Source organism: Mytilus trossulus, chromosome 7, assembly GCF_036588685.1.
Source record: "Mytilus trossulus isolate FHL-02 chromosome 7, PNRI_Mtr1.1.1.hap1, whole genome shotgun sequence".
NCBI lineage: Eukaryota > Metazoa > Mollusca > Bivalvia > Mytilida > Mytilidae > Mytilus > Mytilus trossulus.
The window spans coordinates 76,917,612-76,978,559 of NC_086379.1; the positions used below are offsets into that span (position 1 = coordinate 76,917,612).

Here is a 60,948-nt window from a genome sequence, read left to right on the forward strand (position 1 = left end):
AAATTATGAATGTTTCAAATACAAAAACTACATACAGTAATATATTTTGTGTAAAGTGCCTTTATAATGGTAGTCTTTTCAGCTTACAGTGAAGAGTCACAATGAATTGTTGAATGATTAAATAATACTATATTTATAATTAAGTGATTTTGTCTGTTTTGACTAATTTTTATGCTCAATATATGGAAAATTAAAGATCTTTGAAGTTTGGTAATTTATGTGTTCATTAATTTTATGCATTCTGTATCTTTGATTATGTCCATGCAAAAAAAAACATACTACATACTTCGCAATTTAAATCAACACAGCAAATCAATCAATAGAATAAGAATAAATGACTTGACTGGACACCACAGCAATTTCCAAAATAAACCAGCCAATAGAATATATAAAAAAGAAGATGTGGTATGATTGCCAATGAGACAACTATCCACAAAAGACCAAAATGACACAAACATAAACAACTATAGGTCACCGTATGGCCTTCAACAATGAGCAAAGCCCATACCGTATAGTCAGCTATTAAAGACCCCGATAAGACAATGTAAAACAATTCAAACGAGAAAACTAACGGCCTTATTTTTGTAAAAAGATGAACGAAAAACAAATATGTAACACATAACAAACCACAACCACTGAATTACAGGCTCCTGAAAACATCTTTTTGACCATATAAAAAAGTAATGTGTGACACACATGAAAATTGGATGTTTTTTGTCTCGGAAAGCTTGACAAAGGCATAGTCTCTGGCAGCGATATAAACTAACTTCTTAAAAGCTTTATATTTAAGAAGATGGATAACCTGGATGCTTTACTTTGATATAAGTACCTTATAATACGAAGTTTCTGTCTGTCACATGTCCATTGTCCTTGACCTCATTTTCATCGTTCAATGACTATTTGGAAAAAAAGTTAAGATTTTTTGTAATGTTGATTTCTTTTTTATTATGAGTAATATGGTAACTATATTTGGTATGTGGGTAGCTTGCAAGGGCCTCTCACCCATCATGTAAGTTTTCACTTGACCTCAACCTCATTTCATAGATCAGTAAACACTGTTAAGTTAAGATACTATAACCAATAGGTCAATTTTATTTGTTGTATGGAAGAATTGTTAGTCTGCATAGCATGGTTCATCTGACCTTGACCTCATTTTCATGGTTCATTGGTAAATTTTTAGTTCTTGATTAAGTCTGTTTCTTAGAAACTATAAGCAGTAGATCATCTGTATTTAGTGTATTGAATGATTGTAAAGTGTACATGTATTTCTCTTTTGGTTTCATGACGTTGACCTCATTTTCTTGGATCATGTTAAGTTAATGTGGTTGTAGTTGAGCTTTATTTTTCAAACTATAGGCATAATAAAATGTCAATGGTTAGTAAAGAAGGCATGACATTTCAGGATGTGCACTCATGTTTTAATGGCCATGAAAAAACTTGAGTTTTCTAGGATTTAAAACCCTACTCTTAGTTTAAACGTTATATAAACAAAAATCAGGTATGATTTATGACATGGCTAAATGGATATTTGACCTTGTGTAAGCCATAATGACAATTCAACACACAACAGTGCTTTATAACCTATAATTGTTAATGTTCGTGTCATTTTGGTCTTTTGTGGATAGTTGTCTCATTGGCAATCATATCCCATCTTCTTTTTTTATATTTATAGAGATATATAGAATTGAAGGTTAACAAATTAATACCTTATATTCAAGTTGGAGGTTACACCAGTATTTGGAAAACTTACAAATGCTTCCATCTCTGAAGGACAAAATATTTTAAATCCTTGATTATCAGAAGACCCTTGGTTTATTTAGATGCCACATGAACTCAATTATTTGTAACTCCTAGCATAAAGAAAACCAGATGCTCCGCAGGGCGTAGCTTTATACGACCGCAGAGGTTGAACCTTGAACGGTTGGGGCAAGTATGGACACAACATTCAAGCTGAATTCAGCTCTAAATTTGGATTGTGATTAAATAGTTGACACAGCATAGTTTTCTGACACAGAAGGAATGTGCTCTAATGAACTTAAAATTTTTGTTTTCTCTTACAGCAATTCACTATGCTCTTGAATATTAATCCTCTCAAAAAAAAGTTTGAAGAAATTTTCTTTTTATTTATGAAATTTCAAATATGAAAATTGAACCCAATTTTTTTAATCACATCCCCCTTTCCCTTATTTCAAAACTAATCTCAATTAAAATTTCTAATGGAGTTTGCGACAATAACTACTCATTTAAATACATCATAAAATATTAAGATGTAAAAAAACTGCTTGTTATCACTGAATGGTAAAGATTATTTTAATTTATCAGTTGGTAGTAAAAAGTGAATATACATTGTATATAACAAAGATTTGAGTTGATTCTGGACAAAGAAAGATAACTCCAATTAAAAAAAAAATTTGCTATTTCACAATATTGTGCAATTAGATATTTCTTGCTTACTATTCTGGACAAAGAAAGATAACTCTAATTAAAAAAAAAATTGCTATTTCACAATATTGTGTAATTAGATATTTCTTGCCATTGTGCAATACTGTGCAATTGAAAAGACTTGCTATTGCACAATACTTAATATAATAATTTTAGATCCTGATTTGGACCAACTTGAAAACTGGGCCCATAATCAAAAATCTAAGTACATGTTTGGATTCAGCATATCAAAGAACCCCAGGATTTCAATTTTTGTTTAAATCAAACTAAGTTTAATTTTGGACGCTTTGGACTTTAATGTAGACCAATTTGAAAACAAGACCAAAAATGAAGAATCTACATACACAGTTAGATTTGGCATATCAAAGAACCCCATTTATTCAATTTTTGATGAAATCAAACAAAGTTTAATTTTGGACCCCGATTTGGACCAACTTGAAAACTGGGCCAATAATCAAGAATCTAAGTACATTTTTAGATTCAGCATATCAAAGAACCCAACCGATTCATTTTTTGTCAAAATCAAACTAAGTTTAATTTTGGACCCTTTGGACCTAAATGTAGACCAATTTGAAAATGAGACCAAAAGTTAAGAATCTACATACACAGTTAAATTCGGCATATCAAAGAACCCCAATTATTCAATTTTGATGAAATCAAACAAAGTTTAATTTTGGACCCTTTGGGCCCCTTATTCCTATACTGTTGGGACCAAAACTCCGAAAATCAATACCAACCTTCTTTTTATGGTCATAAACCTTGTGTTTAAATTTCATAGATTTCTATTTACTTATACTAATGTTATGGTGCGAAAACAAAGAAAAATGCTTTTTTGGGTCCCTTTTTGGCCCCTAATTCCTAAACTGTTAAGACCTTAACTCCCAAAATCAATACCAACCTTCCTTTTGTGGTCATAAACATTGTGTTTAAATTTCATTGATTTCTATTTACTTAAACTAAAGTTATTGTGCGAAAACCAAGAATAATGCTTATTTGGGCCCTTTTTTGGCCCCTAATTCCTAAAATGTTGAAACCAAAACTCCCAATATCAATCCCAACCTTTCTTTTTTCGTCATAAACCTTGTATCAAAATTTCATAGATTTCTATTAACTTAAACTACAGTTATAGTGCGAAAACCAAGAAAATGCTTATTTGGGACCTTTTTGGCCCCTAATTCCTAAAATGTTGGGACCAAAACTCCCAAAATCAATACCAACCTTTCTTTTGTGGTCATAAACCTTGTGTTAAAATTTCATAGATTTCTATTCACTTTTACTAAAGTTAGAGTGTGAAAACTAAAAGTATTCGGACGACGACGACGATGACGCCAACGTGATAGCAATATACGACGAAAAATTTGTCAAATTTTGCGGTCGTATAAAAACTGCTTGTTATCACTGAATGGTAAAGATTATTTTAATTTATCAGTTGGTAGTAAAAAGTGAATATACATTGTATATTGTTTATAACAAAGATTTAAGTTGATTCTGAACAAAGAAAGATAACTCCAATTAAAAAATATTCTTGCTATTGCACAATATTGTGAAATTAGATATTTCTTGTTGATTCTGGACAAAGAAAGATAATTCCAATTAAAAAAAATTCTTGCTATTGCACAATATTGTGAAATTAGATATTTCTTGTTGATTCTGGACAAAGAAAGATAACTCCAATTAAAAAAAATTCTTGCTATTGCACAATATTATGAAATTAGATATTTCTTGTTGATTCTGGACAAAGAAAGATAACTCCAATTAAAAAAAAATCTTGCTATTGCACAATATTGTGAAATTAGATATTTCTTGCAAACTATTCTGGACAAAGAAAGATAACTCTAATTAAAAAAAATTTTGCTATTTCACAATATTGTGCAATTAGATATGTCTTGCCATTGCGCAATTGAAAAGACTTGCTATTGCACAATACTTAATATAATAATTTTAGATCCTGATTTGGACCAACTTGAAAACTGGGCCCATAATCAAAAATCTAAGAACATGTTTGGATTCAGCATATCAAAGAACCCCAAGATTTCAATTTTTGTTAAAATCAAACTAAGTTTAATTTTGGACCCTTTGGACTTTAATGTACACCAATTTGAAAACAGGACCAAAAATGAAGAATCTACATACACAGTTAGATTTGGCATATCAAAGAAACCCATATATTCAATTTTTGATGAAATCAAACAAAGTTTAATTTTGGACCCCGATTTGGACCAACTTGAAAACAGGGCCAATAATCAAGAATCTAAGTACATTTTTAGATTCAGCATATCAAAGAACCCAACCGATTCATTTTTTGTCAAAATCAAACTAAGTTTAATTTTGGACCCTTTGGACCTAAATGTAAACCAATTTGAAAACGGGACCAAAAGTTAAGAATTTACATACACAGTTAGATTCAGCATATCAAAGAACCATTTTGATGAAATCAAACAAAGTTTAATTTTGGACCCTTTGGGCCCCTTATTTCTAAACTGTAGGGACCAAATCTCCCAAAATCAATACCAACCTTCCTTTTATGGTCATAAACCTTGTGTTTAAATTTCATAGATTTCTATTTACTTATACTAACGTTATGGTGCAAAAACCAAGAAAAATGCTTATTTGGGCCCTTTTTTGGCCCCTAATTCCTAAACTGTTGAAACCAAAACTCCCAAAATCAATCCCAACCTTTCTTTTGTGGTCATAAACCTTGTGTCAAAATTTCATAGATTTCTATTAGCTTAAACTAAAGTTATAGTGCGAAAACCAAGAAAATGCTTATTTGGGCCCTTTTTGGCCCCTAATTCCTAAAATGTTGAAACCAAAACTCCCAAAATCAATACCAACCTTTCTTTTGTGGTCATAAACCTTGTGTTAAAATTTCATAGATTTCTATTCACATTTACTAAAGTTAGAGTGCGAAAACTAAAAGTATTCGGACGACGACGACGCCAGTATGATAGCAATATACGACGAAAAAAATTTCAAATTTTGCGGTCGTATAAAAACAAAAAGGTCTAATCAACCACTGGATTTATGTTAAATAAAAGCAAAAAAACTTGACAAAAAACATTCTAGTAGCAAATCTTGCGTGTTGTGTTTTATCAATTGTATAGTTGCTAAAGAACACAGTCATGTAAACAGTGAACTATAGTTGTTAATATCTGTGTCATTATCGTGCCTTGTGGACAGTTGTCTCATTGGCAATGATGTTGTATGTAAGTTTATCTAGTTTTTGGTGGGGTTTAGCTGGACCTGTAGTTTATCTGGATATTTGTTTTTATGCCCCATTTATGGGCATTATGTTTTCTGGTATTTCTGTCTGTCTGTCTCGCTTCAGGTTAATGTTTTTGGTTGAGGTAGTTTTTGATGAAGTTGACGTCCAATCAACTTGAAACTCAGTATGCATGTTCCCTATGATAAAATCTTTCTAATTTTAATGCCAACTTATAGATTTCCCCCCATTTTCACAGTCCACTAAACATAGAAAATGATAATGCATCTATGTACTAGGGACACATTCCTGTTTGGACTATTTTTTGGGTAAAGATTGCATCGATATTTTTTAGGTACACAAATCATTGTGATCATAACATTCTATAAATCCCATTCATGAACATTTTCCAGAAATTTATTATTGAAATAATCACAGATATTCAAGCCACAAAAGGATGTTATACTCTAGAAAATTACATAACTTTTACAAGGTGCAGGAATCCAATATCTGTTCTAGAAATATCAATGATGTCATCTTGAAGAATTTGAGTTATCTTCCTTTGTCCAGAGTTTTAGTTGAGTCAACTACAACCATTGCTTTATACATTGCAAAATTTAATTTTTGATTTTGATTCTTTTATTAATTTCTCTTTCAACCATGGCATTGGTCCTTTCACTTTCACTTGATAGTATTTTTGGTAGCACCTGATAACTTTTTTTTTCAAATTCAGGACTAAAATGTCTTTTTATGCCCCACATAAGATAGTAGAAGCCCATTATTTTTTTGGTCTATGCGTCTGTCCGTCTGTTCGTCTCACTTAAGGTTAAAGTATTTGGTCAAGGTAGTTTTTGGTAAAGCTGAAGTCCAATCAACTGGAAACTTGGTACATATGTTCCTTATGAAGTGATCTTCTAAATTTAAAGCCAAATTAGACTTTTGACAATTTCACGGTCCACTGAACATAGAAAATGTGGAGAGTTGTCTCAATTGCAATCATATTACTAGTTTTACATCTTCTAATTTCATAGTATTTGTGGATCAATTATCCTTATCAAAGTTTCTATTATAATCTATTATAGATTCCAAAATAACTGAAAAAAATGATGAAAATAGTTTTTTCTATTACTAAGTGAGTATATTCATTTTTTTTTAGCAGTGACTGAACCATGGAAATGAGTTTGAGGACAATAGACTGGCAGAAGTTCCTAACTTAAGATATATATCTTTTTATACAAGATATGAAAGACCCAGGCCTTCTTCCTCCCGATATATCAAGCTTAGAACAAATAGTTTGCCATTGCTGCCAGATTGAAATCCCTGTGTCTCCCAGTCAATACAAAACCATTAATTTTATACTATAGAAGTAAGGATCATTCAGTTCCAAGTTTGGTAGAAACTTGTATTTTCATTTCAGGTGAAGATTATTAAATAAGTTAACAGAGACAAAGCCAAGTGAAGGCAATAGCTCAAATTGATAATAGAGTCAGGTGTAATAAAAAAAAAAAACATCCAGTAATTCTTTAGTCTTAAAATGGAATACCGGTCGGAAATTGTTTTCAAGGAACTTAAATAAACAAGGCCGTAAGTTTTCTTGTTTGAACTGTTTTACGTTATCATTTCGGGGCCTTTTATAGCTGGCTATTATGTATGGGCTTTGCTCATTGTTGAAGGCCATACAGTGACTTATAGTTGTAAATTGCTGTGTCATTTTGATCTCTTATGGAGAGTTGTCTCATTAGCAATCATACCACATCTTCATTTTTTATATATACAATAGGGACATGTTTCTTCTGTTTTCAGGCAATACATACTAATAAAATACGTATTTAACTGAGGTTTATTACAGAAACAAGAATGCTGTAACATAGAAAATACACAGTAAAATTATAGTCCACAAGACATGTCAAAGAACATTTCAGCCATTGCTTAATCTAAATAAAGCACCATAAGAAAATAAAGACCCGCTTAAAATTCATTGTAAATTAACATGTGTATTTTGTACACAAATAATGTGCAACTTATATATTAATGGGGGCAAAAACATGAATAAACAAAACAAAATTGCAAGGTGGGAAATGAAGCAAGATTTCTTACTATACATGGATTGTGTTTTTAGTCTGGGTTACAGTTAAGATAAATGTTTTCAGTTTGGAACTTTTTATCAATATTACAGATAATTAAGTAAGTTATTTGGAACTTAAATGCACTAATTCTTTTTTTTCAAATTATCCATTTTCCATTTTTATCTTTAAATAAAAATACATCAGAATTTGAAAATACAGAACTTTGCAGTAAAAATAATAGCTGTTCCTAAAAAAAGTTTCAAGATAACTTCTGAAAGATTATACAATGAAATAATCTCTTTCACAAAAGTTAAGGGTTGAAATGCTCAGAAGCCAATAATGAGGTTAAATATAGTAAATATTATATACAAATAAAATGTAACCTTAAAGATTTATCATTTAGGATTGCTTATAGAAATGCATCCAGGATTAAGTGTTATAGGCTAAATTTACACTTCCATTTTCAATTTTTAATTTGATATCTGATATGCTTGTGACAATACAATACATACAGAATCATGATATAATACAACATTCCAATCTGAAAACTAAATAAGCAGAAACAATGTTCACTTTTATAAATTTTGATCCCATTTATTGATACTGAAGCTGACAAATTGCCTTCCATTTAAATTCTAAAGAACTTTCTGTAATTATTTCACTTATGTTTACTTTCTTCTCCATTTTTAATGTGTTATCTTTTGTATTAAAGTTATCTTTTACATCCATACAACAATGGATGACATAATATATTGAAGTAGGGATTGTTTCAAAATAAAGTAATTTTTTTGCATCTTGGGAAATAAATACCAAGTAGTTTTAAATTGAATTGAAGTCACATAATTATTAAATATTCATTCAAAATGAAATTGCTGATGCAGGTTGGATACAATAAGTAGGCAGTCCCAGAAAACAAGCTGAAAATTGCTTTACAATGCAAGAAAATGATATTACAGTGTATAAAATAAATACAAAGCATGATATAAATAATGTATTGGCAGTGCACGCTATACATTTGATCAGGAATCCCTGAAATTAGCACTATAACACATGAAGAACATACACAATAAAGCGTGAAACATAAATAATATGAACAATGGCTGAAAATGTTCTTATACATGTCTCCATTTTGTAAGTTAACACATGACACATCTATCTAACTTCCGTCAGAGGGATCTTAATTGTCTGTCAATTGTTTTGTAGATTTGTAGAACAATAAAAAAAATAATAAGTAATAACTACTTATTTAATAAAATGTTTGAATATAAAGTTCTCTAAAAAAAAATGCAACAGAAACAAAAACAATGCTAAATTTAATTTTGTTGACGTTAAAAATAAAATCATTGGCAACAATTATTAGGAAAATGTTTGAAATATACTTCATGGAATAAAATAAAATTTTGAAATGGATAAAATCAATAAATCTCCATTTTTGTTCTGCGGCTACTTTTAAATAAAAGTTAAAGGTTTTTGTCTATTATACAAATTAAAAAAAAAATGAAAATTTTTAGGTTGAAATCATTGATAAAGATTTTTAAAATCGGAAATAAATAGAAAAAGCCACATTTAATCTCCTTCAATAATATTATTTGAACAACGATAATTAATTATAATAATTAGGCACATGATACTCAATTCACATCAATATTTTCTGAAAATTTACATTCATGCACATTATGAGCTCCCATACTGTTACGTCTATATCCTAACAGTATGTGACCATTTGATGGAGAACGGATCAAAAATAAATCTATATTCTAGAAAACACTCTAACATCATTTATAAATGTAGGAGCAAAATATTACATCAATCATGTTCATCCTTCTCATTTCATCATACACATACACACATCAGAATCACACACTGATTCACATTTATACACTATGATCTGAATCACAATACATTTATAATTTGTACAAACAAGGGGAAGTAATCAGAAGATGGAATGTTATCAAAGAAAATTGTCAGTATAAATAATACCTTGTCCTTTTAAGTATGGTAAGGGCTAAAGACATATGCGTATTTAATTGTTCCATGAATAAAATGGAATATTGTAGAAGGCATCAAGTCAAAATTCAGGGAAAATTACTAATAGGCGTATAACTTACTTTAATTTTAGCTTAAACAATCCCATTACTCTCTAGGAGCAAATAAACAGATCTTATAACCTAACAATGGTGTAAAAAATATTTTGTGTGAATGGTAAATTGTATACAATAAATTGTCTGGTCTTTGATGGATGCACCAGTTATTTAACTCTATATCAATTAAAATTATTTTATTCGTTTTCGTTGTATACCATCAATTACGGTAAAGTGCTTTTGCAAAATGGTATGGCACAATGTCTGAAATTATCTCCCTTATAGCAACTTAAAAAAAAAGATATCCAAATATTTAAAATGAATATTCACTAAGGCAGGACTAGTTTACAAATATATATCTGTATTGTGAGACAAATACACACACAAAAGCTCTTTACAAATAAATATATATCAATGATCTTAGATCCCTTAAAATAAATGTAAAAAATTTGCACCAATTATAAATGGGCAGCTTATACCACATTGCAATTCTTGTGTAGTCCAGTATCTCCTAAGTTATATATAACAACAATATTTGACCAGTTTATTTTAACTACAGTTTATTTAGACTTTAAATTCTATACAACCAATTAAGATTTTTGACTTTATAAGGCAGTATAATAATAATAATCATTTAAATATTTAAAAATAAAATTCATTACTTAAAAAGAATCTTAAGTTTAAAATTTGCCTTTCAAAAATTCTTCGAAGAGTAAGATCATATAAAAGAGTACTAAGCTGGTCACTCGTAACTTTTTGTTTTTAACCGGATGAAATATTATATATACTCTATATTCTATATTCATATAAACTTTTCTTCAAACATAACACTGGACATTAAAAAAACAAAAACAATGAAAATGTGATAAGTAAAATATTTCAATTGTAGATTTCATCATAAAAAAATCAATACTAAAATACAAATTTTCAAATACAATTAATTCTCCAAGTTAACATTACATAACAAGAATAATTTGTTTTCAAAACATAAAATATTTGTAATACAACCAGATTTTCTATAAAAATGGCATGAAGTGGAACACACAACTGGCACCTTCATTTTAATGAACAAATTTTTTTAATTAAAGACATCTTTTTATTCTACTCAGTTATAAATCGAATAACCCAGTTTGCAACAGATTTTTTTTTTAATTCATCATCCAAATTAAATCTAAAAAAAATGAATTTTAATTCTAAATTTCAAATAAAAATTATTAAGTCAATTTAGGTTTATTAACAGGTGCTCCTGAATTCATTTTGAGACAAAAAATTGTATTGGAATTAAAAACTAATTTTGAAACTACAAGTACAACAAAAAATTTTTGGGGCAAAATGCCATTTAGTAAGTAATAACCAGTAGATTAAACCTCTTAAAAAGAGGTATACTAATTGCCAAAACTAATTTGAGGTACAAATGAAGATATTTGTTGACATCACAGACGGCACAAGAAATGTTGGCAAAGCGTCCTTTGGCGCACACCAACACGATGATAAACTGAACACATCCCATACATGTTTTGTGTACTTTTGATCACAACTAATGAGGTGAAATTGGAGATCTTTATTATGCTGTACAGAATCACTGTCTATATTATGTACAAATAGGTGAATGAAGATTGATCCCTTTATGTGACCGGTATGTGATTACGATATGGCGAGGATTTCAGCGGACTTGATGTGAGTGTCATATTCAAGTCATTATCTTGTGAACACACATCAATCTCCCCTGATTCAATGTCAATATGAGTATGATCGCTTTTTAACGTAAAGTCAAGGTCCGAATTTCCTACACCTAAAGGCGAAGGAGAATGTCGGTAGAAAGACTTGGATGGTGTAGAAAAGGCATCGTCACTCGTAACCGAATGCATGGGACTACCAGTCATTGAATCACTGTCATGCAATGATCCAGTACGATTGCTGTCACTAATGTGGCCTTCATCTCCATCTGTTTCTCCTCCTTCATCACCCATCAAATACCTTATACATTTCTTCTTCCGTCTGAAATCAGAATACAAAATGTTATCAACCAAAGATAATACAATGACTCAAAATTTATTTTTCAATCTTATTACATGTATGTCCAACATAACATGCTAATAACTCAACCCGATGCTCTTTTTTACCCCTTGGTTGATTTTTTTTCTTCTTCATTTTGTCAACTCAAAAAATTTCAACAATTTGCAGGGAAAAAAAGTTTTACAAAAATTTTAAGTAGTTATACCTTAAAAAGTATTTATACCTTAAAATTCTCATGCAAATATAAAAAGAAATTATTATCCAAAACAAAAAAATAATCTTGTATTAAATAGTGAATTGAAAATGTAGCGAGTTTTATAAAAGTAGATTTGTAAATGATTTGTATAATTTTTCTATTAAATGGTTATTCTGAAACTTGTTAAAATCAAAGAAAAGCATTTCTACATATATATAAATATACATATAGTATAATTTACTACATATTACAATATATAGCTTAAGCTAAAATCTAGCCCGACAAAGCATATACTATTTAGGCTAGGTTCAGGTGTATAAAGCTGATAATAGGTGACAGATAAACTAATAAGCAGGACTATTACTCTGGCTATCTGTTGTACAAAATTATATCTTTCATTTAAAATGATGCAATAAATGTATAAAATGAACTAGCATTCTACTGTTTATATTCTAATATGCCATTATAACTACTGTATCTTAATCATTTGATTAAGGGCTATTCAACTTGTGATATTTTGATTCCAGCTTGATTTTATAGTCCAGTGTGTAAAGAAAGATGCTTAGCAGCTATCTACTACTTGGTCATTCAGGCTTCTTAGCTTAAACAGAGGATTTATAGTATTTTTAGTTGGAAAATAGTCACTTGGAAATTTGGATACTAGACAGGGTGAGACAGTAGCTCAACAGCGTAAAAAAAAATGGAATATCTTTAGGTCAGCATTCAATTTAAAAAAAAAAGAGACTATATAGGATAAAGCATTTATACAACACAATTTCTGAGTTGGGCCTATTCTTTAATCACCCTTTAATGTTAACGGTAGTTTTTTTACAACTATTAAAATATATGAGTAGGGAACAGTAAGCAGACAACATCAAATTTTCTTAGGTCATATATATATATATATATATACCGTTTAGCCTTTTTACTTTATTTTACTTATTTGAAGTTATATGAAGTAATACAATATAATAATTTCAGGTAGACTCATTATTGTTATCAACATCAAAAAGCCTTTAATTGACCATTTCCAGCATATGATGACATTTGGACAAACAAGACTCAGGTTAAGCTAGGTAAAAAGAGCAAGATCAGTAACATATCACTAAAACTTCAAAAGATGGCGTATGTAAGTATAGTAGTAAAACAAAGCCTGTAATTAAATCTAGGTATATATATCAACTTCTGAAATAAATTTTACACTGTAAGATCACTTTGTTTTTGTTTCATGCAAAATGTTCTTTAACAACTTTATCACTCCTGTTAACTAAAGATCATATGCAAAGGTTTTTTTAACAGGTTTTCTGACAGCCATTTGTTCAAGAAAGGCAACTTTTTTAGTTTTATTTTTGTTTCTATGTTGCTTCTGTTAAACATCTTGTGTGCTATAAAAAGATTAGAGGCATAAAATGAAGGAAAAATACGTTCATTTACATCAGAAAGCAATATTGATGTTTACATCAGTTAAAGGAGACATAACAATTGAAACTGCAAGCTTCTGCTCACTGATGTTACTCCCGCCAAAATAATTAATGGTAGACAAGGAAATTGCTAAGTATTATATATGAAAATGCATCATACAGTATAGCTGACTTATATAAACCCTGAACTAAGATTCCAAAATATGTAGTTCCTTAGAAAGATGTGATGAAAAAGTTTTAAAGCATTGAAATTAATAAACAAAGTTCACAAAGGCAGCAATAAATCACAGTACCTTATAAAGAATTGAAACTATAGAACAAAATAAGATTGGTAATGTTGGTTTATTACAGGGGTGTATCTAATGCTTAGCCAATACAGAGGCCAGATCCTAAAAGAAACTATCACGACTGATTACCTAGAAATTTCAGTAAGTAGTATTTCTAAATAAAATATTTTTGAAAAGTAAATGTGTCACAACCATTGCATATGACCTTTTATGTTTACCTGGGTTATAATCTGACATCAATATCTATAAGAACAAAGTGAAAATACAATTTATTAATCCATTAGTCTGATATCCTGCCACCCCTTGCAATAAAATGAAACAAAAGAGTAACAGTGTAAAATACTTGTTTCATTGTAAATCAGAAGGGGTGAAAGGGTTTTTATAATGTTTCAAACATTTTCAACTTGTTATGCAGGGTTTTAGACTACCTGACTCGTACAATCATAGCTGTTAGAACCCTTTCACCCCCCTTTATCCCAAATGGATTTTTATTATAATCCACATGGGGATGAAAGGGTTAATTCATGCTAGGGAAACAAGCATCTGGCAATTATGAGGTTGAAGCATGTCTAGTGTGTAAATAAAATAAGCAGCAAGCTACAGAGCTTAAACAACCATCTTCACAAGCTTAAAATGGTTGTGGCTCTATTGCCATAGCAACATGCAATTGCTACTTTGAAAATTTCATTTGACAAAAACAAAAAGAATGCAACTAAAGTAATAAGCAAATAAACAAAAATATGGCAAAATTATTTCCTGTGAAGATGGAATTTCTCAAAATAAATTCAAGCAATTATGAATTTGCAAACAATATATAATGTTAAGCATTCCGTGGCGTAGCATGCTGACATGGTACCTTATACATAGTGTTATTGTACCTCCGGAGAATTGCTCTGTTTAATGTCAGCAGTCGGATCGGACGTTTGTTCAAGCGAAGATCTGAAAAATAGATAACATGACCACTGCAGAAAAGTCCAGTGAAGAAATCCATTCAAATGAAGGTCATACAACTCAAATGAAGGTCATACAACAGATAAAACACATACTGCCAGTCACTGCAAACAAAATGTTATATTAGTGTTGTAAAAACATCTGGGACCTGATCCCTGATCCCATGCAAGTGATCACCTCTCTGAAACAATGTAAAAGTGAAATCTTTCTATTACCTCAGAGAATTCACCTATCAAATTTTAGCAATACCCAATTCCATTATGATTTTTTTTTTTTTTTATTTACATTTTGAAAAAAATTCACTTAAATCTTTTCTTTAAATCAAAATATAACAAAAGATATCTCTGAGGAAAGAAAGATGTCACACCTTACATTTCATTAAAGCCACTTTACTTTTTTTCAAGAAACCACAAACCCTTTTCCTGTAGACGGGTTACTTACCGACAAGGCTTGCACCACTGATTCTGTTGTTCTACACCATACCGGGCTCTACATTTCTTTGCACTGGAACAATCTGATACCCACATATCTAAAATTAAGAGAGGAGTTTGAATAAGCTTCAAAATGATCTATCAAAAAACTTTCTATCAATGTTTAACAATTAAACTAGAGTTGTCTCTCTTATATTAATACTACAAGGCATTTCTTTCAAGCAAAAAAAATTACAGAATTAGCTGAGTACAACATATATTTCATGGTCAATATAAATTGGTGACAACATTAATCTTACCTTGAGGAGAATAACTTTCCTGTCCATCCTTTGGCCACATCAATTTCATTTTATGACTTATGGGCGAGCAGCCTAAATTTGAAAAAAATCAAATTTTACTGCACAATGTTTAATACTGTATTTCAATTCATGGAAGATTTTGATCTTCATTCCCATAAGGCAATTAAATGAAATTAATGTGGCTTAGATTTATATAATTATTTAGATGAAAAGTTCAGAATTAGTTAGGAATAGAAAAGAATAAGATACAGTATTAAGTTATATATATCTAACATACATACACAACAGAAAATATTAAAATGTTAAAACAATTATTATAGTGAGTAAAGTTTTCTTTTTGGTAATGCATTTTTTATTTATTTCTAAATGCTGTAAATTCAGATATTATTGTGCACTTTGACAGAAACAATGAAAAATCCAGTACAAGTATCAGATATCAGAATGCAAGTTTTTATAATTGTGACAATTAGCAAGTCACTTTTTTCAAATTAATAAAAAAAAATTACAGAAATATTTGAATTTGCAGCATTCAATGTACCACACTAAATTGATATTAAGTATTACTGAAAACATATCAAAATCAGTGCAGATCAGTGTATTCATAAGTTAGATAATTCTTGAAATATAATAATGAGGCATATTAAATAAGATGTATTCACTAATACATCTACAATTTTAAGGAACTTTGCAGGAACTAAATATGTATATTAAGCAGTAATTTTCACCTCCTTGAAGTAAATGTATAAAATAAGTTAAAGGTCTGTGAAACAAAATTGTTGTTCTCAAGATTACACAAGCAATTAAATTATCTCCTTTATATAAAATCTTACAAACATCAGTAGGGTAAAGTAAACAGCAACATTTATAAGGACCATCTATTTCTACTCAAGGAGTAAAAGATTGAATTAAAAAAAAAAAAAAAAACCATTTCAGTGGGCATGAAAATTCAAAGAATGAGAAACTGTAAAAGACTATATGCCTAGAACAAATGTCTTTGTCAGCATTTGAACCGTTACTGTGTGTGTGTGTGAAAAAACTGGTGAAAATAGTAAACTACCACAAAAGTGTTGGACATAAAAACCTACAAACCTTTGTTTTCTCCACCATGGATATCTTTCTTTTTCCGTTTCTTTTTTGTATGAACTGCGTAGTTGTCTCGAGCACTCCAACCAGGATAAAGCTGCAGATGAAGTTCCTTTTCTTTCCGTGCCATCTCGTAATATTTGGCTTGTTCAGATCTATCTAAGGCATGCCACTGAAATAGACATTATAATAACTCTTAAAACAGAAATCTGTCTAAGGCATGCCACTGAAATAGACATTATAATAACTCTCAAATCAGACAGCAATGTAACAGCCAGATTGATTTAGAATTCAATAAAATCATAAAAAAAATAAATTAAAAAAAAATTCTTGTCCACAGACACATGGGAGAACTTTGAAAGACCTTATGCAATTCAGATAAATGTAAAATAAATAATCTGTTAATTTCACATTGTTTTCACTTCAATTTGTTTTTTCTGCTATTATTTATGTCTAATGTTGAAGTAATAAAAAGAAAAATCATGTACTTAGGATCCATGTGCTCATTGTGTCTCTTTGAAACATTCTTCATTTCCATTCTCAATTTTTAATTCTATGTAATTTAATGAAAATAAATCACTTTTTCCATATCACATTAAACCTATACATAAATGTCATTGTCCTCTAATGACAATTTGATATGAAAAAGTGACTTTGTTGCACATTTTGGCCTATTTACATGATTTATTTATAAATTTAAATTATGTCAATAAAACATGTTGCCTCTAAAGATGAACAAATGTTTATCAATTAATCTTACACTTGTCAAGTTTTTAGAGTACATTACATATGCTTCTCAGGATGAATTATTAATACAACAGTATATTTGTACTTGGTTTTTGAAAAAAATAGTACTGTCCCTAAATAATTTGTTACAATTGTATTGAAAATGACAGAAAAATACTGGTATGTTCCTGTCGACCCAAAATTTGGTTAATTGCTGCGGACTCTTTTAATATTCAATTTTTAACGACCTTTTGCCTTTCCTCTTTCTGAAAAACATAAATGGATTTAACAGGGTTTATTTTATAACTTTTGTTCCTTCTGTGAGCCTGAGGACCGTCCTTACGCCTATCCCTGATAAAGGAAGATGAAGAAATCTTTACGAGTCCTTTTTCTACTTGATTCTTACCTTTCTCCCTAAAATTTGGTTAATTGCTGCCGATTCTTTTAAAGTACATTCTGCTACAACCTTTGCCCTTTGTTCTTTCATAAATAACATAAAGGCATTTAAAGGTTTTTTAATATGATTTTTTTTCTTCTGGGCTGCGGTTTCTTCTGGTGGGCCTTGATCGTGCATATTCCTATTGGAAGATAAAAATACAATATTTAAGTTCCTTTATATAACCACAAACAGGATGCTAGATTTTTCTTAGTTCATCTGACTATTTTTAATTCAATCATTGTTCAAAACTTTTGTGTAATTCATATAATATTTCATCCTCATGGGGAAAGAAATTTTTCGTTTTTATGTTTTTTTTAATTTAATGTCTTTTTTTCTGTCTGAACTTTTTAAAATGCAAAACTTGTTGGTTTAGTTCGTTGGGTTTTTTGCTTTCTTTTCAAAATTAATCCAAAATACATGGTTTATATTGATTTTAGATATCTTATTGTGAAGATATAAAAAAGGTGGTGAAATCAACGGCATTCTTCCTACAAGGTATTACAACTATTATTCCTTAAGATGATTCTTTTTATTGAAAACTTGAATCTTAATACTGATCATCTCTATAAAATTATTCTCTCTGATTGGAAAACATCGTTGTATTCGGATAAATCTTCATTAACCTAGGATATGGAACATTTCACAACAATAGCAGTATTTTACTATTTCAATTTACAATTTCTATGTTTGTATATCCTAACACTAAAAGAAGCTTTTCAACATCATAAGACTTTTTCAAATTCAAATAATTGAGATCTCAAGGGATCGTGATCTTAAACTGACCGAAGTATGGGCATCATTCAAAGTAATCTACTCTCTAAACAAAACAAAAACATGTGTAATCCATGAGCTATTGTGTTAATGCTTTTGTTTAGAATTTAAAAATCAATGAGAATTTATTTAAATGTCAAGAAAAAGTTTTATGAAGTAATGTAGGAAATTTCTGTAAACGTCAGCTGATATCAGGGTTAATAACCACTGAAATCCAGGACAAATCTACTTCAATACATAATACATAAGATGTGATATCATGAGAGAGTTTTACTTACACTTAATGTGTTTTGTAATAGTAAAGCAGAAAGTTAAACAGTGTCAATTTATTGTCATATATCATAACATTGTAAATCAATAAAAAACATGATGACATCTAACTCATAGGTACTGCCCAAAACTTGTAGTACCTATTACATTGTATTCTTTCCATTCATAAATCATGTTCAATTATTTGTTCAACGAAAGTACTTTCACTAATTCTTTTAATGTATGAGAACCTTTCTTCTTGTTTTTTTTTGGCTGCTTTCTTTTTTTAGCAAAATTCTTAATCAAACATTTTCAACGGAGTTCAAATACTATAAAGACAATTTTCCAAACTGATTTCTATGTGAATGATAATAAAAGCTAAACATTTATTTCATTCATTATACCATGATTCTTTCCGTGTACTTACATGTATATAAAACAATTATTTGAACATAAAAGCATGTATATGATTTAAACGACAGTGACACTTGTCACACCTCCCATTAAAAATGTAAATATCATGTTCTGACACATGTTAATTAGTCTGATCACAAAAACATGATTAACAATAAGAACGTTTGTCTTTAATTTTGTCAAAACAAATTTTGGAAGTTGCTGTTCTGCTGACATTAAGCATTTCTCCTTCCTCCAGAGGCAAATGTTGTGACAAGTAAGATATCAAACAATTTAACTAGAAATCCCCTAATTCAATAATATTTTTTTTTCTATGAAAGCATTCAATATGTCTGTGTATACTTGCATACATTTTTTAAAATCCAATTCAAATTTACAACTGAAACAGTTGATCTAGCCATGAAAATTATCACTGTTTTTTCTGTATACATTACCTATGATTATCTTGTGGCTCCTGTTTTGGTCCGGGTGACATTAAGGCTGGATGAGGCATGCCTGGATGATGTAAACCATGATGAGGATGAAACAGTCCTGGTGGACCAAATCTAAATGATGAACTAGATAATGAGGGTGGGTAAGGCCCAGAAAAGGCACCTGAGGTAATAGGATACCCTGGAGGTCTTTGCCTGAAAAGAAAAAGAAATACATCATACAAATGTTCCTATTTATGTGTGATATATACTAGTCCTGGCTTTTAAATCTACAATATATAACCCAGCAATGTAAGGTGCCATACAAATGTTTTTATTTATGTGGGATATCCTAGTCCTGGCTTTTGAATCTACAATATTTAACCCAGCATTGTAAGGTGACTGGTGGCAAAAAGTTTTCTATCAAATTAGGAACTGTTCCGAATATTTCATCTGTATAATTTTAAAATCTCTGTCTTACATCCTAACATATCTAGAACACAGAAATAAGTGTTATCTACAGACCTTTCGACAAAATATTTTACGACCAGAATTGATCATAGATGCTGATATTTTTATGATTTATAAGTGATCATTGTTGTATATTTTTGTTTCACCCTTTGTAACTTCAGATGTCAGATGGATAGTTTAATTAATTTTTTTCTTTTTGTTTATCTATAAAAGCATGGTTACGAGACAATGATGCCTTTGCATGAAAATATAATAATTTAATTTCATAATTGATAACAAATGCATTTATCTATGTTAAGAAAACAAAGAACTGTGCTAGACATCTATTTGTCAAAACTGAAATTTCACCACAGAAGAGTTATGATATTAATTCCATATATTTTTCACTTAACATAGTCAACCAATAAAAATACAGTATGACATGTAACACATGGACACTGCCCAAACCTTGCAGTACCTCTTAAATTGTATGAGATTTCTTTCCATTCACAAATCAAATTCAATTATTTTTTCAAGGAATGTGCCTTCACTTATTGTCAACATGTAAGAAAACAGCTTTTCTTTATTTTTGTTCTAATAGCAATTTCCATAATAGACCATGATTTAATTTCATAAATGAGGAAAACAAATGCATTTATCTATGTTAAAATAACAAAGAACTTTCCTAGACATCTATTTGTCAAAACTGAAACTTCACCACAGAAGAGTTATGATAATAACTCTCTCATAACTCTCTCAATTTTTCACAAAACAATTTTTTTTAAACAATTGTCTTAAAACTTTCAGTTGTCATATCTTTAACTTGCAGAGAAAAAAACACCACTGCAGTTAATTTTTTTTCTTTCAAAATGAAAATTTTCTTGGAAAATGGTTTGAAGATATCTGTAGATTTTCTGCAGTAATTTAAAAGTGAGAGTTTTAGTGAAAACATTAAAAATGAAATGTGTTTTTCATGTTTGACAAAACATTACGCACACAGCTCAGGTTATTTTGACCAGTTGACTACCACAAAACTAACACTTGGCTCGTATCTATTTTATCAACAGCAATCATAAAATGAAATTTTCATCTTTTTTTCTAAATCATTATATCATCCTGCTGTTTCAGAATTATTTGAACTGCTATAAATCTTCCACAACAATCGTTATCAAATGCATTTACTCCCATTTAAAATGCAACAGTAACAGCCAACAATAGCCATTAAAAGAATCTTCAACTCTTTCAGTGCAATAAAAAACATTAAATTCTCATTTACAAGAAGCCAATATAGGACTTGTACCATGCATACTTCAAAATAATAAGTGCCCTCTGAACTTTAGCATCATAATCCGTTTTATGGTCCATAAAAACATCAGATTTCCACTTGTCTACAATAAACCAAGCTAATGATCATTGAATGGTAGGCTGGACATTAGATTATGACACTGCTATCCCATAATTCCCCATTTTATAATCGTTTTATTACTGTGTAATAGCCAATATAACTCTCCTAATAATTGGCCAAATAAACTGGTGGTTTAGGTCAAAACAGCACATTTACCCTTTTTAATGAACATATTTTCAGCACAAGTGTGTCACAATAATCCTGGAAATACACAGCTAATAATAACTGGGCAATTAAATTGCCTATTATAATCTGGGAGCTACTTTTACAATGTCACGGAAAAAAGAAACCTCACATTTCCTTTACAGTATCCAAAGTTCATAAAGTTTACCCACACACTTTCTTTTTAATGTCTAAATTTGACAAAAGTTTGCATAAAGTAACCAAAAACTAGGTAAAAATAGACAGATTTGCCTCACATTTCACCAACAAAAATTGATTATTTTCGCGAGTGTAAAAGGGTTTAAAACATTAATGAGACCTAGTTGTTGCCAGATTTTGGACTATATCTTACATAAACTACATTTGATTGAAACTTTAATGTTTTTTACCCGATTTGGACTATATTTTAAGTACTGTTAAAATGTGTCATCCCTACGAGAAACTGACCAGATCCAAAATATTGATACCTAAATAACTTAAAACAGTCCAAATTTTTGTGTACTTACCATTGCACTGGTATGTCTGGTCCATAAAGACTAGGAGGAAACTGACCAGAACCAGGATAGGGGTACACAGGGGGTCTGGGTAAACCTGAAAATATAAGTTACTCTAATGTATTAACTGAAATGTTACAGAATTGATATTATTCATGATTTGCCTTGAAATTACTTCATACATTTCTTAAACTACTTTGAAATGTCTTAATGGCAATTCTTACATTCTTATCTTTTATTTTATAAGAATTCTAAATTATCTGTTTTTTAAATAGAACTTTTAATTGGTGTTAACTTCTACAGGAGTAATCAGTTACCTTCTTGTGCAATATTGATTTGGAGAAAAGAAAGAATATAATTAAGACAAGGATATCTGATCACCATTTCTAGTAGAGTTTTAAAATTCAATATTTAAACATTAAAAAATGTTGGGTTTTTGTTGGTGCCAAATTTTTCAAAACATAATACTGTGGATTCATTTATTTTCGTGGGTACCATTGTAACATTCATTGATTGAAGAAAACTTGCATTTTTGTTGATTATTAATTTCCTGGTTAGGATAAAGTCTGTATATATTCTTATAGGAAATTTGTAATTCGTTGAATATTTGATTTTGTGGTTCCCCTGTACCAAGGAAATCCACCAAAATTGGTATCCAACGAATATTAATGAATCGGGGGCACAGTACAATGAATAAGTCATATTCATAGCTGATTTATTCTTTCCTTTACAATATGATAATTTTTTTATAATTTACGTGTGGATTGTGTTATCACAATTCTTCATTGGTCAATATTCAAATCTATGAGGGCAATTTTTATTACTTTCTTCTGAATTTGCTTTTGTGACTTCATATAAAAGGCTAAAATGCCTGATGACATTTACATATAAGTAATGCATTTATTTTTGCAGATCATTTTGAAAGAACCAAAAGAGAAACAGATTCCATCACACATCAAGACAAATCTATTTCTCTCTAAATTTCTCTAAATCTATATTTATATACATTTTTAATTTTTAATTTTAGGTCTAATCATTACGATATTTCATCATATACATAATGTGTTAGCATTCATTTTGTACTCCCCCATGTATAATCATTCATCTTTTATCATATTGTAGTTGTACATGTATATGTAGGCAGAAACCACAGGGCTGAACACAAAATTTTCATATAATGACAAATTTTCATTTTATTGCTTTTAATCTTACTTTAATTGTCCCATTATCAATTATAACAAACTAGATATTGATATTGATATTTTTGCCAATTTCTTTATTTACCAAAATTGTGAACTTGTTTATGTAGGCAAATATTTTTTGTTATTACTAAACTGTCTGCAAGTTATAATTACGAACCACTTAAAGTAGAAAAAATAAAATTTGACATTAACAAATGAGTAAACTAAAATTCAATAAAAAAATGTATCTTTTCAAATTTTGCAATGCAAATTATATATAATTTTCTCCCATCTAAAAACCAAAAAACAGACTTAAAGCAGTGGGAGACAAAGAACTACCTGTGATTCTAAATTCATGATTGGAAAAATATAAAATATGACACTTTGATATTTCTCATTAAAATAATGGATTCAGTTCATCAAATTACAATAAAACACTTTGTTATTTGTGCAATAAGATATACACAAGCTTGTGGATTAAAAAGATATTTTAAAATGAAAAGAAATTTGACCACAATTATTATTCCTGAATGATGATCAGGTTATAATGGTGCGTCATTACTGATCTGCAGACAGCTAGAAGTACCGGTATATTGATATTCAGTTAAACTCAAGTTGGCTTCCATTTCAACATTAATAATGGAATTTCAATAAAGTTTTGCCAATCTGTTGTAAATATTCATGCGACATAATGAAAAATACCTTTAAAATTAAAAGCTGAAATTTTTAAATTTTTATCAGCCATTTCTGCACTGATTTTTTTAAAATTTTATCAGCCATTTCTGAATTGTTGCACCAAATAAATCAAAAGTGATTTGGGGTATGTCAATGAAACAGCAACAAAAATAACCAAAATACATCAAGACTACATAGTCTTTGTTTCTAGACAGGTGTCCAAAATATTAAGCTCTAAATCAACCAGAGTTTGGAACAACTTGTGTGACTTATTAAATAATCAAAATTCTGCTATAAAAAAATCCACTAAATTCTCTGAATATCATCACTGTTTGGTTTGCTTTTTAAGTACATACAAGTATCTAAATCTGTAAATGTATGAAAATTTATCAGTAAAAAATAAGTTTAATTTGTAAAACATTGTGATTTTTTGTCAAAATGCTTTTCTTTCTCAATACATGTAAACTATGACACATGATATTAGTGGGATAAATGTCTAAGAGACAGAAATCCAACATATTTATTTGCTATAAAGGAAAACTTATAATTCCACATGGCATAGCATGGTTTTATCCCACTTGATAGACTACCCCGTACAAAGCATTTTATAATTTGTTCATAGCTTATCCAGTTTCCATTTATTTTTATTGATTTTTTCATTCAAATTATCATCACTGAAAAATTGACAAATTCTATGAAAACACTAATATTTTAGAAAATAAAACATCACCACCAAACCCGTAAAACCTAAACTAAACGACAATGGGATTTTCTCGCTGCGGTAAAGACCCATTGGTGGCCTTCGGTTGTATTTTGCTGTTTGGTCAGGTTGTTGTCTCTGACATATTCTCCATTCCCATTCTCAATTTTACATAAACACACTTACCAGATTTAGGGTCTATATGAACTGGAGGGATGCCCATATGTGCGGGTGGGGGTTGTGCAAAATGTTCATTATTGTACATCATCAATCCCGCCAAAGGCGGCTGAAACTTGCTGCCCTGAAAAATAAAACAATCAATCAGTATGGAATATATTTTGTAAATTTCATTATATTTTATGAAGAAATTTTGAGATGTCATACTTGCCCTTGTAATCAGCATCCTTAAATGAAATAAAAAAGCAACAAAGTGTAGGAAGCAAACAGTTGTTAATATTTTAATTATAATACAATAGGTTTTCCGTAAGAACAAGGAACCTACTTGTTTCACTGAGTCACATTACTGAATACTCTATTGTTCTGTGTACAGTTCATCCTCTTCTTGTAAAGATATTTATATTTTAAGACATATAAATGCAAAAGTCATTTTTTTATATTCATGTTGCTTTATTCATGCATTTCTGTGACAAAATCCATTTTATTCTAATTTAATTTTTTATTCATTTTGTTTGATACACATTCTTTTTAAAATATAGGTTCACAAAAATTGCTCAACTTGAATAGCAAGAGATATTGATTGTCGCTGGAAAGAGAGGGTATGTGGGACAGGTTAAGAAATTTCTCTTATCCACAGGCCACCAATGGACCAGCCATAGGTTTTTAATGTTGCACTCAGTGTCAGAGGGATCAAATTCAGTGCCAATTGCCGGGTCGGGTCCAATTATATGTGCCATTCAAATGCATTCATCGGCAAAAAAAAGGGGGGTCGAACCCCTGGAACCCCCCCCCCCTGAATCCGCCAATGCTACACACATTACTTTATGTCATCCTTGTGATGGCATCAAATATAATTCAAATCAATGCTTATTTCAATCATACTCCACTACATTGAATAAAGTTAGTTGTATATCTATAAAAAAGGAATGTACTTTAGACAAAAACAAGTTAGGTTTAACTGTATACATTTCTAAGACATTTAAGTGTTTTCCTGGTAAATAAACACTTATATCTTGATATAAAGAAAACCCACGGAAGTTGAATTTTATATGAAAGAAGAAAAAAAGAAAGGAGTTCTTTCAAATGTTTTCTCTTACAATCTTGCTTCTTATACTTAAGGGATAAAGCTTGAATGCTTCCTAGTATATAGAAGAGGTACTTAAGAAATCTTTAAGATCAGATTATCCTTTCCTTAATAAAAATAATAGAAAGGACACCATTTATTTTATTTAAACCTCATTGTAAAAGGTCCAGTAGCCTGAAATAATGTCATTCAACTGAGAAAATATACAAATCAGTTTGATTTCTTAATTTTTAATAAACAGACAAGTTCTTTTGTTTGACAATTACAAGAAGTGAAGAAAACACAAGAACTAGCATATAATTAACCTAATTGCTCATTTTTAAGCAAATGAATTAAACTAATCGGTCATGTTCAAACAACTTCCAGTCAAATACTTTGGATTGTTCATACAACATTTACAATGTATTATTATTGAGGTCTTACAGCAGGTCTGCTGACAAAGTCTGTTAGAACAATACTCGTATACAAGTGTTGTACAATGACAGTGTATAAAACAAAAGAATTAGACGTGTCTCACTCCTTTGGAAAGCATAATTTCCAGTGATCTGAATTCAATGCTTAGAAATAATTGATGAATCCTGTTCTTCATTTTTCTATTCATCTTTTGTTCTTTTTTATTGATTTACTAGGTAGGTATCTAAAATGATGAAACTTAAATCCATACATTTTGGATCAAATTGTATTTAATGTTTCGTGTAGTACTGCATGCAACAAGCTTTAATTAATGACAGAGAAATGGTGAGAAAGCCATACATCCCTTGTAGGTATAAAGCTTCCATTTGTGCTTTAATTAGTGACAACATAACTCGATAATTACAGATTTGTGTTGAACAAGACAAGAAACGTGTCAGAATTGTCATAATCCAAACATGGCGGAAGGTGAATGCGTCCTTTCTTTTGATGATATGTTGTAAAACAAAGGTCTAAATTGACCACCTAAGTGGTTAAATAACTGTGAGATACTAAATAGAAAGCTAAAATTAGTCTGTAAGCAATGTTCTACTCATTATAATGACAGAACTTCTATGTAGTAAACATGAAAATACAATGTCAAAAAAACTTCAATATCACTAGAGTTGTCAGTTTGTTTGGGTCTTTACCCTTTCATTTAATAAACAATGTATACACTGACCGCCTTTGTCTTAACAATGTTTACAATAGTGGCCACCAAAGTTGGTAAGATCGTAAACATAATGTTCCTTCTACTGAAGGCAGGCATAAAAATAAATGGAGAATGTGTGTCCATGGGATGTAAAACTCTAGTTAGATAGTCTTTATTTATTTGAATGAAGATGACAATTTGGGCATTCCATACTTTCCCACATGATAGAAGAAAGTCATCAAATACAGTAACCACTGTCAACAACTTATTAAACATAATTAACAGAAAATTTCATTTTTCTGTCATTCAAAAAGGCCTTATCCAACTTCCATGAAAATCCATTACAAGCAACTAATCAATAACCCCCCAAAAAAATTTGTGCCTTTTTTTTTTTAAATACTTACATCTCTCACTTATCATCTTCCTCGGAATACTTGAGATACCCGAGTCCAATTGAGGAGTTCAAGATAATGTCAAAATATTTGGTGGTCTAGATGGGGTGCCAAGATATCTGATGGTTCAAAAGAAGCCTGAACTTTCTTAAGACTGTCAAGATTCCAGAGGCCAAAATTGAAGACAAGATGTCTCAGGTGGTTCCTCTGACATCTATATACCTTGCAGTCAAGGAGAAGCCAAAGTATCTGTGGGGTGTTATGTGTATAGATGTCCCAGGTTCTCTACCAGAGATGCCTGGTGGTACGGCTGTCTGTTCATAAAATAGTCCAGATGTCTGTTAGTTCATATTTTTTTTTGTTGACTAGAAGACATCTCGACTATGTTTGATATAAAAATAGAAATATCTACAATAATGTGGTACATGTTCCCTGTTGGAATTTTGAAACAAGCAAAAAATAGAGGTCATACTCAACATTAAAAATAAGGCCAATAATTTGTTATGGCAGAAATCTAGATTCCAAACTTTGAAATGATACCTATAGTACTAAGACATTATAAAAGCCTACCTGACAACAGACACAGAAAGACTTTTGGAAAACAACTGGAAGCTGCATATTCAACACCAAGAAAGACTTTTTCTACTTGAAGGCCTTCATGCCAGCAAAAGGCAAAACCAAATAAATAAATCTGTTTTAAAGTGGATTTTTTTTCCTTACTGTCTTGAAACCTGTATATTTTTACATCTTTTTGCAATATTGCTTCCTTTTCTGATATAATTAGACATTGATATAGTCTTTTTAATGTCTTGATCTTTTTTTGTCCAATGACAATATTCTTCTTTGAAAATATGATACATCTGTAACATGTAAGAAAATATTTTTCCCTTCAAGATGAGCATGATCTTTTTTGTAACGCTTAGCCATCTGAGTATTTTTTATCTCCTTTTTATGAAATAATTAGCCTGCCTTTAATGGATATCAAAAATATATCTGATAGGAAAAAGATATTAGTATTAAATTTTAATACCTTGTTGGGAAAGATGTTAGTAATAAGTAGCATAAAAAAACATTCATCACAAAATTCTGTGTAAAAAAGATGAAATTTTGTATTGTTGGTATCTTGCCTAAATGTTTTATTTCTTCTGAAAATAAACACATTGTTGAAAAAAAATTAAAATGAGGTATGAATAATTAAATATGATGGCTTGTGTCACCCTATTTTACTTGAAATAATAAATTGCTTGTTTGTTCTGGACATACATGGGTTAGGTAAATTTAATATAATCTTTTTTTTATAAAATTTATTACTGTTTCATGTAAAAGTGATATCTCCTTTGAGAGACGTGTCAATATTTTTCACATGATCCAACTATTTGATGCAAAATGTCAAATGTTTGTACTTATTATTTGTCTACATATTTTATCAAGAATAAATAAGTTAAAAAATAACCACAATTAAATTTTTCTAGCGAATTGATTACAACTCTTTATTAAAATATTTGGACAAAAGGTGAGATTGGGTGTACAGGTAATTATTAATGTTCAAATATTTGATTTACTTTATCTGAAGGGCCATATTCTTTGATATGAGTAAGACAATTCAAATTTTTATACATAGAGAATGTTTATTAAAGTTCACTTGAATATTTTTTGTGGCACTTTAATCGTTTACTTTTATTGATGTTACAAGTCAGCCTCAGTGAGCATGACAAAAATGAAAACTGTTGGCATTTGGATCAGTCTGCATATGTGGGTATCAACATACATACCACACAATATATTGGCGAGAAAAATCTATTTATAGAGCAATATAAACAAAGATTTTGACAAAAATTATCTCAAGTCAACATATCTTCATAATGAGATTGCAAAAAATGATAAATAATTATAAATTATCAATTTTAATCAACATAATTGCTCAGTCATACTATCCTGTTCTCCCCTATAAAGTAGACTGAGCCAAAGTGACACACGTCTATCAAAGAAAATGAGTGCAGGGGCCCATTCAGAGATCTGATAGAAAAATTAATGTGTACTGATTTCACAAGGTAAAATTGGCTGATTAAAGCATAATTTTATGGAAGTATGCAATACCAGACTTCCTTACAAAACTGGTATTGTGTAAATTTAATTTGGGTGTCAAGACATGGGACAATCCAACACTTGAAAATAATGATAAAAATCTTTTGTCTGTTCTCCCTAAGGAACATAAGGGGACACACGGAAATGCCAGGTATCATAATACCTTTAAACCTGTGGAGAGGTTGCAAATGATGATTGTAGGGTTAATAGTACCTTCTCATGTCAAAGAAACATAAAAAGAAGGGGTGAAGTGATTTTATGTCACAATAGAACCCAATGCAAGTTTAGGCTTCACTTCATTATAAAATGTTTGACACTTGTTAGAGAATATTCAATCCTAGGCTCCTCTCGGGTGGCATTTTGTTTTATACTGAAACATCTCATTTTTTAAAAACCTTCTATCCTATCTTTCAATCTCATCTAACAGTTATTTAACTATAGGAAGACAATAGGTTAGACAGAAAACGGACATAAATCTTCTTGTAGAATTAGATATCATGATATAACTTGAGACAATTATCTTATTTTTTCATCATAGCTCAAATGACACCCTCATTATGGCCGATTGCTATCGGTGATAAAATGAGCTATGAATTCTGTCAAAATTTAAACTTATTTTTTCTGTCATTTCTACCTACATCATGGCAGATGAGAATAATTGCATGTCAAACAAATATTTTCTATTCAGATTTCAAGGGATGGTGACAAAGATTGTTTAATTCCAGTGATGAGAAAAATCAATTGGTTATCATGTATATCTTTTCTTACATTTATTTCTTATTAATTATTAATTAATTCAATATTTCAAATAAATAAACCTTTCATAAAACCATTTTTTCTATTCATATGAATATTTTTTCCCAGTTTTTTAGTGACATATGGCACTTTAGTCAGCTGTATATATTAAAATACAAAATATGTTGAAAAATGAGAATAAATAACTCAACATAAAACATGTTACAATATTTCACTTTGTATAACATGGCTACATTTATTTAACAAACAAACAAAAATCTTATGTCCACTTCAAAAAACGTTTAAATAACAAATGTTTTTATTTTCTTCACCTTTTAAAATTATTACCAATCCTTTCAATTCCATAAAAAATAATAAAATTTGGGATTTTTTGTTGTAATTTCCTTTAATATATTTTTTTTTCCTTAACAAAAACTCAAACTGATTGAGGTTTCAGAAAAACAAAACCAAAAATTTTACAAAAAATATTTATTTACGTTGAAAAAAATGTACTCACCGCAACATCTGCAAGAGCACATCCTAAAAGACATGTATCTGGCCAAATACAGACCGGCATTTTAGTCCTTATTAATAAATAGTCCTTTTCATGTGCTACACTCAATGGTAGAGGTATAGGCCTATGAAGGGTGGGTGGCGAGGAAGAGGAGGATGTTGGTCGGGAGGGGGGTTCCCACATCACTCCACATGCTGTCCTTCCGTCGGTACAGTTAAAGTCCTGTGATCACTTGATAGTGTATTGATCACCACTAATTACTATTTAGATATCATTATACACTGTACAATCTCTAACATGTGTATTCACCAGGTAGTGTTTTGATTGACTAAGTCTAGAGAGTAGTATAAGCTATTTGACCCTGACCCTAACTGACGGCTCAACCAATATATCATGCCAGTTGCTAGGCTATGACACTTGACAGATTGATAGCGAAACAGCCCCACATTTTGTAGCAAGCCAACGTATAATTGGTCTTCAATGGTGGGGGATGAGCAGTTATGAATGGACTGAGGGCTGAACCATACACCTGACAGAGGATATTGTCATGCGTGTTGAACATATTGATAAACACATTAAACTATGAAAATTCCTACAGTAAAAAGTTATTCATCGGTTATTAGTTTGAAATGATAATATCTTTATAATGACCTAGGATAAACCTATAATTATATCAGTGACAAGATTGTTAGAAAAACAATTGAAGTAATTTGAATCCATAATTAACAAACAATTAAAATGTTCTATTAAAAAAATAGTACTAAATAACTTGGTTAATAATAGAACGGAAAAATTAAAATGTAAATTTTTATACAGATGTAAAATTTAAAGCTGGACATATTTCACATAAAAAACATCATAAATTTCAACACCATAAATCATTATGTACAAAACCCAAAGTGCAATGAACAGACTGAATAATGGATAGTTGACGGCCATCAGGATCCGTTCTGTTCGGACAATGTCCAGTACAGGTATGAAAAGCTTGTAAAGCATGTATACACAGGCCACAAAAAGTCCTTATAAATCTTGTGCCGACTTTTTCATAATGGAACATAAACAGCTATTCATTTCAGCCAATAAATTCTATTTTACTGGTCGACCTACCCTACTTTGATTGTCTAATCTCATTAATAAATGACATGTTAATTCATGTCAGAGATTGCTTCCTGTAGTTTTTAAATAATCACCCCCCCCCCCAAAATAAACAAAAGATCATGAGCTGCACACATGCAAGTGCATGTACTAAATAAATATTTTCTATAAGATGTTTAAATTAATAGACAAATATTTATTGGTCCAAATAGCAGTTGAAAATAAACTAAAATAATTTAAAAAAAAACACACTGAAGGACCTTTTCTTCGACATTTGATCTAAATTAGTTGTCAACTTATAGATTGTATCACTACATGCTTTCTTATTTTGTCTTGCAATACCTTTAGAAAAGACTAAAACATAAATCTTGAGTCAAAAAAATTTGAGGAAAAATATAGATGTATACTTTGGTCCTTATTGCTTTAGCTGCACCCTCATCTTATCCAGTATTTTGATCTAACGGTAAGCATACTTAAAGAGTGTGTGACATGTGCAAATTTACTTAAGTCTAACAGTTTACAACATACTGGAAAAACAAAACAATATTTTTTTGAATCCTCTAAAGAGCTTTCTTCCAGATTCAATTATTCCCTCCAAGTAGAAAAATGCTTGTTTTGGGCCCCTAATTCCTAAACGATTGGAACCATCAGTCCCAACCTTCCCTTTGTGATAATAAACCACCTTCTTTAATTTCATAGGGCTCCATTCACTTAAACTAAAGTAACTGTCCGGAAACCAATTGTATCTTCAGACGAGGCAGACGATGACAACATCATACCATTGTATGATCCCAAATTTGTGTTTGCGGTAGTATAAAAAGTCTTAAGACTTCTGCTTGTCTTTCTTTATGATTTAAACTTTTTTGAACACAAGATGGTGAAAACTATAAATTGAATACTTAATTCTCCCCATTGCTAAAGTATTGCTCTAATGGCCTATATTTTCTGTCTTTTGAATAGTCTTTTAGTAATGTCTTTGATATGTTTCAAGTTCTTTAATTGAATTTAAATATCATGAAGTTTTTCTAGAAACCAAATATATTTCTACACACCCTTTGCATATAAGAGACAAAAGACATCAAACTTTACCCACAGCTTAGTTCTAATTTTCAAGGTAGCTACAGAGAGGGATCTGTAAAAGTCTAATGGATAGCAAAATGAAAATAATAGGACAAAAAAGATATCCCCCCTTTTTCAAAATTAACAAGCCACATAAAAATTAATATTGATTTCCATGTATCCAGGTCCAAGCTAGCTCTGACACAGGGCATTGATAGCTATACCTTTACACATCCATTCTTCCTCTCTTCCAAACAATCACAAGTAAAGGCACACACACCTACACAGGAATTTATAATTATTCTATCATTTAGAAATCAAAAGAGACAGGCTTATAAAAGATGGGTAGTCAAAATATGAGTGGCATATATAAATTATAATATGACTAGAAATTAATTTTTGATGATATTTAAGGCCTGACAAAAGATATGAAAATTTTATCCACATCTTTTTTGTTTACAAAATATTAATTGATAGCTTTAATTAAATCCTACAAATGAAATAAATAATATATGCAATGTCATAAAAGTAATGAAAAATATTTGTGTTTGCTAGTTATGATATGAAACATTTCTATTGTAATTAGTTATATAAAAAATAATTGTTTCCAGTACATTATTACTAAGACTGACAGAGTTACCTCTCTTTGTATTCTAGTGATTTATTTCTCAGTTATTCTAAACCAGTTCGAGTTTCCTCCCTTACTTCAGTAGATTGCTTTCTTGGCAAGAAAACTTAGAAGAAAGAATTAATTGTCTCCCTTAGTCCATTAGATTGAGACAGGAAAACAAGTAAAGCCAATCTAGAAATCATTACACAAAGAGTTTATGTGTTTATAATCCATCTTTAGAGACAAATCTAATTATGTTGGGTGTGAGTAAAAACAAATAATCATATGACATCTCTTACATGGGCTTATATTTTTTTTACATGGGCTTATATTTTTTTTACAACAAAGAAATTTGTGCCATACCAAGTCTGTAGTGAACCTTTTGAAATGTGATTACCCTTTTCACTTCAAACAAATATAATTACATGAATTATTTCATTCAATGATTTGTAACAATTTACCATTCTAACATTAAGCTTTCTTGCAACAACTGTATAATTCATACTGGCACCCCAAAAAAATCTGAGAGTAAACGTTTTCTAGAACATTTGTTATGGACAGGTCCAATTTAGTTTTTAGCAACTTCAAAAATCAAACAACTATCTAATTGTTACAATTCATTGACAACAATGAATCTTCATGGTTCTTACAATGTCTTCTTCAGCTTCCATCATCTTAAGTCCCAAGACTCAAATGTATTAAAAGTTCATAAAGGGTCTTTAAAAAGAACACCACCAACCAACTTTAGTCAAATGTTCACCATGCTGTCTCAAATGCGTACAGGTCATTATAAAACTGGTCAAAGAGAGGGGTGGATGTAGAGAAGAATAAGGTTCCACTTGAAGAATATAAAGGAGATTGTGAAAGAGACAATCATTCACCAAAGTCCAATTCAAGTGCATGTAAGAAACTATAGATCACTATACAGCCTTCAACAATGAGCAAAACACATACAATAAGTCAGCTAAAAAGGCCAATGATGTCATGGATTGAAAGCTTTTCACTTTTGATTGTGCATGAAACAGACTTGAATAGAAATCTATTGTTCAAATTTCAGTGACAAGTTAGTCAAATAAGTACCTTATCTGACACACTAGTCCTTTCTGGCTTAATCATCAGGGATCAGTTCAATCATGCAAGTTTACTGCCTTCTGGGCAAATGGAACTCATAGCTTTAAGGACCAATGTAGTTATATAGTTAGTATATCTATAAACCAAATTGATGAACTATAATGGTGGGATCATTGTATTTTGTTGGATACCAATTTTCATGGATTTCAAGGGAATAGGTAAACCACAAACTGACTGTAGGATTTTTTAATTGAAACTAATTCTAGTCACTAATTGAATCTGCAATTTTGATATACAGTTGAAAATACATGCAAAAGAAAACAATGAGGACAAGGACAGGAATTCTTGCAAATCCAAAAACATCAAACAATTCAACATTTTTTTCCAGTATTAGCCTAGGGTAGGTATGCCCCAATATCAATTACAACTGAGGTTTTTTTTGTAAAATCTATTACTGTAGCAAAAGCTCAAAGTAATTCATTTCTAAGTTGCATACAACAAACAGAGACAAAACAATGAAGGGAATTCATGTATATATATTTTTAAATCAAAAGGAATGACCCTTTTCTTATCACAAGGTACACAGAATAATAACATTTTCTGAAAGATGTATAATTTGAACATTTCTGTAGTACATTTACCATGGAAAAGACAGCTTTCTTGAGAATTGCTTCTTCTTCAGAAGTGCTGCAAATTCATCATAATACATTGTTATCTGAAGAACCACTACAAATTATATTTAATGAATGTCAAAGCTTGAGATTAATGACAGCTCCCCTGGATAACATATGATAACTACTTAAGGCCTGAAAGCCACAATTTTGCAGGTCTTATCTTTTGACATGTTAATATGAATTTCAATACAGTGAGCAAGTAGGTGCTTATTTTAATGGAAAATTAAGTAGAAAATACTACTATATCTTATAAAATACACCTAATCTGTTTGATTACAATGTTTTCAGGATTTTCTGTATGAATCTCTATAGAATATACAACCGCCTACTGCAGTGTTATAAGGTATTATCATGCCCCACAAATAAATTGAATAAGAAACACTGCCTATGGCTAGTGTCACTGAAACTGGAGTTAAATCCTGATAAATATTGAAAAGAATTATGATAATAAGCTTTTTGATGGTCATTAGTAATTGTGTGTGTAGTATTCGAATGCCTCTTCCCTAAAACTCATCTCAAACTGGAGAAGTATACCTATTTCCAGCACTATAAGTCAATATAGTAGGTTGAAGGGCTGATTTTGGTAAAAAAAACAAAAAAAAACAGGGGGAAAACCCAAGATAGGAAGTACTTAGCTAGGCATATATTGTTTTAAAGCAGAAATCATTCAAGACTCAACTTAAAGTAAGTTTCCACATTTGATCGTTCTATTTTCTTGAATGTCCAAGATGCAAATTATTTCATTTAAATGAAGGAATCTCTCTAGTTAATTGCTGATTTCCATTTAACATAAAGGAAGGCACCTTTAATAGCATAGAATTACCTTCTTACTCCAAGCAGATTACAGGTGAGTTTGTGGCCTAGGGCATGTTATTTTGATCATTGCAGATCTGATCCTAATTAACAATGATTTGTGAACATCTGCAGTTATGAAACTTATGATTCCATCTGTGTATTAACTTTATTTCTAAGGACAATTATATGAAGCATATTTGACAGGATAAAAATAAGACTAGCTCTTTGGAATTGTTTCTCACAAAACAATATGTACCAACCTTTACTCATGATTACATTTATATAGCTCAGTACCTCTATCACAAAAATTTGTAAGGGTTCTGCGGAACCCAGTGTCTCGCCTTCTTTTTCTGTAAATTGCATGCAACAAAAATGAGGCAAAAAATCAATAAAAATATTCCTCTTGATACTATCCTATGATTGTAAGAAGGTTCTGTCCAAGTTTGGTAAAAATCTAGGACAGTTAATGAATCTAATAAATGTGTTGAAAACTTTAACTGCAGACTGTATGTAATGTTAACTGGAAGAAAATCTAAGTCAATTTAAAAGTAAAATACAGAAAAAATGGAGTTATCTTTATACAAAATTTACTAACTAATGATCATAAATAAGCTTCTGTCCAAGTATGGTACAAACCCAGGATAGTTTAAGAAAGTTATTCAAATTCTAAAAACTTTAACCACAGAGTGAATGTAATGTTTCCCCGCAGAAAAAACTAAGTCCATTTAAAAGTAAAATACGGAAAAAATGGATTTATTTTTTTATGAAATTTGCTTCTGGATACTATCTTATGATCATAAACAAGCGTCTGTCCAAGTTTGGTACAAACCAAGGATAGTTTAAGAAAGTTATTAAAATTCTAAAAACTTTAACCACAGAGTGAATGTCATGTTTCCCCGCAGAAAAAACTAAGTCCATTTAAAAGTAAAATACGAAAAAAATGGAATTTTATTTTTACAAAATTTACTTCTGGATACTATCTTATGATCATAAACAAGCTTCTGTCCAAGTTTGGTAGAAATCCAGTATAGTTTAAGAAAGTTTTTAAAATTTCAAAAACTTTAACCACAGAGTGAATATTTGTGGACGCCGCCGACGACGACGACGGAATGTAGGATCGCTTAGTCTCGCTTTTTCGAGTAAAGTCGAAAGGCTCGACAAAAATCTGATAATAGGGGATTTGAGGAAGAGGGATAACCAATTGGAAAGGGTTTTCATATTATGAACATACAAGACCAAGAATACTGGGGTAAGCTGGCATACCATAACCAATAGGACAGGACTATCATGACATCATAAACATACAAGACAAGAAGATCCTTTTGAGTATTGGGGATAAAAAGGCATTCCATAAACAATTGGACTGGACTATAATGACATTTTAAACTTACAAGACCAGGAGATTCGTATGAGAATGAATTCCATAAGACCATAACCAATAGGACCAGACTATTATGATATTATTTACTTACAAGACCAGGAGATCGGTATAAGTATGGGGATAAAAACGCATTCCATAATCAATAGAACCAGACTATTATGATACTATAAACTTGCAAGACCAGGAGATCCCTTTGAGTATGAGGGATAAGAAGGCATATATCGTAACCAATACTTACAAGACCACAATATCCATTTGAATATGGGGGATCAGAAGTCATTCCATATCAAATACTAACAAGACCAGGAGATCCCTTTGAGTATGAGGGATAAGAAGGCATATATCGTAACCAATACTTACAAGACCACAATATCCATTTGAATATGGGGGATCAGAAGTCATTCCATATCAAATACTTACAAGACCAGGAGATCCGTTTGAGTATGAGGGATAAGAAGGCATTCCATAACCAATACTTACAAGACCAGGAGATCTGTTCGAGTATGGGGAATAAGAAGGCATTCCATAAACAATACTAACAAGACCAGGAGATCCGTTTGAGTGTGGGGGATAAAAAGGCATTCCATAACCAATACTTACAAGACCAGAAGATCTGTTTGAGTATGGGGGATAAGAAGGCATTCCATAACCAATACTTACAAGACCAGGAGATCCATTTGAGTATGGGGGATAAGAAGGCATTCCATAACCAATACTTACAAGACCAGGAGATCCGTTTGAGTATGGGGGACAAGAAGGCATTCCATAACCAATACTAACAAGACCAGGAGATCCGTTTGAGTATGGTGGATAAGAAGGCATTCCATAACCAATACTTACAAGACCAGGAGATCTGTTCGAGTATGGGGAATAAGAAGGCATTCCATAAACAATACTAACAAAACCAGGAGATCCGTTTGAGTATGGGGGACAAGAAGGCATTCCATAACCAATACTAACAAGACCAGGAGATCCGTTTGAGTGTGGGGAATAAGAAGGCATTCCATAACCAATACTTACAAGACCAGGAGATCCGTTTGAGTATGGGGGACAAGAAGGCATTCCATAACCAATACTAACAAGACCAGGAGATCCGTTTGAGTGTGGGGGATGAGAAGGCATTCTATAACCAATACTTACAAGACCAGGAGATCCGTTTGAGTATGGGGGATAAGAAGGCATTCCATAACCAAAAGGTCCTGCATTTCTGTCTTGTACTGGAGGTTTTCCTGAAAAAGAAAAAAAAATGTATTATATTTAAATGTATGTAGTTTTTTGTACATGTATCTAACAATTATAAAGAGGCAGAGGCCTCATCATACTTACCATCTGTTTGATATCATGGTTATTTATATATTTCTTGTGTCATACTAACTGAACTACCAGTATTGGAGACCAAACACATCACTAAATTTAGGTCATGTGACAATTGGCAGACGGACATGCATTATTTCAAATAAATTCACATCTTAGATTATTGACCTTGCAAACAGTTTTAAAACAACCTGGGAATGTTACACATGCTTAAAGGACTACCGCCACTTTTGTTCTGTCACTTATATTATAAAGGGGTACGCTGTAACCCTGGCAACAATTGATCAGATTGCCTAGAACTTGCACAGCTAACAAGTTAACATTCACAAAAAACACCTCATCCCATCCCATTTTAAAGTTCACTGGTGGTTTAGCATTGACAACCTTCCCCTATGAAGATTTTACAGTTTGTGTATGAAGATCTCCATTTGGTCTATTCTCTATCATCCCCCCTTTACCAAATGCAAAAGTTGTATAAACCGACTAGATGGTGAACAACCACACGTCATATATTGAGTAAATCTGTCAAGTTTTATTATATTTCAATGTTAACTGATTATTTTGTGATGACCAACTTTTATATTTCAGACAGAAAGATGTGTGCCAACTCCACAGAACAGGACAAAAATATTATGTAATACATAATTTTGAACATGAGAGGTAAAACAAGTCATAGCCAGTAAACTATGACTGGCTGACACATTCATATATCTACAATTCATCTGCAGAAATAAAAGTAAATGTAATATTTGTTCAACATTACTCGTATATACAAAATAATTTCCTTAGTGACAATGATTTTTAGTTTTAAATGATCAAGGATTTTTTCTAGGATCTTCTTTTTATTTTAAGTATATAGGTAATTGCTTACATATAGCCATAATCAAGTCACGCCACTGAATATATGAAAATTTAAAAGAGACTTCAAATAGGATTCATTGGTAAGGAACATTCATTGTCCCCCATAGCAAACCAATAAACATAAGCAAGGACAAAGAAAACGAGTTGTGTTTGAGTTACAAAACTGATTCCTAGAAAAAGAAGGGTCAGATTATATAAAAAATTTTTAAAAAATAATTCATTTGAAATTAATCATAGTATATTAATGTAATTAGAACAGGTATTGTCATAAATCTATCTTACAATGAAATCTTTGATTTTGTAACATTTTTCAGGTGTTGATAACTTTCTTGGTAACAACTGTTGTATTGCAGGTAAAGATTAATACACAGAAAAGGACAGAAAAATAGTCCTCTTTTTCAGTTTTTGACTGGAAGTTTGGAAATTAATCAGAAGTAGCAAATACTTTATGTTTCCGACTCGGTTTCAAAAGTTACATACAAAGTTCTTATTCCAGACAATTGTCAACAAGACCACTTTCTGTTTTTACAAATTTATGGCAAATCAGAATTTGAGGTGATGGAAACATATCGTCTTTTGCCTTCCAGATTTTCAAAGTTATTGTTTCATACATGTACAAGTATAACAGAAAACTGACTATAATATACCTCTAAATGTCAACTTTTTTCAGCATAATACAAAATTTAGAACATGTACAATAATCCTTGGACCAATGTCAGTAAACATGTTTTAAATTTCAAAATAAAGCATAAATACAATACTAGCTAATCTTTAAATAAACCAAAAACAAATGCTGTTCTTGAAATTCTATAAACAACCCAAAAATAAATGCTGTTCTAGCAATTCTGTAAATAAACCAATTTTAAATTTATCAAATTCAACAAAATTGATAACTGAAGAATTTCACATTGTAAAACAGATGGTGAATTTTACACCAATATCATTATGTCCTGGGTGGTCTTATGATAGATCATGGAAATTCAAATATGATTCAAATTTTCTACCGATCAAGCTTCAATCTATGAAGTTATACAACCGATGGGAAATTAGCAAAATATTCAAAGAAAACTCAACAGCCTGCGGCTTGCAATTCAAACAAACATTCTGACACAAGACCCCAAATTATATACATATCATGGTTTGTTAAAGACTAACTACAACCCTTTGATCTTATGTTTTTGATCTCAGGAGAAAATCTTTAAGGAATAACTAGTCTATTGACTTTATCCAACTAATTACTTGGTGATGCTGCAAACAGCTGATCGATAAATACGACCTCAAATTTATGGTCATTTTTAACATGTGTTTTAACATTCTTAAAAATATCAAATGAAGGAAAGGTTTATCTTTTGATCGGTTTGTATTGCCACCACTTGTGAACAAAGAGAACTTGATCTGATTTGTTATAATATTTATACAAGGTCAATATGTCCTAATGTTTACTATCATTCAATCTTAATTTAGGACATATGGTGATTTAAATTCTATGATTCTATCTTCCTGCAATATTTTCATATCATTTTCTGTTGTATAGTTTGAGATTTCCAAGGGAAGCAATTTCTTTTCTTCAAAACATAGAAGTTACCTCCCTTTGATCATTTCCTTTGATAATAAAGTTGTCTCCCTTTCCCCATCATTTCAATTAATAATCTGCAACACCCTAAATAATAACTAATAAAGAAATGCATGATCTTGGACAAAAAAAAATTGTTAGGGTGACAAAATTTTTGTAAACTTATGATAGTGAGAGAAGGTTTTATGAAACCAATATGATTAAGTAAAAAGAATATAATAATATTCACATGTAAAAATCCAGTAGAAGAAGTATTATGGTTGAGATCAAAACTATACATTACCCTAACAGATGGAACCAATCAACAAAACTAGATTTTTTATTTTTTCTATGGAATTCAAATAAAGTTCTGATGGTTATATGTCATACAAAAGATCAAATGATTCACATGTTATTAGGTAGTAACTGTCTTTACTGTGAACTAGACATGATGGGTGTGCACTAGCTTGGATCATTTTCACCAACTTTTTATACATGTTTTATACTGAGGACTGTTAATTGTCCATTTTGATATGTCTCACATTTACTAAACAGTATTGTTGCTGTAACATGTGTAAGTTTGGGGATAGATTTCAATAATACCACATACTTCAAATCTATATACCAACATGACAAAAAAATTAACTTTACCCATCTTTTTAACATATACCGTATAGCAGGTTATTTTCGCGGGTGTAAAATTTCGCGATTTTCATTGAATAAGGTATACGAAAAATTTTGGCGGTTATTATTTTGGCGGATTCAACATGTTTAACATTACCTTTGCATGTACACTTTTGAATTGGCGGAATTTATTTTGGCGATTTTGTTCTATCCGCGAAAATAAGCGAAAATTTACACCCCGCGAAAATAACCCGCTATACGGTATATACGAACAAGAAAAATTTAACTCTACCCATCTTTTAAACATATATACGAACAAGAAAAATTTAGCACTACCCATCTTTTTAACATATATACGAACAAAAAAAATTTAGCACTACCCATCTTTTTAACATATATACGAACAAGAAAAATTTAGCCCTACCCATCTTTTTAGTTACCGGTAAGTGGTAAAACAGTACCTTGCACTTTGTAAAAATTGGTTCATACTAGTAAAATTTTTCATTATAAACCTGGATTAGCATATAATAAAACTTTCACAAGTTTTTTGCACAGACTGCTGCTGTCATTGAATACATCCATATAGACAATAGACAATAGACAATATTTTATTATATATCAAATTCGGTAATTCCCAAAACAAAATTGCAGTTGAAAATTACATTTACTATCTATGAACTATTTTTCTTTAATATAACTGTTTCATTGTCGTTCAAATCACATGATGATTCAGCAGTCTGCATGATTAGCCACTAGTCCAATGCCCCAGACTAGTAAAGTTTGGTTAGGACTAGTAAGTTTTTGCAAAACTTTGTTTGGCCCAATAACAAAAATGTCAGAATATTGGTCTTCTGACTAGTAGTTAAAAAAAGTTTTGGTGCAGACTGTGATTGAGTTTTGTAAAGTAGAAACAAATAGACATTCTGTTCAAAACTCAAAATATACACTTTAAAACATTGGAAAGAGCACCTAATAAACTAATAAGAAGATTTTTTTTCAACAATATTTATTGACTGAAATAATTAAGAGCTTATTACATTCAATGTGTAGAGATATGAAAAAAATATTCAGAAAAAGCTTTCCTTGCACTGTATCAACATCAGAGGTGCACAATGGTATTGCATTACAAACAAAATGATAAAGGTCGTTTAAATTGTATTTATAAGCAGTAAGGTAAAGGATGAACAGCCTACATTTTGATACTAATGAAAAAAAATATCTTAAAAATATATTTTTTTATGTATAAATATAATTTTGTAGATCATTGTTTCCTATAAAACAACTAATGATCTGACCAATTTAAATAAGCCTTGCAGACTAGACTTTCTCTTATCATAATGCATTTAGTGTTCTACAATATCTTTGTTTAATATCCATTAGCATATATATTATGCTTTCTTTTACACAAGGATTGGAAGGCCTTTGAAATAAAGGAATAGATTCATGAAAGCCTATATTGGTCTCAAAAACTAGGTCTCAAAAACTAAAGTTAGATATAGGAAATGAAAAATTCATCCATTTCAGTTTGTAAAGTGGCATACCTGTAGAAGTGACGCTACCCGAAATTCAAACTTGATCTGTGTTTAAAATGTTGTAGTAAGCATTGTGTATAAGTTTCATCACATTTTGTTGAGGCACACTAAATTTTGTGAACCGAAACCAGATTTAAACGTACATATGGATAAACAGATGTACAGACTGACCAGGGCAAAACTTAATGCCCCCTCAGCTATGGCAAGGGCATAAATATTCAAAAATGCTTCCCTTGTACTGCATTGACATTAGAAATACAGCCACTTTTTAGTATATATGTGTTTACTTATCATAATCAATTCATATAATATATTTTACATTTAAAACAGCAGTACACCTTACTTTAATCTGACATTTATAAAATTATGTTTTTAAAATAACACAATTTCTTTAAAATAAAATCTAGCTTATTACTTATTTACAGATTTTTGCATTACACCAATTGATCAGTACTCAATTTAAAACTATCCTAATGTGTTTCTTGAAAAGGGTTTGTATATTTTTTTATTATTTCAAAGACAAATATTTATAAATATTTAATGATGTCTGGTAGATTTTATGGACTATTAGTTATATATACACTAAAACTGATAATTAAAAGTGTACTTGCAGGTTACACCATCCATCTTAACACATGAAAGTTATTGTTTATGGCTCTCAATTCCATCATAGGAAAGTTTATATTGAGAAGAAATGTAATAAATCCGAAAATTTCATAAAAAAAAATCTTTTAAATAAAATGTGATCATTGTGTGTTTTCCAAATTGCTTCCCAAACTTGTGATAATTTTTGCACCTACATAATTGCGAAATACTATTAAAAATTGCAAAATACTATTAAAAGAGTTACGTATCAACATTAAACCTAGCTTTTGTATCCACCCGAAATATAATTATTGGAAGAGTTGTCAAGATTTATTAAATTATTAGGGTAATGAAAAGTTCATTCACTTTTTTAATTATTTTGTTTCAAAACTGGTGTTAATTATTTCAACAAGTAATATTTTTGAAAAAAAAATGTGAAGAGTAACCAAATTGATACATATTTTACTTTTTAAATTGAATGTTTTAGATCTATGTTATATTATTTTCTCTCTCAATTTAAATTACACAGTATAATTCAAAATGAAAAGACTTACCATCAAAATAAAAAATATCTTATACAATATATTTATAGCATTCATACCTTCATATAGGTTTATTTTCAAATTCAACTCTAGTGCAAATAATTTCATATGAAAATGTAGTTAAACATTTATTCTTATTTTTATTATAATCATTGGATAATACAATATTCTGAACAACACATTCTTTTATTTTTTAATATATTTCCATTCAAAATGTAGAATTTATCTTCCTCACAATGTTAATAAAATATCTTATTAAAAAAAATCAAGCTCATTCATATACTAAAGAATACAATCATTTCTATATTAGGGAGGTAATATTCTTCTTTGTTTTATACCGTGACAAAAAATCTTGAATGAAATAAATCATATAACAAAAAAGGCCCTGAAGTGGTCTTTTGAATTCATATTAATCTTTTACCACACATTTCCCCTCAAGTCAGGTGAATTCATATAACTGAGTCATATAAAACCAACACAAAAAATTAATGTTGTTATTAATGTTCCGAAAAATATACTTTCATGGATGTCACAGTCCAATTGTGCCCTATTCAAACTCCAATATTTCTTGCAATTAATGAATTTAAATTCACAAGTGTGAATCGTTTGAAGTCTGACTTGCTGCAAGATATCAGTGACCTACGAAATAATGTTTCAATTTTAAATGCAAATCATGATTTGTAAACTTTTGCCAAGGGGAAAAATAGTTAAAACTGTATCAAATTTCAGTCACTGAAATAGCATATTTTTGCTGTTTTTAGATCCAATGATAGATTCAAAATATACAGGTTTGATAGAATATCTTTTAATATAAGCATCATTAAATAACTTTTTTTTAATGACTAAGTAAAGAAGAGTTCAGTTTATATTTTAATATATTAATAATTAAAATGAAAATGTAGAATGACCATCCTTTTTATTTAATCTATCAATAACCATCATTATCTTTTTCTAACCTACTCCTAATTTGTCCAAATAAAACAGAAACTCAACAATCAATTTTATTTTTCATTTAAATTCAAAATCTTATGTAATAACTGTAGCCTAGATAAAATCAGAGGTTTCTATTGAGTTACTAATATAAATAATTTATTTTTCACCAACCTATAATCCATTTTTATTTGTTTAACGTATCAATTTTAGCAATATATGCATATGATTTCAATTTATATGTTTTTTTTACTGTAAGTTAAGTAAATCATTAAACCATTTGCAGCTTCCTTCAAGTTAAATATTTAAACAAACATTTCAGAAACATGAAAGTAAAACCATTGATGATAAATTTCAATAGCAAGAACATTCATTTTTCTCTCTGAACTTATATCCCAAAATTGACCAACCCCTCGTTATTTTCTCAAGATGTCTTATCACTAAATCTGTAGAGGTTGCCCAAAACATAATCCTTTAATACATTTAACAAATAAAATAAAACTCCCTTCATTAAATCTTAACACATTTGATAAACTTTAATATTTTATTAGCTCAGCCAAAACATTCTCATATGTTAGTATCGTTTTTTGAAGGTGTCGGGTCTGTCACTTGAGATAGAAAAAATTCACATGTCTCCCTAAAATTATCAAATTTTCAGTGCGAGCGTTTCTTTAATGAAGCATCAAAATTAGAATCACTCAAATGAAATTGTTACTTCTAATTTAGGAGGTGAAATATTACTTTCTGTATAATAATACTCAAACACAAAATACATGTATTTAGACCCCTGGAACAACAAGGTTTGTTGGACCAAATAAGGTACACATCAATTCTGATCATTAATGTAAAAGCTTTCAAAAGTCCTACAAATTATGAGAAAACCCCTGAAAAAGTTTTCCCCTCTCTCCTACCTTGAAATTGTGCGCCCATCTTTTCCCTTTCTAACAGGAATCTATAACTATATTTTCTCCTTACCTTATAATTGTATTGTCCCCATGCTGTACCGAAAAGTAGACTCCTAATTCTATGAACCACTTGGAAAGGTTTCTCAATGATATATACAGATAACTTTACACTGTATACATCAAAGCACGAAATAAGTACTTTAAAATACATAACTAATTATGCAATAAAAACTGCAAAACCTATGCATGAGACTGCAATATGCCAGGTCGACTCCCTTACTTTTTACCCATGACCCTAAAAAACATAAAGCCAAGAATACAAACTCTGTGATCATCTAATCTGTATTTCAGCAGCAAATTTTGTTAGATGTGTGGCCATCAGAGTTAGCAAACAACTAGATCAAAGGCAAGATCAAAGAACATTTCAAACTACAAAGAAACACAAGCTTTCCAAATGAGTGGTGATGGTTGGAGCCAAACTGATTTGCTGTTTTTCATCTTTTCAAGAATTTTGCATTATGATTGCATAATGGGTAGAGAGTAATAATAAAGAAACTAGTGAATGTTTTATTTTATAAAAAACTAATATTTCAATTTCAAAGCTGATACTATTATTTAAAAAAAATAGATTGATTTTTCACTGGTAATAGTATTTAATTATTTGTTTTTTCTCAGTTAATATGATATTCTGTACAACTAATGTATCTAACAAAGGACAAATATTTGAATATTATTTCCACTATTTTCTTTTGAAGATATAAATTTATTATAAGTATAATTCTGTTAAAAACTGTTATTTTAAATTGCAATTGTTTCCCTTGTGTGAGCCAAATTAAGACCAGATAAGGTTCAATTAGGTACATGTACCGCAATTTTTCAGGCTATTTCGTTTCATCAATACTTTTCTTTTTTTTTATATCAAAATCAAGATATAAAATATAAATTGATTTCAGTTTTTTTCATTTATTAAATATTTCACTTTTGTGTTTTGTTCCTTCTTATAATGAAATGTATGTGAGAGGGGCATGCCCATAGTTGTCTTAACCTACTACCGTATAGCGGGTTATTTTCGCGGGTGTAACATTTCGCGATTTTCATTGAATAAGGTATACGAACTATTTTGGCGGTTATTATTTTAGCAGATTCAACATTTTTAACATTACCTTTGCATGTACACTTTTAAATTGGCGGAATTTATTTTGGCGATTTTGTTCTATCCGCGAAAATAAGCGAAAATTTACACCCCGTGAAAATAACCCGCTATACGGTATTACATTCTGGGAGCAAACTTTCACACCTATTTCTTCTACCATAATGTGATGGAAGAATATTATTTTCTACTTAACAAATTTTGGCAACTGGTGTTCTAATCACCTTTTTACAATTCAAAGAGCAAAGAATTTGTTTGAAACATATTTTATATACTCAAACAGTATTCAATAAAAAAAATTGATGTTTCAGGAGAAATTCATTGGTGGAGTATATTTTTGAAGATGAAAAAATGTTGCTTAAGTTTGCTTAATATAAAAAATACACGTATCCAATTGTTTTATTACTTTCAAGGAAAATATCATTTATGAATTTTTATGCTTATTTTTTTTCTGGATTTAACACTCAAAACCCAAAATTGTAAAGACATGGATGTAAATAGGTAGACGTTTTAGAAGTGGGTTCCATTACCAAATTGGACCTATCATATTAAAGAAACTGAGAATAAAACTTGATATTTATCAAATTATACAAGATTCGTATCCAAGATTTGCATTCTGCTTTTTTTCAAACAATGGTTGGTATACAAGTTTATATACCTTGTACAATATTATTTTTCTTCCAACTGCAAGAAATTTCAATACAGCAAGAGTCACTTGCTAAAATTTAGAAACATCAAAAGCATTAAGGTACCCCTGCACTCCAAGAAACAACAAATGAAACAGTCTTTTACATACATGTACATTTGAGACAATCATATTTTGGAGCATATTAATCTGCATATCAGTTGTCAAGAGGAAAAGGAATCACATCTGTAGACCTCGGTCTTAATCAGCATACAAGAATGTGTTCACAAACAAAAAGATTTCTGCAACAAACGAAGAAAAAACAAATGGATTATGATAATCAAATAAGACCACAGAAAATTCTTTTGATAAGACTGAATTAATAAGATTTCAATGAAATGTTGATAATTTGCATAACCCCCACAATTCTTCAGGTATGACAGTGGTACTCAGAGTGAAACTGACAGGTGATAAAATTTCTTTTGATGTGACATAGCCAGGTAATATTGATCACTTGGTCTCTTTAATTAGTACCTGTATATTGATTTCCTTGCTGTGTTGATGAAGGAAATCTTAATTTAATGACAATAGACCCAAGCTTCATTTTCATGTACAAGCATGCCTTAAATTGTCTGGTCAGTATCAATAAAATATTATTGACTTTAAAAAAATCTTGAAAAAAATTAGTAGATAAAGTTTAAAACTTATGTTCATCTTATGTAAGACAATAATAATCTTTTAATCATGTGATCTAATATGTCCAGAGAAACAAGCAGAATCAAAGTAGAAACATATGTCACATGAAACTAATTTACAAACTAGAGAATTTCTCAATCAATCCTGAATAAATTCCCAGACCCAAGTCCTAGTTATCTTTTTGCTTTGTTGTGTTGTTGGGCCGCTGGTACGTTGGCACATATCCAGCAAAACGTATATCTTTACCAAGAGTTAATTGACTTGGCACTGTAGAGAAACATTCTCTTCTAGTTCTAAATTAGACTAAATGATGTGAATTAGACCTTTCGTCAACCCTATATGTCTGTGATCTGAATAGATATAATTCCAACATATGAGGCAGACAATGATGGCCCTGCCCTTACTGGTCTGACACAGACAATTAAGGCCCTGCCCTTACTGGTCTGACACAGACAATTAAGGCCCTGCTCTTACTGGTCTTTTTGTTTGTTTTGTCACTGTCACATTGGTGAATACCTCACATCTCTTTTGCTTTATAATATTAACTCTAAAATTTAAACGAGTACAATCAAAAATATCTTTTAAAACACAAGTTTAAATACAAATAGAGGCTTTTGTTTAATCATGAAACATTAAATTATAAAGATAAATCTTCCAACACAAATTTAAGTCTTATATGAACACATTGAAATTTAATAGCAGAATGTTAAAATGAATAAATGAGGGGTAAACTTAAATGTGAGTTAAAATTGACAGCAACCCATCCAAAACAAAATAAACAAAACCAATCTACAGGCCGCAACATGCAGTTTTCAAAAATGGACAGTTATCTACACAATATGTTAAGACCTGTAACAGCCATGAAATTATGAATGCCGATTTATCCAGTACAAACTGTACATGTGACGTGATGAAATGAAGGTGATTGTTAAAGCTCCTTATAATTTTGATTTATTACATCTGTTGTATGTTGTATGTTTAAAATCACTAGAAAATTTTGAAAATCAAGCATTACAAAAATTAAACCAGGCATGACAAAATCTTCATATGAGTAAGTACATTAAAAATCAATGAAATTTGTAATATTTATTATCATTTTTTTCAAATAAATATAATTTAAATGCTCGTTTTTGTATGTTTACTGCATATCATACTAACATACTGTAATGTACAGTTTCTTTAAAACATGAAAGGGAGAGAAAAAATCTATGATCAAAGTCCAAACACACCAAATGCAAATATAAATGATCCACATCATAAATTTTCATGCAAGTAAATATTCCATGCCATTCCCTTACCATTTAAAGAGAGATCCATTATAAACATTACATTATTGTCAGGTAGTAAAAAGCAGGCTGCTGCTTCTTTCATTTTGACCGATCAAATAAAGTCTATCTTTTTTTGCTCTTTTTAACTATGACCAGGAACAAGGAAAGGACAGGAGAGAAAGTGATCATCCGAGCTGATCATGACATGATTTCCTAGATCTTGAGATTCTGAAATAGACTTGTAGCCCATGTACCATGATGTGATCGGTGTATCTATATTGATCTTAGGTGTTGGCCATTGTTTAGAGAGGAAATAAACAATAAGCTTCGTGAATCTCCACCTTAATTATAAGTTAACAATATACTTAATCAATGGACCATTATCCTGTAAGTCACATAGTACAACTTACTAAACATAGTCCTCAAATACTAAATGACACAGTCACACGCTATGATTGACTGACTTCCTTTTTTCTAGTGATTTTGATATAAAGCAATAAACAAACTTAATAAGTCCTTAAAACTTGCACTTACTTATTTATTTTTTTCTTCATCAGCTGATTTTTTAGTGCACTTATTTTTTAAGCAAAATGCTTAAGAAATCATTATGGTTAAAGTCTCCTCTTACATGTATTTTTAGAATTAAAATTACTGATCAACAGTAAAGTAAAATGTTTCCATTTTCCCTTCATAACTCATATTTTTTTCGCCTGAATACATTTACTGGTAGAGAAATTAATTTATTTTTGCAATTATTGTTTTTTAAGGTGGGCCGATTCATTTATTCAAGTAAAGGCCTAGTCCAAATTTATCTTAAACTGAATAGAAAACGTCTTACCAAAAAGGGTACCTATATATATCTCTCTAATACACAGGGATTAACAGATCCACATAAATGCATTATCAAACTGCTGAAAAAAGCATAAACTGCAAACAAATAATGTTACATGTTTGAAAATACAGAAAAGTTATCAGTCTAGGCTATTGACTCAAACATTTCAAGTCCAACACAAAATATCAAATTTTAGTCAATAACCAGTAAAAACTATTAACAAAATAAACATTACAAGAAACTTGATCATCTTTTAAACTTCCATTTGCGATGTGAGGTATAAAGTTACAACAATGTCAGGTTTTTTACTTTGACCAGTCACCCGATGAATGAGACCAAGGGGATCATATATACCAACATAACCTGTGACATTGTTCTTTATTATACACCGAAGGTAAACAATATCACCCTCAGACAAAGATACACACAAAAAGGGCCAATCATTACTTTATCTTGATCAATTGAAGGCGAACAAATTATTTTACTAACCTCTTCAATACAATTTATTTTTCAGGTGCATATCACTGACAGGACGGTAACCTGCCACACAGAGACATTTTTAATTAATAGGTACTTAACGATGTTATGTTGATACACATCACAGTTTGACCTTAATAGACCAAAAAATTGATCCACCAGAATGTTCATATGTAAATGGATCTAATAATGAAACAAAAAATCTCCTTTCTTTTACTTGATACATGTATACGATACGTCAATACATATGATAGTATATGATACATATGATAGCTTTGTTACTATAACAGTAGTACGCTGTAGCAATAGTATCCTATGAAAATACGCTACCAGTTTATCTTGACATGAGCCTAAGTATTCCATCATAATAAATGACACAATGAAATCTACCTTCCCAACAGTTTTCTCTGACTTCTATGAGAGAATAAATTGATGTAAACATCAACATACTACACTAAGCTATTGAAGAAAATACTACCATTTCCACCAGCTTAACCTATCAGTTTACATGCTTTATTTGAACTTTGTATCTGAAAAATACACCTGGAGACAAACTGAAAAAGAGGGGAGAGGAGGGGAGGGGAGGAGAGAATTTTTGGTCAACAAATTAAATAAGTTTCAAAATATTAGATTTAAGAAAAGAGGTCTACTGTTTCTAAAAGTCGGACTTCAAAAAATTGTAATGGGCAAAGTCATTTCAAAATCATGCACGATTAAAAACAATATAGGTTTACATTGCAACTTTTTAATTGTCTCCTCAATAAGAGGGGAGAAGGGGGACAAAATGACATGTTTTCATCCCAATACTAACAAAGAAATATATATAGTGTCACACATCGAACAATATACCACTATAACTTCAATCTAACTTTTCGTGACATTTGGTAACTTATATCAAAATCTCAAATATTACTTCATTAAACTTTTTTTCAATTTCATTAATTAAAAATTCCATTCCACCATCTTGTACCATAATGTGAACAATAAACCATGAGTCAACAAATAGAAAAGGTGTGCTATCTACCTGGTATCACCTGACAATTACCTTTTTATTGATACTGACTTCATTTTCCCAATCAAATTTCTATTGAATTTCTATGTCCACACCTGATAAATATTTAAATGGAATGACCATGTCCACTTATTTAGTTATATCTGTCTCATATGAGTGATATTTCCATATTTACTTAGTGAGTTTATTTAATTCAATAGGTAGTAATAAAAGTACTGTGTAGTACTGTGTTCTTGTAAGGTCAATATACCTAAACAAACTAAAATGTACTCAACTGGAAACAGTTTCCATTATAGAAATGTTTAAAATAAAATCAGTTCATTGAAAAAGGTCAACCTCATCAATTTCCTCATTAGTCCAAAAATATATGATGGATATTTTGGTTGGTGAATTATATCCAGTGGAAAATATTACATACACACCAAGACAAGAACATTAATGCTCAAGTTTACAAGATAACAGTCAATAGGCAGTAAAAGGTGCCCTACTTACATGAATCTGACCAAGAACCTATCAGGATCGGTCTTTGTTCTTATGAATAATTCCAAGACTCATCTGTCAAAGTCTAGCATATACCAATATTTAAGTCTTTGATTAAGCACAGCAACAGGTCAAACCTGCAATCTCCTAAACTCGTAATGGCAATGTCCCATGATACCACTAAAGTTATTGCAACTATTATCATTTTTTCTTGGTCTTGAAATGAATTTACGGCATTACAATGCAACATATTTCTAAACTTGAACTGGCAAAAAAATAATTCAATCTTATGTCAAGGCCACTTGACATTTAACAGGCCACATGATATTAACAGGCAATTATTCCAAATAACCAGTAGATATTATTTACCATCATGTTTTTGTAATACCTAAGAACAAAATCTATCCCTAAAAACTATCAGGACATGGCTAGACCTGAGTCACCATTGGACAGTCAGACAATTGGTCAGACAGTTGAGAATTTTTGGTAATATATGTTATTAGTAAAAATCCAGAAAAATGCCAGATTTGGACCAGAGTTACCAATAATTGTCATGAATGTCAGAATGGGCTTGTTGGACATTCTGGCATATTTTCAGAAGCCTCACTCATTTGCCTTACAACAGGAGCATGAAAATGAAGTCAAGATCCTTTTTGTTGAAAAAATTAAGGTTGCCACAAAGTAACGAAATAGTGTTGACCTGTCATACAACATCCCTGAAGTAGTCACAGCAGAGCGAGTAGACCATATCCTGAAAACTTTATCTGACCACTCAAATGTTAAAGTTAGGTCAAGGTCAGTTACTATTACTGGATTTTCTAGGTCTCTTTTATAGACAAAACTGAAACAATTTGTTTTGGTCACAAATGACTATCATTTGTTAATGTTATCACTAAATATGATCGATAAATGATTGCCGTTTAATGCCACTTTAAGCACTATTAACTATATGATTGATCGATTAAATGTTGGTGTTTTACACCTTATTTAGATCTGGCGGTCAGTTTTATTGGTTGAAGGAGCCATAGTCCCCAAAGAGATCCGGACTTTCTACAGTACACCAGCAGTACATGTATATGTATCAATGACTTTGTACTAGATGGGCTTGCTTAAGGTATATGATCCCTTTTAACAAACCAATATTCATACAGTTTTTGTTCAGTTTGATGCCAATGTACTAAGGTGCATCAGCCATGACTGGTGATACTACTGGCATTAAATTTAAAATAACCAAACAGTTAAAACTTTAAAATGATTCTACATTTCAAACATGTATTTTTTCTAATATATATAATTGTAAAAAGGAACAAAATTTCCCTTTTAAAATGACTTGTGTAGGTTGAGTTTGTAAACTTATGTAAGGTATTACATATAACACTGTATAAGGAGCTGTATATTGTGTACATTGTAAGTGTTCATGAAAATAATAAGGAAGAGATTTACATTAGTCATTATATCAGTATCTTTATTAATAAGGTGTAGGGTATTAACAATATCCTTATATTTTACAATGGTACAATTGACCTAAGGTTAATTTTGTCAGAGACAAGACCTTTGATGTTTCACCTTTGACCTAAGGGTAACTAATGTAGCCACAGAAACTTTTTTCATGAATTATAAATATTATTAATTTATTACTTGTTTTAATTACTTTATAATCATGTTTCTGTGATCTAATTTATAGTGACCTTGATCTTTCAATTGACCTATATCCAACATGTCCATGAATCTATATTACTCGCAAAATGTCTTTACATGCAGAATCAGGGGTTAGGGAATGGAATAAAAACATGGATATTTGTTCTAGAATGTTTTTTGTATACATGTACTATGCAAATCCTTGGTTTTGTTGACAACAGCCTTCACTTCAGAGTTTATTTGAAAATTTGGAAGAAAAAAAGTGATCTGTACAATAATGTGATGTTTTTATGTAACATTTTTTCTAAGAAAGCCAATAGTATAGCCTTCTGTTGTATTTAAACCCTCTCCTTCTATATTTGAAAAGTGATCTCATTTAAACTTTTTAGCAGTGGTTTATTAAACATCTAAATAGATTTTTTTCTTTCAGGAATACTCTCATTACATGATGACACACAAAAATCAATGTATATTAAATCCATTGTTCAAGTATACTACACATATATTTTTCAATTGACTGATTTCATAGTTATTTCTTGCAATAAAATGTGTTCTGCTCGAAAAACCATTTTCACAAAAATGAAATTAATTAAATCTTAAAATAAAATATTTTAGTGATCTAATATAAAATAAAATTGATTTTTTTTAGCATAAAATAAATTTGAGGCCAACAGGAGCAAATAAGCACCCTTCATGAAATAATGATATATATTTAAAGATATGTTGAGTGCATACAAGACAAGTTGTTTTTTTATATACTAATATTTTTCTTTCACTTGACAGTGTGAAACAATTAGTTTCATTCAGTATTCATGTCATCCTATAACTAATACTTAATAAATATAGGTTATAATTAGTTGGAGCACAAGATTATATCAGTAAGAATGAGTTACAGAATTGCAAATGTGTTCTGGACAGGAGCAGATTCCACATACAGAAAGCAAGGATACAGGGCGACTTGTTTTCGGGGACTTGGGGGTTGGAGAAAGCCAAGTGACAGTCGAGAAAGGGACTTCTTCGCCATCGTCGCCTGGTAGTGTGAGCCCTGAATACAGTAAAGGTAATTTTAAGATAAAAATGATATATAATTATTTAATAAGTGCCTTAAAGTACTAAGCTCTTTATGTTTACCATCTGAATTTTACAATTGTGATATTCAAATGTTGGCTTGCTGTCTAATTTTCATTGGCATATGGGACAAATATAGTTTGACAATTGTTACTGTACTTCAGGATCGTTTTTGTGCTCCTGTTTTAAACACAGATTTCAATTGAATTATAAAGATGGCCAGAAAAGAAAGCTAAGAAACACTGTTCAGAACATTGTTCAGAGCCATCAACTAAATATCTATGGCAAATCAGATATTAAACTGATTGAAAAAACTGATCCTGACCTGCTGATATTTTGGATAAAATTATTTACAGTCTAAAATCCACCAACGAGGAGCAGTAAGCAGGTTACAAGGCCTTTGAAATGTCATTTTACAGTCTCTTAAAATGTACAGTACTGGTTATTAAAAAAATCTTTTTCTAGTTTATTGTGCAGATGCTTATCAATGTGACAATGCTTCAAATTAAAATTTATTTATTTATTCCAAAAGAAAACAAATTGTAGAAAAGACTTAAGTGGTGAAAATTTATATTTTTATTTATGAAGAGAGAAAAAATAATGACCCAGGGAAAACCCCAATAATGCCAACATGTTATAAATGTAAAACTTGCTTTGTACTAGAATGACTCTTTGGGTCAGATTTCTAACTTGGAAGTCTGGTAGTCAACGTTAAAAAACACACAGGAAGTCAACCCAACCTAGAAACATTATTCCTAAATTTCCTACTATATGTAACAAATGGCAGTTTTTAACGACGTCGACTGGCTATACAGCCCTTGCACAGTCAGTTTCTTACTATACTTGGAATTTACCTGTATCTATATTGACCCTGGAGGTGGTCTTACCAAAAACCATACATTACCTATATAGAAACCACTGATTGTAGGAAGTTAGTTAGGACCCCCCCCCCCCCTTTTTCCCATATGAAAATTTCTGAATACGCCACTGAAATTGTTGTGTGTATATCTTGTTTCCAATTGTACCGGTATTTTTTTATTTTTGATTTACTTGGGACTATATCCACTGCAAGTCCTTCATTTTCTTCTTTTTTAGGCTAAATATATAATCCACAAGATGATTTTATTCTGACAGAAAGAAGTAGGACTAATAGCATTAGCTAATGTATAGGTAGGTAAAATGTATCAATTTTAAACAAACCTTACTAAAAATGTTGTAAAATCTGTAAAAGAAAGCACGAAAAATTTGGCTAGGCTGGTTGACAGGAAACACACTATAAATATTGTGGCCTTCGAGAAAAAAAAATGCCATTTCTGCACAGAATTTCCAAATTACATCTTGTTTCCTTCACTATGAATTAGAAACTCAAACTAGGTCATGGATCATATCAAACAAAGAAATATTAACATGTCAAACATGTTGCATGCCAAAATTACTTTGTTAAACAAGCTGGAAAGTTGAAATGGTCATATTAATATGTCTCTGGTGATGATAGCCTAAATAATGCAATGTCAGTATACATAATCACATATACTAGTTTTTCTTATGGCAGAATGGCTTACATCATCTACAAAGCATGGTCTAGTCAAGAAAATTTGGTTAATTCTCTTGAATGAATGCTGTTTATTCAAATGTACTTTTTGATTTCTTTAAAATTAATGAATTTGGGAAATAACATAGAAACGCAAAATAAATCAAATATGAAGAACAGCGGTTCCAAGAGAAATTCACACGTTTTCACAACGGCCAGGACAAAAATGTTGTGATCTAAATTTAATGTTCAATACGTCTCATCTTTCTCTTAGACTTTTCATACACAGTTTCAATCAAAATTGAAGGATAACTGTTAAGTATGTCACTATATAACTATCAGAACATTGGTTTTTTTCTGAATATAAAAAGAATGGGTTTTTTCTGAATATAAAAAGGTGTGGTAAAATATATGATTGCCCATGAGACCAATATTCACAAAAGATCAATTGACACACAAATTAACATCTTTAAGTTTGAGTATGGCTTTAAACAAAGTCCATGCAACATAGATCTAGAGGTGCAGATCTAGATGACAGTAAGCAAGAAATGAAATGCTACACTGAGCTTACATGAACAACCTTGAAATGACAAATACAGTTAAGACATTTATATGGTCCAGGTTGGTTGATGCAACACTGAAAGTTATTAGTGTTTAAATAATTGAGTTTTGTTTTAAGCAACTTTCAGCACTTTAGGATTTACCATGAACCTTTTTATGGAGGAAGGCAAAAACCTGCAACCAATCCATAATGTGGTATGATTGCCACTTAGACAACTGTCCACAAGAAACCAAAATGACACAGATATTAACAACTGTAGGTCACTGTACTGCCTTCGACCATGAGCAAAACCCATACCTCATAGTCAGCTATAAAGGCCCTGATAAGACAATGTATAACAATTCAAAAGAGAAAACTATTGGCCATATTAATATTAAAAAATGAACGTCTCAATCCTAAAAAAATACATTTATCCTTCAACAAGACTTTTAATTTGAAAATGGTTCCAAAAGTGAAAAGTTTTTTGTTATTCAAAACAATTACTTACAAATACTTTTGCTATTCTAAGTGATCGGTTTCAGCTTTAATATTTGAGTTTATAAATATATGCATCATATCTATCTGTTTCCTAACCAGTGAAATTTCCAAACTGGAAATATACTGTAAACCAACTTATTTTTCGCTGAAACTTTATAACACGTTTATACCCAGCTAGTCAACTTCACGGCAATTCAATTTCATGATTTTTCTTATTTACTTCCTATAGTTTGATAGGGAAAGATCCAAATTATTCCATTTCGATTTAATTTTGCGTTATTTTTTCTACTCGCGAAAAATAAATCGCTCACGAAATTTAGTTGGTTTATAGTATAATAACAAGCCTACTTTTTTGTTTTTTTTATATTGCTGTTTAGTCAAAATTTCTTTATATTTCCTTTTTTTGTTATAATGGTCTACAAATTGTGTATTGAATTTGAAGTGGTGGTATTTAGAAGTCTTCTGAAGGAGACTGTCAGTACCAGCTGAATGCAAGCACCTGTCAATTACTGTTGACAAGTTAATCATATACCCTCAAAAACAATGGCAAAAATCAAGTCCGCCCATTGTCATCATCAACATGACTAAATTATGATGACAGACTACACATTATTGTAAACAAACAACACTCAGATGCACCAAACCACAGTCCCTGCACAGCTGATACAGAGCAACTCTTAACAAGGTTAATTTTGAATTAATCATTAAATTCATTAATAAATGTCCTAAACTCACATAAAATTAATAAAGTGTTGTTTTAAATTGAAGTTAAAAAAATCAGTTCTCAAGCATGTATTTTTTTTTCTCCATTTTGGACCTAATAATAAATGTGACTGATTTTGTCTGGCCATTGGATGGCTTACATGTGTTGTAATAATGTAGAAGATGTTTTTGTTTGAAAATTGTATAATTTTATTACACAATGTCACTATTATATGTCCCCAAGGAATTTACCTTTTTTCAAGATGTTCTCGAAAAAGCCATTTTAGACCTAATTTTTGTATTAAGATCCATCAGTATATAAAGGATTATTCTTTGGTTGGAGGGCATGTTCAGCTTGGTTACACTTATAATTAATTTAAAGTTGTCAAACCAACAATAGAAATATATCTTCTTTTGAACAAAAAACTCAAAGATATTTACTATTTCTTTTGTTCAGTGTTATTGTCTAGTTGCCTCTCAAATTTAAATCTGAAGATAACAACTTGCCAGGGATCATAGGAAAGTCCAAATCTGAAGATAACAGTAATGATATGATAATTATTGAACATTAAATTGTGTTTACTGGAAAAATACACTTTATTCAGTTAATAAAAAATATTGAATAAAATATTTCTATCTGTTTATATCAATCCAAATTAAAGCTCTCTGTTTTTTTGTTTATTTTTAATTGAACTAGGGTGCATTCAATGTATACTGGAATTTACTTTGACAAAATCTTCTTTGATGTAGAAATTAAGAAATATAATTATACATATTGGGACTCAGTCGGCACAAAATTATTCAAATTACAAGTTTCAGATTTTCTTTATCCATAATTATCTTTGGGTGAGAAATATCACATCTTTTTAATATTCATTACTATAACAGTTTTAGGGGATTGTGAAAACTGTTGTTTGTTTGCCCTCACATTAACTTTAAAAATAAATGAATCAAATCCCTTTTGTATTTGAAAACAAAAGATAATGGGTTTTAGACAGAAAGGATATTGTTGTCAAAACAATTAACATGTTTAATTGACATGTGTTGTGATTTCAATCAAATCTGACAGACTGTGATCTGATTATCTAATTATCTGTACAATAAACAACTTCCACTCTCAATGACCATTGGTCAGCTTAGCTTATCTGACCCAATGGTCTTCATTCCCAGGCAATTCAAAATTGTGGGATCAAACTTGACTCTATTAACTGAAGTGTAAACATAACCAAAAACCTGTATTATGAATCATCTTATAAATAAAAGTGCAAGTGAATAAAACTGTTGTTACAAGTAGTAAAGAAATTTACAGTTCACTGACCAACACACTGTTTTGAAGAGGAGGGTCCATTTTACTATAATAACGAACCTTAACAATTAAATAACCGAGTTGTAAAGCGACCATAATATTATCATGTGATAAAAATAGAACGGTGTGCTGCTTAACAAAGATCAAAGGGAATTGTATTATGATTAAAGCTTACCATCTTCTCGCCCGTTTTCTGTTTTGTCACCGTCGTATCCGTTCCCCAAACTACCATTTTTACCCTGCAAAGAAAACAAAATTCCCTTATATTTGCAGCAAATATCCTCGTTGATGTATAACGTATCACATGGTTAGATCAAAGGGTAATTCCTCCATTGATGTAATTATTTCAATCAACATTTTTACGAACCTCTTCGGTTTCCGTTACTAAGCCTAATTTGTCTTCGGATAAATTTTCAGATGATCTCTTTTCCTCTTCACCTTCATCTTTATACACTTTCACTTCGTCATTTGAAAAGAAGTCTTCTGAGCCGCCAGAGTTCACATGCGGCATTGTCATTTCACCAAAAACCTAAATAAATCCCACTCTTTTTTGTGCCACTATCTCCCATACACGTTTGGTTTCCGCCATGAATAACTTGTGAAGACATTCAGATGGGAAAGTACCCAATTGGCAACGAGCACTTTACTTCACAGCCAATCAAATCTCGGCTTACAAAATAGGTTCGGTATGACGGAGGTCATCGAAAGGGACATGTATTTAGTAAATTTGATATTTGAAACAATAAAATCAACTTTACTGAAAGTATATTCCTTTAAAAAAGTATGAAATAAATTAAATTATTTTTTAAATTGACCATTACAATCAAAATGATAGCACGATAGTACTTATTTCGTGCAATAATTGCAAACATCATGTCATTATTTACATAAGTAATTCGATTTTAAATATCAGAGGAGTTTGCCCCCAGGTACCTTCCCTTTGATGTTAGAGCT

General features: G+C 30.5%; 2 protein-coding genes across 10 annotated transcripts in view; one reads left to right on the plus strand and one right to left on the minus strand.

Annotated features, from left to right (window-relative positions):
- LOC134725869 (uncharacterized) overlaps positions 1–214 on the plus strand; it is a 20,882-nt gene extending 20,668 nt beyond the window's left edge. Inside the window, exon 12 of the mRNA XM_063590103.1 lies at positions 1–214. This exon is cut by the window's left edge and continues 1,078 nt beyond it. The gene's annotated coding sequence lies outside the window, so the exon portion shown is untranslated.
- Positions 215–7,466: 7,252 nt separating this feature from the next.
- LOC134725870 (transcription factor 7-like 2) lies at positions 7,467–60,625 on the minus strand. 9 transcript variants are annotated; one of them, XM_063590106.1, is made up of 11 exons: positions 60,362–60,625; positions 60,170–60,233; positions 38,466–38,554; positions 24,738–24,852; positions 22,008–22,092; positions 19,509–19,700; positions 17,608–17,779; positions 16,482–16,647; positions 15,393–15,464; positions 15,104–15,191; positions 7,467–11,789 (listed from the first exon to the last, which is right to left on the minus strand). In XM_063590106.1, exons 1-11 carry the CDS (start codon positions 60,509–60,511, stop codon positions 11,417–11,419), a joined length of 1,566 nt encoding a protein of 521 aa, XP_063446176.1. In that variant the 5' UTR covers positions 60,512–60,625; the 3' UTR covers positions 7,467–11,416. The 9 variants fall into 9 exon arrangements, with proteins under 9 accessions (XP_063446176.1, XP_063446180.1, XP_063446175.1 ...); XM_063590110.1 differs by lacking the exons at positions 60,170–60,233; positions 60,362–60,625 and adding an exon at positions 49,940–50,051; XM_063590111.1 differs by lacking the exons at positions 38,466–38,554; positions 60,170–60,233; positions 60,362–60,625 and adding exons at positions 14,590–14,650; positions 38,046–38,444 and having other exon boundaries at positions 11,481–11,789.
- Positions 60,626–60,948: the final 323 nt, after the last annotated feature.

Bases quoted from the DNA above. Each gene is read 5' to 3' on its own strand.
- LOC134725870 (XM_063590105.1), bottom strand. From the start codon at position 38,387: ATGCCTTCTTGTCCCCCATACTCAAACGGATCTCCTGGTCTTGTAAGT. The intron at 24,853-38,045 runs GTAAGTATTGGT...TTTATTTTTCAG, and splicing joins CAAACGGATCTCCTGGTCTT to GGCAGCAAGTTTCAGCCGCC. The intron at 17,780-19,508 runs GTAATGTATACA...ATCTTCCAATAG, and splicing joins GAGCCACAAGATAATCATAG to GAATATGCACGATCAAGGCC.